Source organism: Artibeus jamaicensis, unplaced genomic scaffold, assembly GCF_021234435.1.
Source record: "Artibeus jamaicensis isolate MK-2021 breed Jamaican fruit bat unplaced genomic scaffold, CSHL_Jam_final contig_240, whole genome shotgun sequence".
Taxonomy (NCBI): domain Eukaryota; kingdom Metazoa; phylum Chordata; class Mammalia; order Chiroptera; family Phyllostomidae; genus Artibeus; species Artibeus jamaicensis.
This window is the reverse complement of record NW_026521506.1, coordinates 14,711,888-14,772,835: the sequence shown is the minus strand read 5'-3', so window position 1 is coordinate 14,772,835 and position 60,948 is coordinate 14,711,888. Positions and strand designations below refer to the sequence as shown.

At 37.2% G+C, this 60,948-nt stretch overlaps 2 protein-coding genes across 4 annotated transcripts; both read right to left on the bottom strand.

Annotated features, from left to right (window-relative positions):
- Window positions 1-476: 476 nt before the first annotated feature.
- Window positions 477-53,585, bottom strand: PHF6 (PHD finger protein 6). Of its 3 annotated transcripts, none has more exons than XM_037146362.2 (11): window positions 53,431-53,585; window positions 49,375-49,560; window positions 49,039-49,140; window positions 33,963-34,096; window positions 33,650-33,693; window positions 15,843-16,012; window positions 15,533-15,676; window positions 14,207-14,311; window positions 11,394-11,527; window positions 3,937-4,066; window positions 477-3,614 (listed from the first exon to the last, which is right to left on the bottom strand). In XM_037146362.2, exons 2-10 carry the CDS (start codon window positions 49,510-49,512, stop codon window positions 3,937-3,939), a joined length of 1,101 nt encoding a protein of 366 aa, XP_037002257.1. In that variant the 5' UTR covers window positions 49,513-49,560; window positions 53,431-53,585; the 3' UTR covers window positions 477-3,614. The 3 variants fall into 3 exon arrangements, with proteins under 3 accessions (XP_037002257.1, XP_037002258.1, XP_037002259.1); XM_037146363.2 differs by having other exon boundaries at window positions 477-2,933; XM_037146364.2 differs by having other exon boundaries at window positions 15,843-16,009.
- A 4,738-nt stretch (window positions 53,586-58,323) lies between these two features.
- LOC119050184 (high mobility group protein B3-like) lies at window positions 58,324-58,765 on the bottom strand. The gene has a single exon (XM_037146365.2). The coding sequence runs from the start codon at window positions 58,741-58,743 to the stop codon at window positions 58,339-58,341; it is 405 nt and encodes a 134-aa protein (XP_037002260.2). The 5' UTR covers window positions 58,744-58,765; the 3' UTR covers window positions 58,324-58,338.
- Between the last annotated feature and the right edge of the window lie 2,183 nt (window positions 58,766-60,948).

Here is a 60,948-nt window from a genome sequence, read left to right as displayed (position 1 = left end):
TTTCGGCCTTGGATATGAGCACCGTATAAGAAGCAAGCTGTCCATGGGAAAGGGAGTAAAATTAAATCTATAAGGTGAAATACCTTTATGACAAACATGTTAATCCTGCATCTTTATTACCAATCAGATTAACTGTACGAGGTGTTCCGGTTTATTTGAAGATCACCTTTTAACTAAATTCTAGAGGATGCAATTTAGGCCATAGGGATCTGAATCACGTAAGAGAACCAAGACGTAATGCAGTTCTATTGTACTTGAAATCTTGCTGTTTTTCTCCATGATAAAACCTTTTATGTTGTGAAAGTTTTAAGTAAACTCAAATGCACATTTTTCTCTCTCTCATACTTGTTTAACAAGTTATTAAGTAAACTAAGCATTTCACCTTGAAATAAAGCAAGACTAAAAGGAGCACAATACTACTGCTGTTACAAATCAGCTTCATCATACCCTTTCACAAAAAGACATACATACAAACATGAAAGTCATAACTCATTTATTGAATGAATAGTATATGCAATACCAATAAAAGGAAACTAATACTACAAACTACAATTTTGAAAATAAAGCCAATATAACAGGAACAAAATATACATAACATGAGAGGAATGTTTGATTTTGACCCATAATGCATTCCTTATCTTTACAATTAACCTAAATGTCTGTTAGAACAAAACTGTATACCTTGGTCTAACTTTAGCGCTTTTTAAAAAAGCAACATTCTAGAAGAACACTTTTCTTTTGTTTTGAGATATTTAAGATTCACACATTTGTTCAAGTACATAGATTCTGATTCAACAGTAGATCTACATAGCTTGTTATTCTGTTAATATCTTGAGTAGCATGTACTCCTGAGCAAGTACTTTCTGAAATTCTAAAATTGTTGATTTTTGAAATTAAATGTATTTCAGCTGTGGGTTTTCAATAAATTGAGATGAAAGTAAAATTCACCTCCCACCCCACCCCCCCCAGGAAAAAAGAGCTCTTATTAAAGTATAGAAACTCAAGTCTATCTTTCTACTCTAAAGAACATTTCTTACTAACATTTCTGGTAAGGCAATAAATGCTCCAGAATAATCTTCAATATACGCTTGCAAAGATTACACTGTTTAATATCAATAACAAAAACAAAACAAAATAGAAAAAAAGAAAAAAGGAAAAAAGAAAAGATGCTTCAAAACTTCAAGCTAAAATATGCATAAAACACAGTCATGGCAGTCTTTTTTGAAATGATGTAAATGTTATATACTTATCAAATAATGTCATGCTTATTAAAACTACAGTTAAAGACTTAAGAGATGAACAGTAAATATACTGCTGAGGTCCATTTTTCTAAATATTCATACCACAATGTAATTACTACCCAGAAGATGATGATGCTACTTGGGAACATAAGTACTGTACAATTTTTACATTGTAAGGCACTTTTACTCAGCATGTGACAAACATGGACAGAAAATCAATATTGGAGGTTTACAACCAAAGGTGATTTTTCATGTGACTTCAATTTACATTTCAATTTTTTAATGAAAGACTACGTAGCCAATCACAACACAGTGAGAAAAATAGGTAGCCAGCCACTTACCTAGTCAACCAAAAGGTAAAGTGCTATTCTGGTTGCTAGTGGCAGAGAAAGGGTTGAAGAAACCCATACAAAATCATACACTTGATTACATAACAAATCTATTGACTGAAAGCTATAGTATTTGAAGTCTATTATGTGATTATTGACTGGCCATTATTACCCCGGCACCTTCCATTTTTCCTAAAAGCATCATTACAGTAGTTGTCCAAAAATGAAGGCGCTCCACTGTTTCCCGGGTAAATTGATGGCATATAAAGTAAAAATGATCTAGACACAGTGATTCAAAGATTTAAAATAACAGGTTTCAAGCTGTTGTAAGGGAATAAAGTACAGATCCTTTGGGAAAAGTCACATAGCTTGGTAAACAAACATCTAGATCTGTCGTTGCACTTCAAGTCATGGTGAATTTTGAAAATTCATCACATACACACAAAGAAACCCAATAGCATATTTAGAGCAAGAAGAGAAGAACATATAGGGAGAGCAACCAACTACTAAAGCTAGTTTCCTTCTAAAAAAAGATGGTTAAAATAAAGCAATCATCAAGTCCCTTGATTTATATGGAAATGTATGAATACACATTGACAACTCTGTCTTTAAGGGACTAGCAGTTAAAAAAATCAGTCATTAAGCACAGTGTAATTTTCCACCTGTTACATTTTAAAAATGCTTTTCCATAAGATAAAAAATATCTTGATGTACAATCAAGTTAACATGATTACTTCTTGTTTGCTAATTTGCTTTAATGTGGTAGGTTAACTAATAATTCAGATATCAGAATCCCTACCCTTAATCATGAGGTGCTATGGTAATATTAGGCAGACCACAACAAAAGGTTTTTTTTTTTGGTTTTACTATAAAGAAATATATAAATGTGCTTCAGAAGATAAATGGAAGAAAATTTCACTAGCTAGCAATGCCAGTGAGAAAAATCCTTTCTAAAAAGCTGAATTCTTAGGCTTTGAGAAACAATTCTGATGATCAATAAAAGAACGAGCCCTACCAGAGGAAAAGTAGGGCACAAAAGCCTATGTAATAGATAAGCAAAGCACTTCATGAAAACATTAAAAAATTAAATAAAGGTTTTAAAAATAGTGGTCACAAAATTAAAAATAAATACTGTTTTATGCAAAGACCGGTTTTTACACCTAGAGCACATGAGACCTCCTTACATACTTTGGGCCAATATATGAAGTGTTCCACAAAACACGGCACTTGAGAGGAAGGGGTTTCAGACATGGTGGCTAAAGTCCTTAGTGAGTGGTAATCCTTTAAATTTTAAAAAGGTTTGATTTGCTGTTTCCAAATCTTAGTTTAAACTTGAAAGGATCCAATCATTTTGCGAGAAGCTCTTTGTATAACATGAAAAGAGAAGAGGTTTACTGTCAAGAGAATTTTGGCATAAGCACTAGAGCTCATAGCTTACAATCACCAGTTGCCTGAGTCCATGCTGGTCAGTGGGAAAAACTTTAACAGGAACTAAATGAAATGCTTTAGCACACTTCTTGCAAGAAATTTTTAGCATTTGCTGTCAAAGCCAAGAGAAAAATAAAGTTCTCTTCATTTCTAGCCTCCATTACTTGAGCATGAACAAAAAAATCACAAATTCCCATGTGTTGCAACCAGAGGCGTGTTTGCACTGTAAAGTAAAAGTTGCTTTCCCTTGAGTATGAAACCACTAAACAAACTTAGACATTCTAAACAAAACTTTGTTCAGTCCAAATGAAAAATGAAGCTTACTTCATTTCAATGTCTGCTTTAACTGTTGACACTATACACAGGGTTAATAGTGTTTCAATTGCTTCCCAGAAACTGCAAACTACGGCTATGTATTATCAACACGTGAAACTCTGCCATCTAGTGAAGAAGGCTCATAAAACAGACAAGACGTTTTTAAGCAGTTCAATGAAGGATCTAAGACTTGGGCAGTAAAAAGTTACAAACCCTTTTTGATTTTAGAAAACAGTGAAAAAAAGAATAGTAGTTATGGATGTCTTATTCATTCCCAGTTTTCTAACTCTGTCCCATGAACCTGTTTAAAAGATGATAAAAAAATGTAAAATATGATGCTTAACGGGAACACAATAAATATAATGTTATTGAGGAGTGAGAATATCTTACTGATTTGACATTACAACTACATTTATAGATAAAGTAGATAGCTTGTTTTTACTCTTACAAAATCAGCTAGTTTAAAAAACTATGCAAGCTTACACAATCCTTAGCATTCTAGTAACATGCTCAACTAAACATAATAACATTTAAAAAATCATACTGCACACCATTACTTCAACATGTTTTTATCAGTGTGTATTATATTGTGACAACAGATCCGATATAATTAACTTTCATACCTAGTTTCCATTAAGTTGCTGCTGAGTTAGTTGTTGCTGATCAATTTCTAATTTTCCCCGGCTTTTACTCTCCCGTTCCTCATCTTCTTCATCTCTCTCATCATTTCCACTATGATTTTTACAATACAGTCTACAATGATGAAAGATAAAAATCTCAAAATGTTTTGCCACTATTCATGAGAATATATTTATGTCATTGGTGGATGAGGTTGGTGCCCATTTAAAACATGGATTTCCTCATTCACACTTAAAAACACTTCATAATTAGTTACAGATGCACTTCTATCTAAAAGATAGAATAGTACTCTATTAATGAGATATTGAAAGTTCATCTGAAATTAAACCTTTGGTTCAGCATGAAAGTCACCACATATACTCACTGAAATATAAAGCAATTCCTAATTTTGCCCAATAACATTAAAAACAAAGTTTTTGATATAAAAAATACTAAGTGTTAACTGCAACTGAAAAATAAAATTTTAAAAGTGTTTTCAGCCTAAAACAATAAAAACCAAGTTTTGGCCAACTTGCAAGTGTTAATGTTAAGGTACAGAAATGAAAAATTCCAATTCTGTAAAGTTTCACATACATTATTTAAAAGTACATTTCAGGAAATTATATTATGTATGTAATCTGCTCACACTGCATACTGGAATCACATCTTTTTTCAATCATGAGTTCAAATATCAAGAATGAGACTCCTGTCCTGACTGGTGTGGCTCAGTGAATTGAGTGCCAGCTTGCAAACTGGAAAGTTGCCGGTTCAGTTCCCAGTCAGGACATGTCCCTGGGTTGTAGGCCAGGTCCTCAGTTGGGGGCACGCAACAGGCAGTCAATTCATGTTTGTCTCACACATCAATATTTCTCTCCCTCTCCCACCCTCTCTCTAAAAATAAATAAATAAAAAATTTAAAAAAGAGACTCCTGGGCCTTGGCTGGTGTAGCTCAGTGGATTGAGCACGGGCCTGCAGACTAAAAGGTTTCTGGTTCAATTCCCAGTCAGGGCACATGCCTGGCTTGCAGGCCAGGTCCCCAGCATGGGGTATGCAACAGGCAATCACACATAAGTGTTTCCCTCTCTCCTTCCCTTCCCCTCTCTCTTCTTCACTTCCCCTCTCTCTGAAAACAAATAAATATTTTTTAAAAAGACTCCTGCATAGTGCAGCTCTGAAATAGCTTCCCCAAAATATAATCTGAATATAATTAAGCTTTTGAACCAACTTATAGTTTATGGAAAATATAGAGGGATAGAGAAATGAGGTGAATGGCCTCATAAAAAATCAAATAGATAAACTGAGAATGTACGACTTTTAGGGGACAACTGACTGAGATGTTTCAACAAGTAGAGGTAAGAGATGGGATGGAGTGGAGGAGATTGCTCTATGTAGAAAGACTTAAGAGACACAGACAACAGATGCAATGTAAAGACATTGTATGTATCGAGATTTGAGCAAATTAAGTCTAGAAGGACATTTTCAAGACAGCTGGGGAAATGTGAACTGAATATGAGATGATGTGAAGTTAAAAAGTATGATAATGGCATAGTGATCAGATAAGAAACACCCATACTTTTCAGAGCTGCATACTGAAGTATGTAGGGGTAAAATGACCAAAGAATCTGGGGTTCTGTTTTAATATACCCCGGAAAAGAAGTAAAACAGACGAAACAACTATGCCAGTAACTTAGTACCCACTGACATGGGCAGTCGTTTTACTATTTTATTTGTGTATACTTTTGAAAATTTTTATAACAAGAGTTTCATCTAAAAGGATAATCCCTTTGTTATTAGAACAAATTTTAATCTTTTAAGGGATTAGTTTTCACTCAAGGACTATTTCCCATAGTCCCATTACATGTCTTTCACCAGTCTAGACATCAAGGACACAGGTGCCGACTGGTCAAACAAGAGTACTATTGTCACAGAACTTACTTTTCTACGGTGGGAGACTGACATTTTAAAAATACACATTACATAGTTTAAATATATAATAAAGATAATTAAAACAGGATAAAATGAGTCATTATATAATCTTCCCTTGCGCCCTTTTATTATGAATATATTCAGGACCCAGAAAGGCTGCCAAAAATGCTAGATAGGAGGAAGCCACTTCATTCAGAAATATTCCTCCTTGCATTTCATATTTGTCTATTCTTTCCATAAACTACTACATGCCTATCTTTAACTCAATGGTCTCCATGATAAAATAATCTGGAACCCATATTATAAGCTGATTTTCAAAAAAATTTATTTTATTATTTTTTAAAGATTTTATTTCAGTATTTATCATATTTATTTATGTTTAAGATTTTATTTCTTTTTAGAGAGAGACAGAGGGAGAGAAACATCAATGTCTGGTTGTCTTTCACATGCCCCCTACTGAGGACCTGACCTGCAACCCAGGCATGTGCCCCGAGTGGGAATTGAATCAGCAACCCTTTGGTTCACAGACCCATGCTCAATCTACTGAGCTACATCAGCCAGGGATTTATTTATTTATTTTTAGAGAGGAGGGAAAGGAAGGGGAAAGAGAAGGAGAGAAACATCAGTGTGTGATTGCCTCTCATGCGCCCCTCACTGGGGACCTGGCCTGCAACCCAACCGTGGGCCTTTGGGAATTGAACCGGTGACCTTTTGGTTCTCAGACTGGTACTCAATCCACTGAGCCACACCAGCCAGGGCCAAATATTTTTGTTTGGAGATGGCCACTGCAACATGGTTTTCTAATAGTTAAAAAGTAAAAAGAAAAAACTACCTAAATGTCTAAGAAAGGAATCAGTTAACCAATCTTGTATACTCATACAATGGAATACTATAAAACCATTAACATTGTGATGTAAAACTAATGTCATAGAAACAACGTCTTGGGGTAGTAAGTAAAAAACAGTTTATAAAACAGTGTATATAATAAAATCTAGTTTTTATAACTATACTCGTATACAAAACCACACAAATATCTGAAGAACGTATTCCAAGATTTAAAATCATTATCTCTGGTGACAGAATTAAAGTTGACATTGTATTTTGTCCTTACCTATATTTTCCATTTTCCCAAAACAAAAATGAATAACTATTATACTAAAAATACTTCAATAAAATTAAAATCTAAATATAACGATTCTCTATATATCTGATTTTAGATGTTTAAAACAGGCCTGGTATTTTCAAATATTAATGGTTACTATAAATAATGATGTTTTACTCATAAAACTATCCAAACAGCACAGTATAAAGAACATAAAACTGTCTCTTTGCCTCCATTTCTATGCAATGAATGAGAGGTAACAACTATTTACTGAATAATGTTTCTAATAAATTTATGTACACAAAAATGTACAAATATCTTATACCCATGTACACATATACAGAGGTATATGTATATGCTGATATATATGTATATACACATGTATATATGTACGTACATACATACATACATGTATATATACCTCTTCACCACTCTACACATGAATCTACTTCATTCCTTAACTGTTGCACAGTATTCCACTAAGTGCATGAACCCAAATTTATTAAGTATCCTGATGAACATTCTGGTTTATTTTTTATTTTGCTGTTGTATTTATTTTTTCTTTTGCTATTATAGATAAAAGGTTAACATAAATCTTTTCCTGTTCTTCATGACAATTTCACCTTTGGTTCACTCTGGCAACTTTGAAAAATGGGTGTGTCAACTATTTTACTAAGCTATGTTACCCTTCAATTGGTACACTCTATCTTGATTGGGACAATTATAAATAATCTCATATGAAGCCACCTTTGGTTCTCTTTGTGATATAACCTGAAAACCTATCTGTGCCTATATAACATACAAGAAATGCTGGCTCTGATGGAGCACAAAGCTTTTAAGCCAGGGTGGACGCCATGCCCACTCTATGTGGTTCCTGTCTTACTGAACCTGAACTGCACTACTATACTGACTACTGTAAGGACACCCACAGAAGACAAACATTTGATGCTGTCCTGCTGGCAAGCTGTAGTTCCTGTCTTGAGGAGAGTGATGCCATCTACGGTAATTTGGTCAGTCTTTATTACAGGTCTAAGATGCCCTTGTGGATACAGCAGCAGTCATTAATAACACAATAATACTTCTTGCGGATATATCCTTGTGCTGTTGTCTGCTTATTTCTCTGAGATAAGTCCCTACAAACAGACTTGATAAATTACTCTCCTAAAAAGTTGTAGCGATTTACATTCTGTCTGAACATCCAATGAGAATGCTTGTCTCTAGAACCTAGTGAACATTAGATAATATAAATTCTACTAATCTTTGCCCATCTGATAGGCAAAAATTGCTAAGATTTTTTTAACTTGCATTTCCTTCTTTACTAATAAGGTTGAACAGTTTTTCACATGCTTATAACCAACCCATGACTACTTGTTCTATTAATCACCTGTTCATATACTTTGCTGATTTTTAAAAAGATTTTATTTATTTATCTTTAGAGGGTAAGGGAAGGAGAGAGGGAGAGAAATATCAATGTATGGTTGCCTCTCATGCGTCCCCTATTGGGATGTGGCCTGCAACCCAGGCATGTGCCCTGACTAGGAATCGAACCACGATTCTTTGATTCGCAGGTCCTCGCTCAATCCACTGAGCTAAACCAGCCAGGGCTACTTTGCCCATTTTAAAATTGGGTTGTGTTTTTCTTAATGATTTGGACTTGTCTTTATGTAGTCTAATTTTAATGTAGTCCAATAAAATTTGAGTTTCCTATCACACTTAGAAAGGAGTTCTTTCCTTGATTATAGAAAAATTCTCCTTTATTTCCTGCTGAGATTTTTTATGATTAAGACTTTTCTAAAATGTCTTTTATAAAGCTTTTACTTATTTTTAGAGAGATGGGAAGAAAAGGAGAAAGACAGAGAGAGAAGCATTAATGTGTGGTTGCCTCTCACATGCCCCCACTGGGGACCTGGCCTGCAACCCAGGCACATGCCCTAGACTGGGAATCGAATCAGTAGCCCTTTGGTTTGCAGGCCCATGCTCAATCCACTGAGCTACACCAGCCAGGGCCATGATTAAGATTTTTAATCCACCTAATATCTGTTTTGGGGGTACAGTCTGAGATAACGATTCAAGTTACATTTTCTAAATGGGCAGCCAATTGTATAAATGTCAGGTAGTGAATAATTCATCCAGTCTTTACAGATACAAATTGCTACCATAATTATTTATAAGCTGCCAACAAAGATGTGGATCTGTTTCTTGTGATCTCTGTCACTATGGCACTGCCATACTGTTTTAATTACTGTGTGATTGGTTTTAACATCTAATAGGAGATTACATTAAAATTTTTCTTGGCTTCTTGTGATAAAGACTAGTTCATTAGTCCGAAACCATTTTCTATCCCTTCTCCTGTACTATTAAACTACATTTTATTTGGGTAGCCATGTTCCTACTAAGAGTACATGTCTCAGCCTCCCTTGGACATGTGACAAATGAGATGCTGAGCAGAAGTGTGTATGCAGAACTTCCAAATAGGCTGATTCAAGTTAGATTTAGCTAGAGGAATAGCCACTTTGTCCTTCTATTTTCCTGTGTTCCTGCTTCTTCCTACTTCCAATGGAAGGAGGCCCCAAAGATGAGAGAGGCAGAAGGATGGTAATTTGGGTCCCTGGTAACAATGAAAATCTGCCTAGCACACCTGGACAGTTTTCCTCTGAATGTGTTCTAGGAGAGAGACAAACTTCCACCTTATTCAAGCTTCTATATTTTCTTGCTATATAAGGTAACAATAATTACTAACAAAAATTAATACCACATTTACTCTTATAAACAAAGTTGTCAAAAGTCCGGGTTTCATTTAAGTTGTGTTAAATATGTAAATTAATTTGGGGACAAAAGCTATCTTTGAAAGTCGAGTCTGTCCATCAAGGGACGTAGTATATTTTGCCTGTGTAGAATGGTAATTTTTTTAAAACAAGAAAAGGTTCATCTTTAGTATGTGTGTGGGGTGGGAGGTAGACATTTTATTTTACATTTTTAACTAGTTATTACTGGAATTGTTTTTAAAAATTCATCTCATATGCATCAACCTTACTGAGCAATTATTAAGTTTTATAAATTCAGAGTTGATTCCTTTGAATTTTCTTGGTAGACAACAATATTAGTAACACTGACATTTTTTTCCTTCACAGTATTTATTATACATCTTTCTTTATCTTGTTGCACTGACTTAACCCTCCAAGAGAACATTGAGAGCAATGTTGGTAGTTGGCTCCCTTGTCTTGATCCTGATCCAAATGAAAGTATATTAGAGTGGTTTTCAATTAGAGATGAACATGAGAATCACCTGGAGTCATCAACTTACATGGTTTGGGTCTCAACCTACTGAATCTAAATCTCTGGTGAAGGGGAACAGACAAAGAACATTTCTAAAGAGGGCCCTATCCACCCCCAGGTGACTTTGAGGTTCAGCCCTGGTTAAGGACCACTGTCCCTTTAACACTAAGTAAGCTATTTGCTGTTGTTTTCTCATAAATACTTTATTAAGAATCCCAAATTATCAAAAGCACTCTTGTTAGCTTACTTTAAAAATTCATGGGTGCTGGCCCTGGCTGATGAGGCTCAGTGGATTGAGTGCTGGCCTCCAGACTGAAAGGTCGCCAGGTCGAATCCCAGTCAACACACATGCTTAGGTTGTGGGCCAGGACCCCAGTTCGGGGTATAGGAGAGACAACTGATCCCTGTATCACTCATACACTGATGTTTCCCTCCCTTCCCCTCTCTCTCTAAAAATAAATAAAATCTTTAAAAACTTCATGTAAGCCTGAATCTCCAAAGCTGACTCTTTCATCATTCTTCCGTGAGCATCTTTTGACTTCTATCTTCATCAGAAGCCTATCCTATTCTAAGGTCCCAACAATTCTCACCTGGCCCCTCAGCAGTAGCCTCCTAACTCACTCCCCATTTGTACCCTTGTTTCTGTCCCATGCTCTGCCTAGAGTGCTTTCCCAGCATCCACATTCATCTTTGCCCTTCATATCTCATCTCAAGCACTAGTTCCTTAAAGAAATCCCTAAACCCTCTCCGATTATGGACTAGGTTAGGTCTTGTTATATGGCCTTATAGCACTTGGTAATGTATCCTTTATAGCACTTATGTAGTTTGTAATTGTACACTTAGTTATGTGACCATTTCATTAATATGTCTCTCCCACTAGACTTTAAGCTTCATGTAGGCACATTATAGTATGTCTAGATACTGGTACAACGCCTGACACATAGTAAGCATAATCATTACTAGTTGAATGACTGCTTATCCATGGGTATACAGTCAGGGCAAAATGCTAATGGCAGTACTCATTCTTATATAGATCCCTCACGATTCTATACTTTGCTAAATGCCATCTAAAAATGGTGATCAAGTAAACTAATGTCATCTATATTTAGGCAGTTACTTACTGAAAATTTTAGGAAAATGGACAATTGTTCTCTTACTTGTAAATCCCTCGTGACATATTTTCAATGTATTTAGCTTTGTCTTGTACTCCACAGTGGTAATGGTAAGTCTTAACACAGGCTTTTATTTCACATCCAATAGTAGCACCAGGCTGACTGCAAAGTGTGCATTTCTGTTTAAGGGAAGAGAAAGAATAATCATAAGCAGTATTCCAAAGCTTATTTTTCTACTTTCATCATATTTCAGTCATTCTAGTTTACAAACAGCCAATTTTCTATTGAAAAAGAATGCACTGAACTTACTATATATAGCAATATATTAAATCACGCAGCAATTTAAACCATGCTGTGATAGATTTTCTAATATTAAGTCATCTTCTGGTGTTTCCATTATGTAACTGTACTAACCATTAGAAATCTGACATCTAAACATAAATAAGACACTTCTTAATACTGCCAAACACAAAAAGAATGATATTCTATATTCTCGTGGTTTCTTTTCCTCCCTGGAATCAGTTCCTTTCCTATTATGGAATGAGAAGATAGGAAAGCAATTCCCCCAACAAAGGGATTGCTACCAAATAGGCAAAAGGGCAGAGGGAGACTAAAGAGGTTGAAAACTTTTCAAGATTCCTCAATCTGGCCTAGATCAGCTTTGCCTCAAGAATATTCTCAGATGAAAAGGTGAATGCTAACAAAAGGGTCTCATGGCCAATTGAAGAAGTTTGAGAAATGCTAGTTTTATACAGACTGCTTGATGGAGGAACTTCTCCCAACCTTTTCTCTAGGAAGTCGGGCATAGTAAAGAGTCCCCAAGTTTATTGAACTCCAGATTCCATTTTATGTTTGGAGGGCTGGTGGAGCACTGTGATGAACTAATGTCCTTTGGAGAACACTGGGGGAAATGCTAGGTTAGTGCTTACCCTAACACTCAACAATGCAGCAGTGATAAATAAACTGATCAAAAGAACTGAACTGTGCCCTGGCTGGTGTGGCTCAGTGCACTGAGTGCCAAGCTGAGAACCTAAAGGCCACCTGTTCGAGTCCAGTCAGAGTGCATGCCTGGGTTGCAGGCCAGGAGCCCATCAGGGGGTACACAAGAGGCAAGCACACATTGATATTTCCCTCTCTCCCTCCCTTCCGCTCTCTAAAAATAGATGAATAAAATCTTTAAAAAAGACAAGTGAACTGTTGTCCCAGTCACCTATTTGGACTTCAGCTATAGGACACAACACTATTCTGTATGATACAATGAAGTGATTTTCCTCCCTTTTTTAGTCTATATGCTGTCTTAAGGGAGTTTCGTTTTTAAAATGCAATTGAAGTATCAATAAACTGAAATGGATTTATATGGAACGGAGAATATCAATAATCTTTATACCTTCAAAAATGCAGTTACACAAAGAATCGGTCATTTCTAATGGATTCAGACGAAGATCATCAATGCCTAAAACCACTAGGTGAAAGAATGAAGGGGGATTTCACAACACAGAGGTCAGACTCGCCACCTGAATCCAAGGGTCAGACATCATGAGTTGTCTGATGTGATAAAATTTGGATGATATAACTCCCACCTGTGAAATATTCTCACCCCTTAAAATGATGAAACTGAATCTAATCAAGATTTTACATCTAACTTCACTTTAAAAGAAAATCTGGAGAATTGAGGGAGAAAAATGGCACCATGAAAAAGCAAATAAATAAAAACATGTGGAATAGCCTATAGGACAACCAATCAATTTTTCTCCAATAGCCAATGGCATACAACAAAACCAAACCAGAAACAACAAAGACAGGGCGTGCCCTGGATCACTGAAGGTGTAACAACCACAGGTAACATATGAACCTCCCAGAGGGTCTGATTCATACAAATCAACTTTGAAAAGATGGTTTTGAAACAACTGAGGAAATGCAAATACAACCTGGGTGGTAAATGATGCTGAGGACTCATTGTTAATTTATAAAGTGTAATGACACTGTGGTTAGGTAAGAAATGTCCAACTTTTAAGAGATACATACTGAAGTGAAATGATATAAAGTCTCAGCTCTGCTTTAAAAAAACTTCAAGCAACAAGATTAAAATGCACTGATGAAACAAGTGCCGCAAAGTCTTGGTAACTGATGAGTCAAGGTGATGGACAGATGTGTGTTACTAGTCTTTCTTATTTTGATATGTTTAGAAATTTTCACAATAAAAATTTCAAAAATTAAAGTCATTTCTAGAGATAACTGCTGTCTTAAAGAAATGATTTTGCATTCCACTGACATCTTACAATACTCATAAACTGTAAAGGGGTAAGTGATCAATAAAGATGCTGATATTATTCAAAGCTATTTATTAGTAATTCAGTATGCTTAAAAACATGAGACTTAGGCACATTTTCATGAAAACTTTAAAGCTATGATAAACAGTTTAAGAAATATAACTGTGTGTGTGAACTTTAACTAAACAGAAAGCTCTGAAAAAAATCCTTTCCTATTATTAAGAGAAAGAATAACAACGCTCTGTTGGGGTCAGGGAATTTTTCTTTAGGCATGCTTAAACAATGTTACCATCTTAAACTTTGTAAGTTGCATTATACTCACATTTTCATTTTTTATTAAAAGTCTCTCATATACCCTAAAATATAAAGCTCAGTATAACTCAAGTAATGAAGTTACATAAAAAAGGAATAAGTTTCAGTCACATCAGCACCCTTTATTACATTACAAATAAGTCAAATAGATACTGTTTTAACATATGAACCATGCTATGTAAATCTTTTATGACTAGATCAATTTGAGCTGTGTTCTATATTAAAGCAGAAAGTCAGAAGAGAAACGATGCATAGCATAAATATAAAACCACAGACCATTCTTTTTCCTCGCTTAATCTCCTGAAGAACAGTTTTAATATCAAAATCTCCAAATTCTGCTCTTGATGTTGTTGTCAGCTGGACTGTGCCAGAAGAAAATAACTAGAGAAGAAAAAAATGCAAGAACATTTAATATTCGGAATCCTTTTGAGAAAATGGTTAAATATAATAACAAATGTATTATATTACTTTAATATCCTGAGAAAGAAGACTTTTCCTTAATAATCAAGTGCTGATTCAAATGTTTTTAATCTTTTCCCACATCTGATTAAAACATAACCCCAAATAAAAAGAATGAAATACAACTAATGCTGCCAGTGTGGAACTAAGATCAAATACTTTTTATTAAACAATGTAGATTTCAACAGTGTCATGCTGTCATCTCAAATGTTTTACACTTCCACAGTTTTAAAAAATAGTTTCAACTGGCAAATTTCATCCATAGATACAGATCCGTTATTACCTGGGGATTTCTTTCCCCGAAATAAGACATGTTTGGGATTTGCTCCCAGGGTATAAATTTTGGAAAAAGCTCCCCAGGTAAATCTAACACCCCTCCCTAGGTAAATATATGCTTAATCTCTGGTTAAGAATCTCTGGTATAAATAATATATATTTTTTAAGATTTTATTTATTTATCTTTAGAGGGGAAGGGAAGGACAGAAGGAGAGAAATATCAATGTATGGTTGCCTCTCATGAGTCCCCTGCTGGGAACTGGCCCGAAACCCAGGCATGTGCCCTGACTGGGAATTGAACTGCAACCCTCTGGTTCGCAGGCCCATGCTCAATCCACTGAGCTACACCAGCCAGGGCAAAATAATACATATTTTAAAACCGAATCATAAATAGGATGAGTAATTCAATACAGTCTAATTCAAAAAAGTGTATGTATACTATATGCTAAGGATGCAAAAACAAGATACAATTCTTATCCTCAAGGAATTTAAGTCTATTAAAGAAGAGATGCTCATAATTAACTGTAATACAGTGTGTGACCTACAATGAGAGACATTTACTAGGTTATAGTGGATATCGAACATGTTATATGCTCCATGACGCATTTACAAAGCGGAAATATTCACAGTTTTGAGTTAATTATGGGTTATCTAGAATATGGAGAGTATAATTAGAATTTAAACCCTACTAAATTATAAAGACTACATTTTTTAAAATCTAAAGTTTATGAAGGTTTGGCATCATACGATATACTATTCATAATTGTAAAACACTAACTCTGGGGAGGAAGGTATCAAATCTGCTCACTAACTAAATGCTTCTCAAAAAACTTGGGTTTAAAAGCACATAAAATGAACCATGCTTACCATACACTTATAATGTGCAGCTGCCTTCTTGGCATTAAATACATGCAGTTTTCCTCTTGCTTCATTTTCTTCCTCCCCTACATGACAAAATCCACATTTAGGCCTGGTGTCGCTAGGGCTGCTTCTGTGTGGAGACCTATCTCTCTGCAAATGTAAAAGAGAAAAAAACTTTTTAAAAAATCCTTTAAAACAGTCTATTAGTACCGGTCAAGATTAGTCAACATTTCAAATGATGAATTTTACCACTAAGTACAGTTTAAATGAAATATTCATAGTGCAACAAGTAAGAATACAACATTTTTCTACTTACATAGGAACTACTTTCCATTTCATCTGTTCCATGAGAGGATGTGGACCTGGTATCTTCTGACAGCCCTTTAAAATTAGTTTTTCGTGGCCTTCCTTTGCGACTTTTCTTTTTACTTTTAGGTGATGCGGGCTCCAGTTCATGCTCATTAAAGCTTTCTTCCAAATCAGCTGCTTAAAAATGAACATAAACTTGACATAGACCAATCTTAACATGAGCGTTAGTTCATAAATCTTTAGCATATAGATGAGAAACAGTTTGTGGTATGTTCAATACAGCAACCGAACATTTCTTATAAATGCAAAAAAAACAAATACAAAACTTTTATTATAATCACTGAAAAATTATTTCCATTGAATTTATAATTCTACTGAAATTAGTTCTGCGATTTTGACTGTGCACATAATTCCGGACACATTTCTAAACTCTAGTAAGTAAACTTTAGAATTAGCTCTTGTATTTTTTTCACAGATTTTACAGTTTTACCTCATACTGTTGGTGAAATCAAAAGACTTACCTAGAAAATAAACTTAGAACCCAGAAAACTAAATGAAAATAAAGTATATCTGTGCTGTCTAGTATAGTAGCCACTAGCAACATGAGGCTTTAAAAAATTTAAGTCATTTATAATTAAGTAAACTTAAACCTTCAGTTCTTCTATTACCCTGACCATATTTCAAGTGCTTATTAGTCACATGTGGCAAGATGTGTCTCTACTTATGTGGCATTCTATCACAGAAAAGCCTACTGGACAGCACTACTCTAGACAGATAGCTCTGTAAACTATCACGAAAATGAAATGATCAAATTCAACATGAAAGTCAACTTCAAGTGAACTAACTGATCAACTAATTAAATAACTACTAAGTATAAAAGGAATTTCTAACATAAGTGGTAGAAAAGCTATGTTACAGGTTTATAGTACATACTTTAATGGATTAAATAAAACATGTAGAAATTTTAGAACTGCATTTCTCAGCATTTTTACAGTAATTTCTACTAGTAATGGAAGGTGTTTCATTTAGTTGTTCACTACAAATATTTTATTTATTAAGAGCCTACTGTATATAAGACAACATATTTAGTGCTCAAAAATATATAAAAACCAAATGTTGACTAAGGTCAAACTATAGAAAGTTTTATACACATCTCTAATACCTTCTTCATTTCTTTTTGTACCAAAAGTTATTGATTATAATTCCAGGGACTAGTTTCTCAATGAGAAGGCCTATCAACTCCTATGTTGGCCTTTCCTAATAAATACTGTGAAAGATTTTTAAAAATATTTTATTTATCTTCAGAGGGGAAGGGAAGGAGAGAGGGAGAGAAACATCAATGTATGGTTGCCTTTTGTGCGTCCCGTGTTGGGAACCGGCCTGCAACCCAGGCATGTGCCCTGACTAGGAATCGAACCGCCATCCTCTGGTTCACAGGCCTGTGCTCAATCCACTGAGCTACACCAGCCAGGGCTGAAAGATTTTTTTTAGAAATAGAAGCAGATTCACTAAGATAAGAAAATAGTAATTCAATTAGTACACAAATATATAAACTTTAGGAATTCGGAACCTTAGATTGTTTGCAAAATAGTTAATACAAATTTGTGTCAATAGAACATCACATAACTATTGTAGGATTTGAGGGAGGAAATAAGGAAAAAATAAAAGTTAGACAATAGTGGACAATAGTGTTTTACAGGCAATAAGACAACTTCATGTAAATAAATCTTATGAAGACACACAAGTCAATTAAAGATATCTTCTAATATTAACCTTATAGCAAATTTCATATCAGAATACACCACCTACTTTAAACATTCAAACTGACAATTTTCAATACAGAATTTTATTAAAGCTGTTAGAACAATTACTTACACTTACCAAAAATTAAAATTTCTTAAAATGAAAAATCATAAACAGATGTTTCAATAATTAAGATAAATATTATGTCATATATATAACATTCTGTTATTTACATTGGAGATAATCAATAGCATTATAATAATACTATCATTAAACATCTATAAAGAAATTACTTAATTGATCCCATTATCAGGCCAACATGACTGGTTTTCCCCAGAGCATATCTGTCTGTCTTTTAAAGAAGAGTTTATTTATTTATTTTTAGAGAGAGGGGAAGAGAGGGAAAGAGGGAGAGAAACATCAGTATATGAGTTTGCCTCTCATGCACCCCCTAATGGGGACCTGGCCCACAACCCAGGCATGCGCCCTGACCGGGAATCAAACTGGCAACCTTTCAGTTCACAGGCCAGCATTCAATCCACTGAACCACACCAGCCAGGGCACTGTCTGTCTTAAATATGAAATCATTCAATATAAAATTTTAGAGGACTTCATAACAGCAACAGTAAAAAAAGGCACAAAAAACTGATGGATTTAACTCTATTAAACTTTCAAACTTCTGAAAGTAAAAAAGATAAAATTACAAGGCAACTGAAAAAATGCCTTTTGTACCTATTACAAAGGATTAGTATCCTTATGATATAAGCTCATAAAGATTAAGGCTCCAACAGATAAATGGATCAAACATATGATCAAATAAGTAACTCACAGAAGAGAAGTAAATATGCTTTTAGAAAGTTTGCCTTCTCTAGAATCAAAGAAGTGTAAATTAAGTGATATATCATTTCATCTATCAAAACAGCAGACTTAATATAGTTAGAGAAAACTACAATTAACTCAACAAAAAATGTGTTAAAAATAAAAATATAAAAGAAGTACCACAAAAATGTTCAGATAGACCATGCTTCTGATAAACAGGATCAACATTAGAATGATATATCAATTGTCAATAACCTAATTTAACAAAACTCCAATACAATGAAAGTTAAAAGCTGATTTCATAATTTTCTGGAAGAGTAAATTACAATACAGAATAAAAGATCTTTTCTAAAAAGATCTAAACATACTATAAAACAACAGCAGTTAAAACACTGGCACAGGAATAGATATATGATGTCTGCCCAGAAAGTATCCAGCCATACACTACGAAAAACAGAGACACTTATTGAAGATACAAGACACTTCGTACATAGGATAATGATGCTTCAAAGTAGGCACTTTGGGACCTCACACAGTTCTCCCAATTGCCATCAGCTGCTCCAACATATTTTCCAGAATCTCATCAACATTCTGAAATCTCTGCCCTTTCAAAGGTGATTTTAGTTTTGGGAAAAGCCAGAAGCCACAGGGCACCAAATCTGCACTGTAGGGGGGGCTGAGTCACCTGGGTAATTTGATGTTTTTCCAAAACACTCAGCAGGAGGCGTGATACATGAGCGGGCATGTTGTCCTGCTGAAGCTACCTGCCAATCAGCAGTTACCCAAAGCTGTGGCTTTCTGAATCATCCAAGTAGTTTCCAGGGAGGAACGTTCAAGCTTAATGCAAAATCTGATGCAGATTCACTGCTTTCCTCACTCAGTCATTTTGAATGTGACAACCACACAGTACAGATGGTCACTCAACAGCGTCTGCCATCCCCATGGACTAATACAGTGAAGCTATTGTTCGTGCATGCAAATTCCAGCCCACTCCCCTTGGCTGCTCAGTTATATGCAGGATGTTGGGCAAACCATTCTTGTTGTAGTTAACAATAGCTGGACTTTTCCCAGACAGACCTCTTATATCAGCAGAAGAGAAAATAAGACTGAAGAGAAAACAAGATTGAATAGACCCAGCCCTGGCTGGTATGGTTCAGTGGGTTGAGCGCTAGCCTGTGAACCAAAAAGATGCCAGTTTGATTCCCAGTGAACTGGGCACACGCCTGGGTTGCAGGCTAGGTCCCTGGTTGGGGATGTGTGAGAAGCAACTGACTGATGTTTCTCTCCCTCTTCTTTTGAAACTGCCTCTCCCTCTAGAGTCTCTAAACAAATGAATAAAATCTGAAAAAAAGAGGAAAATAGATCTACAGAAATCACATTTGAACTAAAATCTAAAGATAAACCTAATCTTTTCAAGCATTCTGTCCTTCCATTCTTATGGTCTTTTTAATAAACCCCAGTAAGTCTTACCATATACTGAAGTAAAAGAAATTTCATAATAAAAAAAGACACACACACACACACACACACACACACACACACACACATGAGGGGATCCAAAATATTATAATGGTGGCATTTCAAGTGAATAAGGGAAAGGCTAATGGCACAGCTGCCTACTCATTTAAAGAAAACATGAGATCCATTTCCTGAGACCATATGATAAATTAGAGATGGATAAAAATCCAATCATAAAATAAATTATAAATGTAACAAAAGAAAATGAAGGAGAATAGTCTTTATAATCTTGGGGTCAGGACACCTAAGAAGCCAAAAATAGAAAAATCAAGAGATCTGACTAAACTTTTCTGTGGCACAAGAACCATAAAACAAATGAAAAGATAAATGATAAATTAAAAATCGGTTGCATTTAGTAACAGAATTAATATCTATAATATACAGAGCATTACAAATCAACTTTAAAAAGACAAACTTTAAGAGAATAAAGCACAAAGGATTAGGAACTGGCAATCTGCAGAAGAAATACAGATGAATAAAAAAAAAAAACTAGCAGGCTCTTGCTGGTGTAGCTCAGTGGACTGAGCACGGGCCTGGGAACCAAAGGGTTATGCCTGGGTTGTGGGCTGGGTCTCCAGTCAGGGGCATGTGGGAGGAAACCACACACTGATGTTTCTCTCCATCTCTTTTTCCCTCCCTTCCCCTTTCTATAAACAAAGAAACAAATAAATCTAAAAAAAAAAAAAACTAGAGGAAGCCCAACCTTACTAGTGATAAAACAAATGGAAGTTAAATGAAATAACCAGTCAAAAATGAAAGACTGATAATATCCAGCACAGGTGTGGGGAACTGGACACTCTCATATACTGTTTGTGGAGCATAAACTGTATGTACATGACAGTGCTTGTTCCCATTGTTAAATGCACAAACCCTTTCAGCCGCCAGCCTCATTTCTAAGTCTCTAACCTAGACTATTACTTGTGTACATACTGAAGAACATATGTACAAGGAAAATCAATGCAGGTTTTTTACTTATGTGTGAAAAAATAGATATAACTGATTTTTATTAATACAGAAATACTTAAACTACAGTTATACTTATTTAGGTGATATGATTGTTAAAAAATATACCACAGAATGAAAAAAGCAAAGTTGTCTAACATTATTATATCCACTCTGAACCCACTGCATTTTTAAAAAAGTATGCATATGTATTTGTTAAAGATTTTACTTCTTTATTTTTAGAGGGGAATGGAGGAAGAGAAAGCTCGATGTGAGGTTGCCCCTCATGCACCCCCTACTGGGGACCTGGCCAGCAACGCGGGCATGTGCCCTGACTAGGAATCAAACCAATAACCCTTTGGCTCATAGGCCTGCCCTCAATCCACTGAACCACACCAGCCAGGACTGCATATGTATTTCAACATGTAAGACTGTGCATATGTAAAAAAGGCTCTATGAAAATAGACATCAAACCCTTGTTACCAGTCACTCCTAGAACAGGGGTGTCCAACCCACAGCCTACGGGCTGTATGCACACCTGGATGGCTGTGAATGCAGCCCAACACAAAATTGTAAATTTACTTAAAACATCATGACATTTTTTATTTTGTGATTATGTGTTATAATGTATTTAATGTATGGCCCAAGAAAATTCTTTCAATGTGGCACAGAGACGCCAAAAGGTTAGACACCACCCCTGTCAGAGAAGGTGATTTCAGGGTGAAGAGAGTACTTTTTAAACTACTTTAATTTTAATAGTACAGTTTTAATTTTTAAAATAGACAATGTACTACCTTTGTAATTAAAAGAATGTATCATATCCAATGTGGTGAAAGGAGGAGGTAATGTTATCCACTGGTGATGGGACTATAACCTACCACAATTTTTCTAGAAAGAAATATCGCAACCTTAAAAAGACTGAACCCTATGTATGACCCAGTGATTTTACTCTTGGGAATTTATCCTAAAAAATAATTCAAAATGGCCCTGACTGGTATGGCTCAGTGCACTGAACGCTGGCTTGCAAACCAAAAAGTCACCAGTTTGATTCCCAGTTACCACACATGCCTGGGTTATGGACCAGGTCCTCAGTAGGGGGGTGCAAGAGGCAACTACACATGGATGTTTCTGCCCCTCTTTTCCTTTCCCCCTCTCTAAAAATAAATAAAATCTTTAAAAAATAAAATAAAAAAACCAGATTTTATTCCTAGCAACAGTGCATAGTGGTTCCAATTTCTCCACATCCTCAACAGCAGGTTATGTTTGTTTAAGGTTTTACTTACTTATTGTTTTTAAAAATATTTTATTTCTTTATTTTGACAGAGAGGAAGGGAAGGAGAAAGAGAGGGAGAGAAACAGCAATGTGTGGTTGCCACTCATGCAATCCTTACTGGGGACCTGGCCCACAACCCAGGGATGTGCCCTGACTGGGTATTGAACTGGTGACCTTTCAGTCTGCAGTCCAGCACTCAATCTACTAAGCCACACTAGCCAGGGGGACAGTGTATACTCTTTACTGCTGATTGTTTTACAACATTCATATACTTAGTCAAATGAATGAATATGATAAAAAATAAAACCTTACCCTAGCATTCTCAGCTGCAAATGCCGAAAATCTAGGCTGATAAGGTAACAAAATAAGCTTGTCCTTGTGTGCCACACCAAGACTCTCAAGTTTTATGAACAGTCCCCATATGTCTGTCACTTTTAAGTACATATTATTGATTATGCTATTACAGTTGTCCCATTTTTCTTCCCTTTATTCCCCTCTCTACCCTGCATACCCCCACCAGAATCCCCGTCCTTAGTTCATTTCCATGGTTCATACATATTAACTTCTTTGGCTTCTCCATCTCCTATATTATTAGCATCCCCCTGCCTATTTTGAAGGCACCACTTAAACTTATTCCCTGTACCTTTTCCCCCATTCTGCCCCTTCCCTCTACCCACTGAAAACCCTCCATGTGATTCTGTTCCAGTTCTAGTTGTTTGCTTAGTTTGTTTTTGTTTTTCATGTTCATTTGTGGATAGTTGTAAGTTTGTTGTCATTTAAGTCCCCTTAACATTTCATATAATAAGGGCTTGGTGATGATGAACTTGAATTTGATCTTGTCTGAGAAGCACTTTATCTGTCCTTCCATTCTAAATGAAAGTTTTGCTGGATAGAGCAATCTTGGTTGTAGGTCTTTGGATTTCATGACGTGGAATACCTCTTTCCAGCCCCTTCTTGCCTGCAAGGTTTCTTTTGAGAAATCAGCTGACAGTCTGATGGGAATTCCTTTGTAGGTAACTTTCTCCTTTTCTCTTGCTGCATTGAACATTCTCTCGTTTTAAATCTTGGCTAATGTAATTATGATGTGTCTTCTTGTGTGCTTCCTTGGTTCCAACTTCTTTGGCACACTCTGAGCTTCCTGGACTTCCTGGAAGTCTATTTCCTTTGCCAGACTGGGGAACTTCTCCTTTATTATTTTTTTAAATTAGTTTTCAATTTCTTGGTCTTCCTCTTCTCCTTCTGGCACCCCTATGATTCAGATGTTTGAACGTTTAAAGTTATGCCAGAGGTTCCTAAGCCTCTCCCCATGTTTTTTGAATTCTTGTTTCTTCATTCTGTTCTGGTTCAATGTTTATTTCTTCCTTCTGCTCCAGATGATTGATTTGAGTCCCGGTTTCATTCCCTTCACTGGTGGTTCCCTGTATATTTTTCTTTATTTCACTTTGTATAGCCTTCAGTTCTTCCTTTATCTTGCAGCCGTACTCAATCATTTCTGTGAGCATCCTGATTACCACTGTTTTCAACTCTGTATCTGATAGGTTGGCTATGTCTTCACCACTTAGTTCTATTTTTGAAGCTTTGATCTGTTCTTTCATTTGGGCCATATTTCTTTGTCTCAGCACACCTGTTACACAGTAAGGGGTGGAGCCTTAGATATTTTCCATGTTGGGACAACCCACTTTGCTGAGTTGTGGTGCTGTATGCAGGGGAGAGGTCCAAGAGGGAACAACGCCACTTACTCGGCTCTTAGCTGGCTTTCAGTCACTTCCCTCAGTAGCCACAGAAAATTGGGCTCCTCTGGTACTGATTCTTGGGTGGGTGGGTTTATATAGATTTCAGGACCCTGTGGGTCACTCCAATGAGCTCTCCTGTGAGGCTGGGAGTTTACTCCACTGCTGTAACACCCACAGATTTTTACAGCCAGAGGTTTTGAGGCTTCATTCCCCTGTGCTGGAATCCTAGGTTGCACAGTCTGTCTTGTTCCTCAGTTGTCCTTTCCCATTTACCCACGCACAAATGTGGGCCCACCCAGTCCTCCTGCTGCTGTCCCACCATGTATCCTCTCCACCCTCACTGCTCATCTTGCCCCTCCTACCATTCTGGATGAATATTTCTTCATTAACTCCTTGGTTGTTGGACTTCCATACAGTTCAATTTTTTCTAGCAGATCTGGCTGTTTTTGTTTTTCTCTTTGTTTTTTAAACATCAGTGCATGGTTGCCTTTCATGCACCCCTCAATGGGGACTTGGCCCACAACCCAGGCATGTACCCTAATGGGGAATCGAACCTGCAACCCTTTGGTTCTAAGGCCTGTGCTCAATCCACTGAGCCACACCGGGCAGGGCTGGTTGTTTATGTTTTTAAATTTGTTGTCCTTCTTTTGGTTGTTCATGGAGGCAAAGTATATGTACCTACGCCTCCATCTTGGCCTAAAGTGCCCTGTCACTTTAAAATGCCCAGGTTACCCTTCTGATTGTCCTTATGAGGCACGGGAATGACCAATTTACCAGAAAACTAACTCTCCCCCTCATAGTATTGTGAAGTCCTATCTATCCGTTTACCAATTCATTCTCCTTCCTAATCAGTGTTTTCTTATCTCCTTCCTTCCTGGTTTAAGCTACATATCCTTTCCCACCCTAAATTTCCACATTAGTTAAGAGTAGAAGTAGAAAGAACCCCTGGACAGAAGGTCTGGAAACTGACATCTACTAGGTCTTAACTTGTTCCTTAACTGTTCTGAAGGCACGGCCTCTTGGTATATCAAATGGCTATAATGACTAACACCTTACTGAAAAGGCTGCTTTTAAAACAGTGCTTCTGTTGCCCTGGCTGGTATGGCTCAGTGGATAGAGTACGGGCTTATGAACAACGGGTTACAGGTTTGATTCCCAGTGAGGGCACTTATGGGCCATGTTCCCAGTAGGGGGTGTGCAAGAGTCAACTACACATTGATTTCTCTCCCCCTCTCCCTCCCTTCCCCTGTTTTCTAAAAATAAATAAATCTTTTTTTTTAAAAGACAATGCTTGTGAAAAATACTTTGTAAAATATAAAATTGTATTCCATTGTTACTTATTGCCCTTGTCAGGCTTTAAGCTCTTTGTCCACAGGGGCTACTTTATAAATTCCCCAACATGTCCACACCCGGCAGGCACTCAATGTTTGTTGAAATTTTTTAAAATAAAAAGTGGGGGGAGGCCAATCATTAAAGCTAGGGCAAGAATCACCACATCTGCTTTGGTTCTTTAGGGCCGCTACAAAAGGAAGACTGGAGATCACTTGCCCTGACTCCTCCCAGTGGAAATGTGGTGCGCAAGCTCCATGGCACTGGTAAACCCTGCATTCTGCCTTTTCAGTAAAGGTATCAGGTAAATTGTTTCTTTTATGCATATGAATATATAAATACATACTACAGATAAAATATATTATTCTTAACTAAGTATACTAATATGAAATATGATACCTGGTGTTTAATTCAAAATAATCCAGATAGAGGAAGTGGGTGAGGGGTATTGATGAAACAACTGAACTAACAAGGAAAACAGGGACAGGCTCATAGATGGAGAGCAGATGACAGCTAAGGGGGGGTGGTTAGGGGTGGAGGAATTGAGCAAAAAGGGAAAAGGACTCATGGACATGGACAACAGGGTGGTGATTGCTGGGGGTAGAGGGGACTAAAGGGTAATGAAAAAGAATACAATAAAGATTTTTTAAAAATCAAAGGTTCCACTGTTGGTGGGAGTGCAGACTGGTGTTGCCGCGGTGGAAAAAGCAGTATGGAGATACCTCAAAAAATTACAAGTGGGTCTGCCTTTTGGCCCAGCAATCCCACTGCTGGGAATATATCCAATGGAACCAAAACCACTAATTTGAAAGAACACAAGCACCCCTATGTTCATTGCAGCATTATTTAAAATCACCAAGAAATGGAAGCCATCCAAGTGTCCATCAGCAGATGAGTAGATAAACAACTATGGGACATTTACACAATGTAATCTACTCACTATAAAAAAGAACAAAATTCTATGCTTTGTGACAGCATGGATGTACCTAGAGAACATTATGTTAAGTAAAATAAGCCAGTCAGAAAAAGGCAAACACCATATGGTTTCACTCACATGTGGAATCTAATGAACAAGCTGAACTAATAAGCAAAATAGAGACAGACTCATAGATGGAAAGCAGGATGACAAGCTAACTAAAGCTGGGTGGGTGATGGGCTTTGTTTCAAACACACTCTTACATATGTTCAAAAGTTCTTATAATTAAAGTTCATGAGGTGTGCTAAATCAAAGAGGGGCATAAATAATGCCTAGCACAGTACTCTACACATAGGTAGTCAATAAATCTGGTGACTCAATGAACTAATATGGAATCAGCTCTAGTGGAGAACACAATATGAATATATTACTAAAGTTTTCCAAGTAAAATCACAAACACAATTTAAATTCTATTATCTTCCAAGGAAGAGCACATGAAAAGATGAGTAGAAATAAAGGTAAGTAGAGTTTTCAAGGAGTAATGCCAAGAACATTGCTTGCAGCTTTACACGTATTAGTTCCTTTAATCCTTATAATAATCCCATGAGGTAGGGTTTTTTTAATCCCAATTTTACTAATAAAGTATCTATGGCTCTAAGGCATACTAAATAACTTGCCCAAGATCATGTAATGAATAATTGGGAGGGTTAAGATTATCTAAATATAGATCTGATTTCAAAGCCCATATTCAACCAATGCACGAAACTACCTTTCCAGGACTTCAAAAATCCATTCAACGCTATCAAACTTAAGAGATTTTGCCCTGGCTGGTGTGGCTCAGTGGACTGAGTGCCCACCTGCAAACCAAAGGGTCACTGGTTCAATTTCCAGTCAGAGCACATGCCTGTGTTGTGGGTGAGGTCCTCAGTAGGGGGTGCATGAGAGGTAGCCACACATTGATGTTTCTCTTGCTCTCTTCCTCTTTTCCCCTCTCTAAAAATAAGTAAAATATTTTCAAAGAAGATTTTGTAAAACCTTGACACCCTATTAAACTCTCACCCATAACTTCTACTTAATGAAGACTGAACATTGTAGCATATTTTAGAGGAAATGAACAAGGGAAAGAATACTAAGGAAATTTAAAGCAGGCAAAGGCTTTGAATCTACACAAATGATAACACACTTTCAATGCACTCCTAAGATTAATGTAACTGTGGTGACCCTTTTTCCTGAAACATAAATCTAATTGCAAGCTCTAATACAAAGTTTCTGAACTGTCTGTTAGGTCATCTACCAGGTCTCTGAAAATCAAGACTACAGACTCCAAGGTTAGGCAGAAAAGATTCCCTTAAACCCAGAACACCTGGGATTTTATAGTCACTGTAACTATGGCACTTATCGCTACAAAACCTTTTAAGGTCATTTCAGACATATAAAAATTTGTCAAAAAATACTGTATGTCCTTTACCCAAATATTAATATCTTACCACATTTGATTTCATTCACTCTCTCTAAATATTCATATACTTTTTCCTGAAAGATTTCAGAGTAAGATGAAAATGTGGTGACCCTTCATCTAAGTACTTCCATGTGTCACCACTGTATTTTAATCAGTTGGTCACATATGTCACTAAATTGTGTCTTCCCACCCCCCCCCAAACTGAAACCCCATTGTTATTTTTACATCTTGCTCAACTAACACCTGATGGAAGACAAGCTACAGGACAAGGAAGTATCACCCAGAATAAATGACATATTATATACCATGCTTAGATTCAAGCCAAGAAAATGAAGAGGTTACAAACATTTCTTGAGCACTCATCCCATGCAAAACCTTCTTTTTTAGGTAATTTAAGAAAAACAATAAACCACAAGTTTGGTTCCTTACAATTTCAAGTACCTAAACTGAGCTGAGGTTAGGTTTGTGATAATGACAAATTCTACACATTATTGCTGTGAATGGCTAACACTCAGTGGCATCTACTCCTGATACCATTTATCTTGTCACAGATTACTTCACTCCATATAAATTAGTAAATACAAAGGCTTTAACTCCTTAATGAAAATTGTTTTAAAAGAACCATTGTTCATGTCATCACAGTTCCTTGCAGAAACTCAAATGCTTAGTGATAACACATTAAAGTACTGTCATCTTAAAGTAATTCTACAAAACAGGCACTACCAATGTTAGACATTTTTGCAATAATACTTTACTAATATAGGAAATGTAATTCTCTAAACATGCAGGCCAACAAAGAAAAAACACGTAAGGTGTAGGATTTAATTCTGGCTATCCCTGTACATTTTTAATGTATAAGTTTCTATTAAGAATAGGAAGGCACTACACTATTTTACTTTTAAAATATATTTTATTGATTATGCTATTACAGTTGTCCCATTTTCCCCCTTCATTCCACTCCACCCTGCACACCCTCTCCCACCCACATTCCCCACCTTTACTTCATGTCCACGTGTCATAAGTTCTTTAGATTCTATATTTCCCATACTATTCTTACCCTCCCCCTGTCTATTTTCTCCTCACCATCTATGCTACTTATTCTCTGTACCTTCTCCCCCCTTCTCCTCCTCCCACTCCCCTGTTGCTAACCCTCCATGTGATCTCCATTTCTGTGGCTCTGCTCCTGATCTAGCTGTCTGCTTAGTTTGCTTTTGTTTTAGCTGTGGTTGTTACTAACTGTGAGTTTGCTGTCCTTTCACTGTTCATCTTTTTTTATCTTCTTTTTCTTAGATAAGTAAGTCCCTTTAACATTTCATATAATAGGGGCTTGGTGATGATGAACTCCTTGAACTTGACCTTATCTGAGAAGCGCTTTAACTGCCCTTCCATTCTAAATGAAAGCTTTGCTGGGTAGATCAATCTTGGATGTAGGTCCTTGTCTTTCATGACTTGGAATACTTCTTTCCAGCCCCTTCTTGCCTGCAAGGTCTCTTTTGAGAAATCAGCTAACAGTCTGATGGGAACTCCTTTGTAGGTAACTGTCCCCTTATCTCTTGCTGCTTCTAGGACTCTCTCCTTCATTTTTATCTTGGGTAATGTAACTGCGACGTGTCTTGGTGTGTTCCTTCTTGGGTCCAACTTCTTTGGGACTCTGAGCTTGCTGGAAAACTATTTCCTTTGCCAGATTGGGGGAGTTCTCCTTTATTATTTGTTCAAATAACTTTTCCACTTGTTGCTCTTCCCCTTCCCCTTCTGGTACCCCTATTAATTCAGATGTTGGAACGTTTAAAGATGTCCTGGAGGTTCCTAAGCCTCTCCTCTTTTTTTTTTTATTCATGTTTCTTCATTCCTTTCTGTTTGGTCATTTTTTTCCTCCCTTCTGGTCCACTCCATTGATCTGAGTACCAGTTTCCATCCCATCACTATTGGTTTCCTGTGCATTTCCCTTAGCCTTGGTTTGTTCATCTAATTTGCAACCAAATTCAACCAATTCTGTGAGCATCTTGAGCCTTGATTTGTTCATCTAATTTGCGACTAAATTCAACCAATTCGGTGAGCATTCTGATAACCAGTGTTTTGAACTGTGCATCTGATAGATTGGCTATCTCTTGGTCACTTAGAAGTATTGGCTCTGGGGCTTTGAGCTGTTCTTCTTCTTGAGCCGTAATGTTTTGGTCTGCTTGCACTTATTACATACGAGGTGGGGAGCCTTAGGTGTTCACCAGGGTGGGGCAACACATGTCACTGTGTTATGGCGCTGTATGTGGGGGAGGGGTCCAAGAGGGAACAGTGCCACTTGTTCAGCTCTCCTCTGGCTCTCAGTCATTTCACCCGCTTCCCACAAGCAAATCGGGCCCTTCTGGTGCTGATTCCTGGGTGGGTGGGTTTGTGTATGTTCTTAGGACCCTGTGGGTCTCTCCAACCAACTCTCCTGTGAGGCTGGGAGTCTCTCCCTGCACTTCAACCCTCACAGGTGTTTTCAATCAGTGTTTTGAGGCTTTATTTCCCGGCGCTGGGACCCTAGGTTGCATGATCTGTCTCACTCCCCACTTATGTGCCCACAACTGTGGGACCCCTGCCCGGTCAGCCAGCCTCCTTTGGCGCAGTGCCCCACTTCAACACTCACCCCCTTGCTGGGTCTGCCTGTTGCCACCCCATGTCTGGGGTCTGCTAGCCGCCACCTGGGTACCCAGGTTCTGCCGGTGCTGTCTTGCACACCCAGGGTGCCTTGCATGCCCGGTGTCACTGCTTCCTCTGCCGAGACCCCTCTCCACTCGGCTGCGGGACTCTGCCTCGCCTACTGGTCTGGCTGAATGTGTCTATTTCAGCTCCTTGGCTGTCCGACTTCCATACAGTTCAATTTTCTGTCAGTTCTGATTGTTATTTTGTTTCTAAAATTTTGTTGTCCTTATTTTGGTTGTGTGAGGAGGCACAATGTGTCTATCTATGCCTCCATCTTGGTCGGAAGCACACTGCACTATTTTAAATGGCTCAATAACCCCACGTGGCTAGTGACTACCATATTGTAAGGTTCAGGTATAGAACATTTCCATCATCAGAGTCAGTTCTACTAGACAGCACTGTTGAGCCATTAGTTCTTTATCCCTTTGTGAAAAGCCCTGCATCGTTGAGGTCCTTGCCATTCAGTAAAATCACTGATTCCCAAACTGTAATGTGAATATCAACCACTTGGGGTCTTATTAAAAGGGCCATTCCTACTTAGTAGACCAGAGGTAGAGCTTGAGATTAGGCATTATAACAAACTCCCAAATGATGCCAATTCTGCTGGTCCACAGGCTATGCTATCTTCTTCCCCTTCTTGATGCTAAGAATTGCCAACTTCCAATCATTCTATTTCACCAATTAGACTTTCTTTATCACACAACTCGCAGTCCCTTTTACCCAGTCCATCCCTTGAGATCACCCTGGGTGATTTCTTTTGTTTTTTAAATTGTATTTCTTTATTTTCAGTGAGAGGAAAAGGGAGGGAGAAAGAAAAGGAAAGCAACATCAGTACTTAGTTGCCTCTCACACACCCCCAACTGGGGACCTAGCCCGCAACCCAGGCATGTGCCCTGACTGGGAATCGAACTGTCCTTCTTTTGGTTTGCACGCCAGCACTCAATCCACTGAGCCTCGCTAGCCAGAGCATCCTGGGTGGTTTCCACTGTCCACATGGACAACCCAAGCAACACCTAACCAGTTAGTTCATTGATCTTCAATAATGTCTATCAACTACCCAATCCCTATAATCACATTTTATAATCATCTAAAATGGTTCTACCTCTAAAATAACTATATTATGCTTTGGGACCACGAATGAGTGCTTTCCCATGTACTTTCATTTTCATTGTTCTTCAACTTTATCAGGACCTCCAGACTATAATTCTTTTCCAGTATTCTTTTCCTGCCTCCATGTCCCTATCTTAGATTTGTCTCTTGCAAATATACTAAGTTCCCTTACCCCTTTTACTTCTTTGTTGAGTCCACTTGCAAAACCCCAATTCTGAATTAACCAACTAGCCAGAATCCTGAATTGCTGGAGTAAAGTCACACAATCTGACTGAAGGTATCTCTTCATAAATACATAGTTACCAAGCTCAACTGGGCCCTCACCTGCCCAGAAACTTTACATTTCTCTAAGCAAACTTTCTATCCCAGTCTTTATAACTATTCTTTCAAACCTTCTCCTCTCCTTCAACTTCCAACCCTCACACCCCTCCCCACATTCTCATTCACAGAGAAAAAAGACTAGATAGGAACGACCTATCCTCTTCTTTATCTCCTGTTACAGTGGAAATATCCTCCTATTACAGAGCAATTGCTCTGCTTGTGCAATGAATACTCCTTCCTGTACCTTCAATATCTTCTTGCATATAGGATCTTTTCTAATAACTATTTATATATCAACTAACCACCCCCTCTCGAAAAAGATCAACTAAGGGAAATAATTCAATCTGAAAAGGCTACATACTATAGGATTCTAACTATCTGACATTCTGGAAAAGTCAAAACTATAGAGGCAGTAAAGAGATTCTCTAATTTGATATTTGAAAACTCAGTTCATAGTATGTCATACTAACCTTACATACTGAGATATATAGTATTTATCATTTTAAGTATTATCAAAGTAGGTATTGAGCCACAGGTGGCAAATAATAAAGAAAATGCCACAGGTATCAATTTCTCTTTGCTGTACAGACCACCGCAACACAATTTCCAAACAAAGATAGTCCCTGAAATGTGATCCTATAAACCCCATCATAAATTACAATAATAAAGTAGAACATATATTTCTATTAGGAAAATGAATTGGAAGTTCTGCTTCTAACAAATATCAAATAAAATAAACCCAATAATAATAAATTATAGGTAGGTGAATGTTATAAAAGTCAAAATTCAATATTAACTCTACAATAGTTTTAAATTATGAAATTATGGTTCGAGTTCTACAATGTAAGTACATTACAATATATTACCAATAATACAAGAGGCCCTAATGTGCTACAAAAGTATATGCGGAATTCAAAACTCAAATCAATTGTATCACAAATTTGAATTGTAGTAATCCTTCCAGTTACATGAAAAAAGTCATCATGGGAAGTATGAATTTAGATATTCCTCATAAATAAGTTTCTCAAAGGAAAAAGGTAGTCAAAATTCTTCTACTTTACATAGTCTGCAGTTACTTTTCTCTACCACTAGATGGTACTATCAGCTCTAGAAATCTGAAGAATAAAAGGGAAGCTAAATTAAATTAATCGTCCTTGCCAGCCTCATACACCCTGAGCCTCAGAATGCTCATATACTTGTATTCGTGAGGTTGTAAGTCTGAATCTTTGGCTTGCCATAAATACCCATTACAATCTTAAAGAGAATCAAGTAAATACAGTGTTAAAATCTGAAGCAATGTAAGGAGGGAAAGCTTATCTTAAGCTTTCACAAAAATTTCAATTCTATTATAGAATTAAGTAATCAGTTGCATTTTAGCACTTCAGCATTTCAAAAAGTCTGTTCTTATTATCTATCCAGTGTATTTATTTTAAAAATAAGTTTTTGCTCAACACCGTATTTTTAACTAGCACTTTTAAACTATGTGGATGAATCTGGAGTCCAAACTTGAAACAGTACTATTTTTTTAAAGATTTTACTTCTTTATTTTTAGATAGAGGGGAAGGGAGGGAGAAAGAAAGGGAGAGAAACATCAATGTGTGGTTGCCTCCTGTGCACCCCCAACTTGGGACCCAGCCAACAACCCAGGCATGAGCCCTGACTGGGAATTGAACAGGCAACCTTTTGGTTCACAGGCCAGCTTTCAATCTACTGAGACACACCAGCCAGGGCAAGATAAAGATATTCTGGATTAACTTTTTACAAGAAAAAAAAGAACTTAAGAGATAAAAGTATTCTTAAAAATTCAGATTTTTCATTATTGTACATTAGTTTATCCTAATGCTTTTCTTAACTCTTTAAAATGTATTTAATATTGACATGTATCTTGTGGTAAAAATTAATATAATATAATTCACTCATATTTTACTCAAATTTATTCTTGAAATTGAAAATTGACTGATTGACGTACCTTCAGAGTTATGTGCAGTTTTCTTGTGTTTCCGGCAATAAACCCTATAAAAATGAAATTAAAAATGATCAAGTAAACAAATTAACCCCATTTTTCAGATTAAGAAGATGTGCAGTACACTTCACCACCATCACAAATTGGATTCCAAAAACCTCACTATTAAACTTCTTACGCCATTTCTGTAAACATTAAATTCTTTACCAAAAATATCCTTTACAATGACAATGAACTCCTCTGAAATGGGAAAAAAATTTTACAAAAGCCTAAAGAAAGTATGACTGTTAAAAATTTTAAAGAGAAGTCAAATAATTACATGTAAATTCCTTGTGAAGGTTTCTCTCGTATTTGAGCTTTATCATGCAATGCACAGTGGTAGTGGTACGTCCTGTGACATGTTTTGACGTCACAACCAATTGTTGCTCCAGGACAATGGCACAAAGAACACATCTACAGCAAAACAATAAAATAATATTATTAGTGTGTGGTTTTGCTCAGGGAGTGTTATCAGATTAGAGACATATCAATTTCTGTCAAGGAAAACAAACTGGTTATTGAAGTTTTGTAACTAATAATGTTATTTTTCTTGTCTACTTGCCAAAAAATAATTTGAATAATGCCTCTGGGGATATTTGTTCCCATGTTAAACATTAACAAATGTAATGGAATATTTTTAATGTGGTCAAGAGAAAATTTGAAATGTTGCAAATCAGGAATGTGAAATGTATGGAACTTAGACGTTTTCACAATTCAGATCTTCCTAGAAATGTGTAACTGGGTAAAATACCTCATACCAGAAAACATTTTCCCTTCAGATTTCCACATAATCAATGTGAATCTTTGGGGGAAAACTCACATACTATTTGGAAACCTGGTAAAATTAGTTTTAAGAGAGCGAAGGAAAGATGATAAAAGAATTAGGCAGATTTCTCTTTTTTAAGATTTTATTTATTTTTCAGAGAGAGGGGGAGGGAGGAAGCAAGGGAGAGAAACATCCATGTGTGAGAGAAACCATCAATCGTCAACAGGTTGCCTCTCACATTCCCCCTCCTGGGAACCTGGTGTAACCAGGCCGGCACTGAAACCCACTGAACCACACACCAGCCAGGGCAAATTAGGTAGATTTCTAAATACCTCAAACTCTAAAAATATTTTGTGATGTCAAGTTGGCTGTGAAAACACATGCATCTGTTTTAATTTGTTACTTACCACCTGCATTATGAATTCAGGCAAATAGATAAAAGAACAGACTCTTTCAACATATTTTAATATACCTTACCTTATGACTTTATTGAGTAATTCATATTGTTTAACTAGCTTATAATCTAAATTTAGAAACATTCTTTTAAAAAAGTAACAACAATTACATAACAATGATTGTTAGTGGTTTGATAAACATATCACGGAACACTGTGCTGGGGGGACTTTTAACAAGGCTTTCTCCTAAGCCATAAATGCCATGCCAAAATAAATTGACAATAAAGTAAATCTTAAAAACTGTTCATTTGCTTTTAGATTGCTAGATACCTCATTTTAAACTGTTCTCGTTCCTCTTTGTTAATTTTAACATAAAGAACATTTACCATTCTAATTTTGGATTAGTTTGCCCCTAAGCAATTTTGTTGTACCAAGCAGCTAATATAAATTCTAATAAAATTTCTTATATTTCTCTAATTAAGTTGAACACTCAAGCTGTAATTCAAGGTATCATTAAGAAAATACTAATATACATGTCAGAAACAGAAACATTCTCTCAATATAGGTACTTCCAAGAAAACATGAGGGCCAGTCCACTATTAATAGTAGTGAAATACTCCACTTCCTTAAATAAATAGAGAAAATTCAAACTATTACTGTAAAAAGAAATGCTATGCCAAATTACCAGGCAGGAAAATATGTTAAATACCTTTAGGTGGCTTATAAATTCTTGAGAAGATGGAAGATTTGCACTGTAGCTTAATTATAACTTTAACAAATTACATTTCTAATCAAAACATACTTATTATAGAAATTTTGGAAAACACAAAAGAACAAAAAAATTTAAAAATCACTCATACTCATCAAACAGAGTCACCCTTACAGTGTTACAATGCTTATGTGAAAGTATTTTCCATGTAACTGTTATGTACCATTTTGCAAGCTGGTTTTTAACTTAATAAACTGAACATTACCCCACTTCATTAAAAGCTCTACTGCAAATAGTCCATCTTGAAATTACATCTCAAATGGGTTTGCATAAGTACACTTTGAAAAAAATGATTAAATTAAATTAGCAAGCAAAAGTGAAAGGAGAGTTACTACTAATAATACTGTACTGGGGAAAATCCTCAACACTCGAAAACATAAAGTGAGATGGACACTCAAATGCTACTAGAAATTGGTACATGGTCTCTGCACAGTAACTTGCCTTAATCATCAAAGAGCTTTTAAAAAACATTATCTTCTCTGATTAGTGATTTTAATTCTACAAATGTAGTCTAAAAAATCAGACTCAAACCATGTATATACAATAATGTTCACTGCAGAATTACTTAGAATAGACTAAAATGTAAAACCGCCTATGGAAAACAACTGAAAAAATTTAAAATAAATTATCGTTCACCCTTATGCTGAAATATTCTTTTTAAAGACATTTTAATGGAATGGGAAATGGTTTATGTGTAATGTTAAGTGAAAAATGAAGCAGGATACAAAACTATGTGAATTATGATACCAATTATAACATATATTCTTGGAAAATAGGTGGAAGTAAATGTAGCCAAATCCTCAGTGGTTTACCATGGGGTGGTTAGTTTTCTAAACCAGTTTCCTGTGTTTTCTGATTTTTCTACAATGGGCAAAAATACTCTCACATACAAAAAAAATGTTTAAGAACACTGGGGATACCCTGGCAAATGCTTTCAATACCCATCTTTCAGTTTATTGACAATGAGAAGCAAACCAAATGTCTAAAATATACCAAAATATGTTATGTCTGGTTATAAATTCTTATCTGCCCAAGAATAATGAGTTAACTGCAGCACCTTAGGACAGATACTTTTGTTTTTTGAACAGAAAAAGAGCCTCGGCTGGTGTGGCTCAGTGGATTCCCAGTCAGGCCACATGCCTGGGTTGCAGGCCAGGTCCCCAGCAGGGGGCACATGAGAGGCAACCACACATTGATGTTTCTCTCCCTCCCTTCCTCTCTGTCCAAAAATAAAGAAATAAAATCTTTAAAAAAATAAAACATAAAGATTCTCACTTTTGTCAATTTCTCTCAAGGAAAAAAAGGAGGCATACCACTAAAAATGTTTTCAGAGAATGAAAATTCTTTTCAAGGTTAGGAGCAGGAATTTTTCTCAATTAGAATTTACAAGATCTGCTTTATACAACATTCATATCCAAGCAGAAATACCTTCTGGCAAGGTACTAACAAAATAGCAAAAACTAGCCATAAAAAAACTAAATGTAAAATTTAAATCTGCTTGTGTGCCCCTGAATATAAAACCAGAACATAACTGTTATCTTTGTCTACTATGCTATATTCCAACCCCTGAAACAATTTCCCCCTAACTCCAATAGGACTTAAGATATTCATGTGGGCTCTTACTACTTTACTCCCATGTATGGCTGATTATAAATGTAGCAATTACATCCATCAATTGCTTCTAGACTGAGTTTTTTGGATGAATAGCACTATGCCTTACAAGACTTTAAGCTTACTGTTATTGGAGATTTTAATATCTTAAGGCATATTTTTTCTCATTCATGTTCCTCACACATGCAAATTTAACATAATTATCTTCAGATACTTCTAGAAATATTTAAACAATCTGATCTATGATTTGGAAAGGTGAAACAGAGAAGAAAAATCCAGTTGAAGGGGCACAAAATGAGTAGGGGCAAGAATACTGGGGGAAAAGATCAACTATTAATAAACAAGGTCAAATAATAAGGAAGAGATGAAAAGCAAAAATTAAAGAGTTTTGGAAACCAGATAGGTGGAATGTTTCAGAAAATAAAGCAAAGGAGCCCTGGCCAGGTAGCTCAGTTGGTTAGAGTGTCATCCCCATATACCAAGGTTGCAGGTTTGATCCCTGCTCAAGGCACATACAAAGAAGCAATCAATAAATGCATAAATGGGTAGAACAGCAAATCAGTGTTTCTCTGTATCTCTGACATCAGTAAATAAACTTTTTTAGTTAAAAAAGAAAATGAAACAAAGGACTTCTCTAGAAAGAAGTGAACAGGAAGACAGACCACATCAAGGCAGCAGTTGGCAGGGCCTGAGTTTACTATCCTGTGTTCATTTGCGTTCATTTGCCCTTCAATCGTCACAGTCCCTACTGGACCCTCAGCAGAATGACTGTCAGCTGCCATTTAACATCATGCTTGCACTTTACCTAAAGCTCTCTCAAATGTGGGAAAATGAAAGGTAACCTGACAAGAACATGTTTTTCAAGAACAATGGTGGACCCTTTCCCAAGGAAAGGTCTGTTCCACATATCGAATATTCTGCTGAGGACTAATATCCTGTTCCCAATGTAGGTATGTGAACTCCTAGCTTACCCTGCTTATATCCTGATTTCAAGTTCTTGACTTAAATAGAGGTAAAAATTTATCTTTTGAAAATTTTTCTTTTACTTTTACTCCTGTATTGAGTTTACTACTTAGTAGACCTAGTAAATCTAATAATCAATGACCTCTTCCAAAATGGGGAAAGTGCAATAGGCCCCATCCTATTTCAGACATTTACATGTTATCATTATTAAGTATGGCTAGAAGCTACATTATCTTTTTTTAAGATTTTTATTTATTTATCTTTAGAGGGGAAGGGAAGGAGAGTGGGAGAGAAACATCCATGTATGGTTGCCTCTAGTGCGTCCCCTGCTGGGAACTGACCGGCAGGGAACCGGCCTGCAACCCAGGCATGTGCCCTGACTGGGAATCGAACCGCGATTGTCTGGTTCGCAGGCCCGTGCTCAATCCACTGAGCTACACCAGCCAGGGCCATTATCTTTAATTTTTAATAAAATTATATATATTTAAGATATACAATGTTTTAATATACATATACATAGTAAAATGATTATTACAGCGAAGCTAATTAATACATCCATTTGTTTATGTAGTTACCACTCTTTGGCGCATGTATTGAGAGCACCCAAAATCTACTCTCAGCAAATTTCCAGTATATAATATAGTATTATTAACTATAGTCATCCTTCTCTACATCAGACCTCTAGACTTATTCTAACTGCAACTTTGTAGTCCTTGACCAACATCTCCTATGCTCCTGCCTCCCCATCCCTGGTAACCACTGCTCTGTTTTCTGTGAAGCTATTTAAGTTGTGACACATAAACAGAGTCTCAAGAAGCTGACCCATGGATGAAAGAGGAACTGAGTCACGCATGAGAGGAGACAAGAGAAACTGAAAGCACCATGACTTAGCTTAAGTCTCACAGGAGCCCAGAGGCTGGGACATACCTGCTCCTCAGTCAACTGAACCTGGGCCAGGATTGAGATTCAGTCTGCAAAAGGAACAAGTCTTAAGGAATAAAAGGAAAAAAATACTGCTTTTCCAGTAGCTATGGGGGAATCTCAAGGAAAAATGAACTAGGACAAAGAGAAGGCTCTTCGGGAAAAGCTGAAATCTGATGGCTACCTAGAGCCAAGGGAGAGAGGGCTTTCTAAGACTGAGGTTTACCCAGCTTAATTGCTGTGTATTTACCATACACATCAGTAACTGACCACAGTGTATAGATACAAATTCTTACAGCCACTCAGTTACTCCTCTCTCAAGATACCTGCTCCAAGAAAATGGCTACAAATGTTCAGAGAATGTTTTTAGTCTGGAGGCAAAGAAAAAATGCCCAAAGTACTTGCAGTTGGGAACAGAGTACCTAGGATATTTCAACAAGAGAGGGGACAAAATGTGAGAGCAGTTAACCACACACTGGTGTTTTTTGTTTTTTTTTTAATACAAGCAGTATAGCGCAGTCGGGGCAAGATTTTAAAGTTGCCTAAAAAATGCTTAACTCCAGGTTCATTATTTTATTTATATTAATAACTCACAAATCCGACATAGAAAACAGTGAGCTATGAATTATCTGGTTAACTAACAACTGTCCCATTTATTTGTTTAAAAAATTCCTAAAAGTGTACAAAAGAGTGGAACATGATTTTATAGCCATTCCTGGTTTATTATTATATACATTATATATATACATAGTCTATAAAATAATAACTAAGTCTAAGTTGAAAGCTAGAACTAAAAAATAAAATCCAAAAACTGCCAAAGCCATTGAGAAATGACAAACCTGATAGATTAGGACCTTAAATTTCAAGTGCTTCTAAAAAAGCAGGGCCACTAAAAATTACCTGTTTTTACTAGAGTAAAGGACTAACTATAAGTAGACTGAATAAATCATTTCAGAAGTCTTTTGGAAATTGGAAGGTAATGAACTAATAAGCTTATCAACTTTTTACTTAACCTAGCCTCCTGGCCTTGCTCTTAATACCACAAATTCCAACTCCGTCCAAATTTATGAATCATCATTGATGAGGACTATAAATTCTCTTATTGGAGCTTCTGAAGTTTATTTTTTTCATCTGAAATGTTCAGAGACACTTTTTCTGAGCTCAGATCATTAGATTTAGGCTCTTTTCAGGTGCAGGTCTCTCCGGCTGAGGGTACTCTAGACTGTCATGCTGCTGCTATATTTAATCTGTGAAGAACACCAAGTGCACATCCATGCTTCAGTAAGTACTGAGACACCCCTCAAAACCAGACATGGATTATGTTTTATTATTGATTTGAGTTCTCCTCCATTAGCACAAATAAATGAGAATTATATAATGCAATAAATGGACAATATTCCCAATTACAAAGAAGTATTAAATGAAGGCAAAGAAAAAGTATTTGAATGTTTTTAAACATTAACTGATTGAGTAACAAAGACCTGATTTTCTCATCATTAGAGTTGAAGTTTATTTTTTTACCTTAGTCATTCTCCTTAATCACCTCCAAAGTAAAGGCGAGTTCATTTTAATATAAATGATGTAAAATATCTGCACACATTAAGATTAACCTACATGTCATAATCAGAGCTTTTCTTTAAAAAATTCACATTTATATGAGTACATTCATGGTTCATGTACACTTAGTTATACAGATGACAATACAACCATCTTCTAGGAGAAAATTTAGTTGCCCCCCCCCAAAAATACCCTAAGGTGGAATCCTGAAAACCCAACCCAGCCTACCATCTGTTTTTGTAAATAAAGTTTATTGGACCACAGCCTCACTCTTTTTGTGTGTGTATTGTCTGCGGCTGCAAGTGAGACCACATGGCTGGCAAAACCTTACATACTCATCTGGTCCTTTACACAAAGTTTGCCAACCCCCGGCCCAAGGCAATAGTCCACGACATTAAAAATCACTTGGGCCCTGGCTGGTGTAGCTCAGTGGACTGAGCATTAGCCTGAGAACCAGAGGGTCATCAGTTTGATTCCCAGTCAGGGCACATGCCTGGGTTGCAGGCCAGGTCCCCAGTACGGGAAAGCGCAAGAGGCAACCACACATTGATGTTTCTCTCCCTCTTTCACCTTCCCTTCCCCTCTCTGTAGAAATAAAGAAATAAAATATTTTTAAAAATCACTTGGGAACCTTTTCCAAAAGATACCTGTCTGTAATCTCCTATCCCCCCTTTCTGACTTCCTAGTTGGTTAGGTACCACTGCTTGATTAGTAGCACAGTAGTCAGTCACCTGACATTTTCTGCTCCTTTGTATGCAGTTAGCAGTGCTAGCATTCTGCACACTGTGGGTGCTCCATTTTGTCCTTACTGAATGCTAAATGAGCCACACATTCTACTTTAAATAGCACTGGCATTTAATACTTAATACTTTAACCACTTCCTCCTCCTTGAAACTCTTCCCCCTTTGACTTCTACAGCATCACTTTCCCAGTGGAACACATTTCAAACGTCACTTTCTACGAAGCCTTCTGCCTTCTCCGGTAGAATTAAGTAATTATGGCCCTTTTTCCCAGCTCTCCTGTGCCATTCTTCACATACTTCTAAATCTAAACTATATTTATTCATGGTTGCACCCAAAGTATTCTCATTTGTGCTTGGTACAAAGTAGACAGTCCATTAAGAATCTGATAAATGGATAGGTAGATGAATTCCACACTCTAGATGGAGGCCTTGACAAATACACATAATGCCTATGTAAACACAAAAAATAACACCATACTGGGTTAGTGAAAGTTGAAGAAACAAAAACCTTCCTGTTTGAGGCATATACAGCTTTCCACCATTCTGAACAAATGACCCACCTGATTCCCCCCTCTAGATTTCTCTCCTTCCTTTTCAAACTGCTGGAGCTGCAAAAAACACTAAAACACTGATTAACCAAAACAGAAATTTTAGGCTATCCCACCACTTCCCTGGTCAATTTACACCTAGCTCATTAAGGCTTCCTACTATTGTCCAATTGAAGTTCTTCTCTCTTTCAAATGCAACCAACAATTAATGAGTGCCCACTTATTTATTAGAACACTACTGAACAAATTAGGCATCAAGCACTGTGCCAAGTGTTTTCCATGCATTATCCCCACTTAATCCTATGCTAAGCAAACAGAATATAGTCTCTACTCCCCTAGAGTTCACAGTAGAGTGGTGAAGAAGGGCTTGCAGATGTGTAACAAATACAATTCATAGTGTGTTAAACTCTATGACAGAGGTGAAGGTTGGGTAGGACTCAAGAACAGATAAAATTGAGAGGCAACTTGCAGATGGGTAAAATCAGTACATATGCAGCAAGAGAGACAAGTAAAGGATGTTTAGGAAACTGAGAGGGAACGAGATAAGGAACGGAAAAGGTGAATTCAGATACGACTTCTGAGCTCTGAAGTTGTATGGCTCAGCTGGTGGCACATCATCCAGCAAGAAAATAGGTCACCAGTTTAATTCCTAGTTAGCACACATGCCTGGGTTCCATATTTGGTGCCTGGTCGGAGTGCATATGAGACACAACTGATCGTTGTTTCTCTCCCTCTTCCTGTCTTCCCTCTGTCTCAAAATAAATAAAATCTTTAAAAAAAAGATACGATTTCTGAAATCAGGCTGAGGCCTCTGGATATTGTTGGATATTGTGTTGCATGCAATAAGGAATTAGTAAATTTTTAAAAAATATTTTATTTACCTTTAGAGAAGGGAAGGGAGAGAGACAGAAGAGAAACATCAATGTGTGGTTGCCTCTCACATGCCACCCCCCTGGGGACCTGGGCCACCACCCAGGCATGTGCCCTGGCTGGGAATTGAACCAGTAACCTCTTGGTTTGCAGCCCATGCTCAATCCACTGAGCTACACCAGCCAGGGCTTAGTAAATATTTTGAGTCAGAGAGTGACATTAGGTTTTAAAAGTAGAGATCAAATAATTGCCAGCAGCATTTTGGAAGGATGAGAAGAGGAAGAATGGGTATAGGATACCATTAAAAAAGAAAAGACATCCTAGAAATATAATCAAGTGATTGATGTGGAAGTAGAAAGCACTGAAGGTAAAGGATTCAAAAAGAGAATCAGGTTTCAGGATGGTAGATAATGAGTATTAGTTTAGACAGATTGAGTTTAAGATGCCTGCAGGGCAACTATGTATACCCGACAAATAATGCTGCTGTTACATTTCATCCTCCACAGTGACTACTGTGTATCACTTATCTCCTGAAAAATCATGCATTGCCCTGCCCCATCCGCTCTCCTAGTCAAGCTGAAATTCCTGTTTAATGTTTAAAGACCCTGCAATCACCCTACATTACTCAATACTAATCCACTACTGCCAATCTCTCAATGGCCCATTCTAGTAAAACTAATCTGTTTCCTGGACTCATTTTTTTTAACCTTGCCGTCTCCAGGAAGCAGTCTTAATTACCTAAATAGGCAAGACTCTTCATGCACAAAAGAATTTTAAAAGTGTATACTATAAATTGTCATATATGCAGATCCACGGCATGCCCAATATCTGTAACACCAACTCTCAAAATCAAACATCCTTTTGCTCTGCGATGCCAAGCACTCCATTGGTAGTAACAGTAAAAACTCTATCATTGGTCTTGCTATTTTCAGAGATTACAAAAAATATCTTGAGGGTAACAGAGAATCATAATATTCTTATTTAGTATGAATACAAGAATTTTACCCTAAAAACAACAAGATAATGCTAATAACAGAATATATTAATGAGTCTCATTATATCCTAAATAAGGTACTATGTCCACCTTTATTTGAAAACTACTAAAATCTAATCATGGCATTTTTAAATGTGATTTTTGGTTAGCTAGCCTAAAGGGCAGTGTAGTATAACCTAATAATTAAGAACTCTGACTTTGCTGTTAAATGGCTCCGGATTCAAATTCCAGATCTGTCACTTACTAGCTATGTAACCAGTCAGGTTAGTTAACGTCTCTGAACCTCAGTTTCCTCATCTATAAACTGAGAATGAATGCCTTCCTATCTCATGGTATGGTTATGAAATTAAATAGGATCATATATTTAAAATGCTATCCCAAGCCCTGTCTGGTGTAGCTCAGTGGATTGAGCACGGACCTGTGAACCAAAAGATCGTGGTTCCATTCCCCATCCGGGCACATGCCTGGGTTGCAGGCCAGTTCCCGGCAGGGGATGTGTGAGACGCAACCATGCATTGATGTTTCTCTCCCTGTCTCTTTCCCTTATCCTCTAGGGATGGATAAATAAAATCTTTAAAAAAAGAATTTTTCGCCCTGGCTGGCGTGGCTCAGTGGATTGAGCGCAGGCCTGCGAACCAGAGTATCGCGGTTCGATTCCCAGTCGGGGCACATGCCTGGGTTGCAGGCCGGTTCCCGGCGGGGGACGCGTGAGAGGCAACCACACATTGATGTTTCTCTCCCACTCTTTCTCCTTCCCTTCCCCTCTCTCGAAAAATAAAAGAAAGAAAAATATTTAAAAAAAAAAAAAGAATTTTTCAATAAGAAGAAACCAAACATCTCCTTGAATGGTTAAAGAGCTAGAATAAATGACTTTAAATTAAGCAAGATGTTTGAGTTATACAGAAGGATGAAGTTTTTGACTGACTTGTGTTATATAATACAGGCCTTGTTACAGATCGCTTGGGTTAGAGTCACAATTTCTTGATCTATTTAAGAACAGGACAGCCCTGGCTGGTATAGCTCAGCGGATCGAGCACGAGCCTGCAAATGAAAGGGTTGCTGGTTCGATTCCCAGTCCAGGGCACATGTCTGGGTTGCAGGCCTGGTCCCCAGTAGGGGGCATCTGAGAGGTAACCATATATTGATGTTTCTCTCCCTGTCTTTCTCCTTCCCTTCCCCTCTCTCTAAAAATAAATTAAAAAACTAAAAAAAAAGACTAGGACAGACAAAAATCTTATGTTGGATGGCTTGTATGTAGTCTTAACTAAGGGTAAGGAAAGTAAAAAATGGCCTCTTGAACTCCTTCTATTCTTGGAGTCTGTAATATGTCTGACGAAGGTACCAATTAGAATAGTTAACTATCTGCCCTGGTTGCTGTGGCTCAAGTGGATTGAGTGTCAGACTGCAAATCAAACAGTCATCAGTCCAATTCTCAGTCAGGGCACACGCCTGGGTTGCGGGCCATGTCCCAGTAGGGGATGCTCGAAAGGTAGCCACACATTGATGTTTCTCTCCCCCTCTTTCTCCCTCTCTTTCCCTGTCTAAAAATAAATACATAAAACCTTTTTTTTTTAAAAGAATAACTATTCGATGTAGATACTCTTCATGATCTAACCATGCTCTTCATCCAGAAAGAGTATGTTCTTCAAATATACTGCTTTCAAGTGCCTCCTTAAACAAAATGAAAATAGCAATAACTCATAATTTTACTTGGAAATTTGCATTTCTTGGCTAGGTGGATGGAGAATAAGAGTAGTTGGTACAGATGTGGTGTCTCCATATGGCTTCAACAGGAACTGGAAACCATTCTGGAAATATATGTCTTAACTGCAAAAACAGAATCTCAATTATAAAAACCTTAGTACTCCAGCAAATTTCTCCTGGTCCACCTTGGTGCTATGTGCCGTATTTTGCCATGTATAATGGCTGCATACCATGGGCATAAGAACTCTGTGTATATAAAGCACACAAAAACACGGGTGCACATTATACACAGGAGTGCATTATACATGGCAACAGACGGGTAAAGGTGATGTAAAAGAGATGAATATATTAATCTGAAATGGCTTTTCCTCCCCTGATCCTTATGGCAGACATGGCAGCAAGAACATAGAAACTACATACCAGTACCCATCCCGCTCCTCCCGGCTCTCCTGGAACCTTCCAACCTCTCAAGACTGACCCATCTGGCTACCTATTAGCTTTCACCTCATGCTCCAGCCTGAGGCATGGGGTGAAAAATGCGTTCACCCCATGCTCTATGCTTTTCTTTGGGGCAAATGAGAATCTCTGGAGCCAACACCAGGTACAGATTAGAACCTGTCTTGAAAGCACCCAGGGACTAGCACTTCTGTCTTTAATTCTTTTCAGTGGGTAGTCATGATCTGCTTCTCACCTAGAAATCTAGATAAACAGGAGCCAGGGCAAACAGGTCTGCAGGATAAAATGCATTAAAAACTCTATTAGGGAAACTGATTATCTAGTTTATATGTAGTTTATCTACCTACATGAAGCTCTTCACCTTTCTCTCCCTTCCTATTTGATTTATGGCCCTTTTATTACTTAGACATATCTACACAAGGAAAAGTAAAAAAGAAAACTAAAATCTGATATTTTGGTTACCTAATAGTACTTCATGTAAAAATGATTTAATAGAAGGAGCAAAACTAAAGGCTAAAAGGAGATTTCAAAATTATTTTAATGTTAAACATATAAATGCTACTCTAATCCTATCCGTTATGTAAGTTATTTAAATTCTGACATTTTGGGAGAAGAAAAAGAAGCAAAATTATATACCCAGTCTCAAAATTCTGCCACTATTCTTTAATACCAGATGCCTGCAGCCTCAACACGTCTTCAAAACACCTTTCCTAAGGTAACTTTTTGTATTTTTTACAGCACTTTTTAGTTATGCAACACCACTATTTAGTAGCAATGATACAGCATTATCTGTTTACCACTGGTGAAAAGGCAAATAAGTTAATGACTTGTCTAAAATTACATAATGGGTCAGTGGCACAGTTATTTAAAAAACAGGTTGCATGACTCCCCAGCCCAGCACACTTTTTATTAGCCTACAATAATATTAGCAGGATCTGACTATTATTTACAAATCATACCTACAATGGTGGCTACCATTTATCAAGTCCTAACTACATGCCAGGCCCTATGCTCAGTCCTGTATAGTCTTTCTTTAAATTCTCACAATATCCCTGTGAGGCAAGTACTGTTGTTATCACCTTTTGGCAGGCAATGAAAACATGGTGTAGAGAACTCTAACTTGCCCAGGGTCATCAAGCTAGTAAGTGACAAAGCTGGGATTCAAATCCAAGCCTGTCACTATAGTTTGCGGTCTTCACCTTCAATGTTGCTCCACTCCCTAGATCAAGGAACAAGTTGTTATGTATAACTCAATACACTTGAGAGGAAAAAAAATCAACTGCCTACACTAGGCCATTAAAAATTAATCCAAAAAACTTATAATAGTGAAATCTATAAAAACTTCTAATGCTTTCTTCACCTCCAGTCCAGACAGATTAAGTCTCCACTTAATTTAGCAATACTACCAGATGTATACTGCTGTTTCACACAAAATGAGGCACTGCATTTGTTAATAATATAGTAAGTACCATTAGGGGCCAAAGATGCTCCTGTTCTGACTAGAGCAGCATGTCAAGTGACAAAAATTGTACAAAGTCAGGATGTAGAAGCACTTTCTAGGCATACTCATAGCGCCAAGGGAAAAAATAATGGGGTGATAAGGCTTCCATACAACCACTTTCAAGTAAATAGCATTCTTTCTTTGTATCTGAATTTGTTTTAAAGGATGAGGAAATAAAAACATGCTGTTCTGGTTCTCAAGTCAGCAAGCCACCGTAACATGAAATCTAAAGCCACATTTAAACAAATAAAAATCACATTAGGAGCATTCTATTGCTGCCTACAGTTTTGGGGGTGGGGAAGATAAACATTTTCAGTTAAGGTTTCATTACAACAAAACAGTCCGACTTCCAAATTCCCATTTGTGCCAATACTGAGTTTAGGGTTTGTGACTATTTATCTTAAAGCAAATCTCCAATGTTATCCTTGAGTTTCTTCACACTGGTTTTTTCCCTAATACTAGAAGACTGACTACTTTTCAAAACAGATTATTTCTTGATCATCAAAATGACAGCCTCCTCTTCCCATCCGACTCTTTGTGAAAGGATACTACTCAGCGCCTAAGAACACAAGAGAAATGTTCTGTCGAACCCATCTTTAAAATAATGTAACACTTCATAGTGAAGGTACTTAAAGTACATTTACAGACGTACTTCAACAAGGAACTCAAAGGAAAAAAAATCAAATGAAAAAACTTTTAATTTAAACCATAATGTATTATGAATATCAACTGAGATGACACTACTTTTCTAATAGAGCAATAACGCAGTTTCTTGTGAACTGGTTTCTGGTAGTAAATACAGCTATAGGAACATTACTCTAACAGAGCTTCAGAAAAACTATAAAACTAACCTAAAGTTATCCAAAATCATAAATGTTGTGCTATATACCTGAACCACAGTATAATAGTTTCCTCAGCAACTGCTAACATTTTCCTGTTGAAAGGGTGCTGTCATCTTCATTTGTAATGGCAACTACTTTAATTGTGAACATATACTTAAATGAAGACTGTAACACACGCTATATTAGAATTAAGCAAACTGCTTGTTTTCTAAGTCAATGTAGCATCCAGGAAAATTTTAATTCTTTTTGGGAAGAAAAAGGTTTGAATAATAGAAATGTTGATTTATTTTTGAAATTTTTATTTATTAATTTGCGAGAGAGATCTGTTGTTCCACTTATTTATGCATTCATTGTATGTGCCCTGACTGGGGATCAAACCCACAACCTTGGCATATAGAGATGACGCTCTAACCAAGTGAGCTACCTGGCCAGGGTTGATTCACTGCTTTTTTGCATTTGTTATTTTTAGTTAAATTTATTGGAGCGACACTGGTTAACATTATATAGTTTCAAATGATTACTCTTCTTTTGTTGTTGTTGGTGTTGGTTGGTAAAGTTAAATCCAGCATTTGAATTTGCTGATTTGGGGGTGAAAAAAAAAGACTGCAATTTAAAATTATACTCAGTTAAGAAGGTTCTATATGCAGAAACAAGAAATTGCTTCCTTAATGAGCTTAAAATACATTTTATTCTCAAGAGGCAGAAATACCAACTTACCAGCTTTGTGCCTCTTTTAATTTCCTTTTGGACATCTTCAATAGAAAATCCACCAAGACTCTCATTATCAGAGTGTGATGATACCAAAGCAGATGAAAAGAGCTATAAATTACATTTAAAAAAAATTAAGGTTCATACATACATAAAGAAATTACAGTGAAACAGTGAGTAAGATGTTAATTTTAAAAGAAAATATTCTTGTAAAGATGGCATCGTATTAGTAAAAAACCATTTCTCAAAATTCAACTGATTTCTTTTCTTCATTTTTTAAGGTTCAGGACTATTCACTAAGATTCTCATGGTTTCAGGTCTCTCAGTTGCTGCGGGTGTACTTACCATGCACTTATGGTGTGCTGCCACCTTCTGGTTTTCAGATATTAGTAACTGTCCACATTCCTTGTCTCTATTTGACTTACAAAAGCCACACTTGCGCTGTCTTGTAGGACCTTTTTTCTGTTCAACTGAGCTTGACATGATTTTTAAATTACCTTTAGAATGCCACTTTATAAGCCTCAAGAAATGCTACAGAGAATAAAAAAGGCAACAAAATGGTTAATTTCACGTAAAATCAGTTTATACAGTCATATAAGTTGTTTGATATCTGAGGTTAAGTTTTAACATATGCATATTAAATGGCTTTTTAGTGTAGACAAATCAATATCAAAACTTAAGATTCCTGCATACTTAAAAATATGTATTTGTGTATAACTTAATGAAGTAATTGAGAAAAATCAACCTGCTCTCAAATTACAGAATATGTGAAATAATTAGAAATTATTCTGCATGGGTAGGTAAAAAATACACAATGTGTGATATTAAATTCATCATCTGCTAACATAATTAATGCAACATATTTTCCAAATTTAGCTAGGTCCCCTTCAAAGTAACAAAGAATTATTTTCGTAAGAGAAGAGCAAAAACTACTAAGAGAAGTACACAATACCCAGAATGAACCGAATTCTATAATTGTATGATTTCTTAAAGTTTACATTTGATAAACCCCAAAAGAAATAAATTTACTTAACTATGACTTTGAAACACTTTTAAACTTGAATTATTTTCAAGTTGAAAAAAATCACATATATGTGTTTAATACATTAATTTTTGGTACTGTATTCTTTTTTCAAATAGAGAAAAAATTAGGCTTATAATAGTCTATTACAAAACACAAACTTTAGGAACCAATTATTTATAAAAACAACTGTATTATGTGACTCAGATGTACTCCAACAATCTGCTTATTAAATTAAAGTTACAATGTAACAGTACTGCTCAAAATACAGTAGCATTCATACTTAAATTAGTAATATTGTATAAGGTAGGAAATATTTGAGTGAGTCTCAAATTCAAACTATAATTATAGGTAGGATAGTGAAAAAAGGGAAGAAAAGCTCTAACATGGAAGGTTTCAGATGTAGATTATCAAGTTCAACATGGATTCTTCAGAAGTATCTAAACAAATGTAAAATCGGTTATTTGATTTGTGTCGTTTTTCCAAATCAACAGAACTGCTTTAAGCAGTTCAGGAGCCAGGCTGCCACAAAATGAATCAACATGAATAAAATCTAAAAGTTTTGCCCTAAAATTTGCCATTTTTTTCAATTTTTGTATATATTTTAACATTCTCATAATACCATGTTGAAAAAAAATAGACTCACTAATACTACATTATAGCTTTCTGAGATGCACTTGTTCTCCAGAAACAGTAGCAACTGGATGCCGGCAAGGTGGTGCCTACAAACCATTCAGTTGTTGACAATATAACAAATGCAGATACTTAATCTGAATTTAAAGTGGAGCAACAAAGAAACAGTTCTTAGCAATTTATATCTAGATTTTTCTTTTCAACAAAACTTCAAGGGCCCCGACAGTCTCTGCACTGATGGCTTTAACAAACTTTTAATGCTATCTATAATTTTACATACCCCAGTCTTCCAAATGGCATCAGATGGTACTGTATTCATAGCACTGGCTATAAACCCTGAAACTGATTGAAAACAGGCAGCAAATACTTTTAGGATTAACGAAAAAAAGGATGTAACAGAAAAACAAAAGAAACAAAAGGGGAAGTGTGTTTGCATTTGCTCAGGCAAATGTGTTCAGTTGCTTTATCAAGAATACAGCTGCCAAAATTTTTAGAATTAACTATGCAAAACACCAAAATTCATAAACAGCACCTAAATGTGTTGTTTGTGTTCTAAATTAGCTTTCTTTATTCCTATGCAATAGCAGGCACTATGAAACAACTGTACTATATTCAGCATTTGTACCGGTCACCCTTGTCCAGTTGAAAGGATGGCACATTATGTATCACATCTGTACAGACATCTTTAATGTGTGATTTCCATACAATGCTAGTTAGCATAGGCTATAAAGTCGGCTTAAAATAAAGAAAATCCCTAAAGTAGGAAAATCTAATTAATTCTGAAAATGGTACCCCCCAAATTTTATCCATATTAAAATCTGCCTCTTTCAATTCATAAACAGGTAAATTGCTCATCCTAATTTTGAGAACCTACTTTTCTAGCTATCAAAGACCCCAAACTGTAAAAGAGAAAAAAGGTACACTTTATTTTGCACTCGAAAATATTTTAGTGTATTTTTCTGCAATCTGTTTAAATAGAATTTCTAAAGTGAACAGAAAGACACAAAAGTGCACAAAACCAATTAAAAACTTTCCCCAATGTGCAATGACTAAATGGATTTTTCCACTAAAATTCAAATAATGCATCTGTGCACATCTTGCTAATTTTTTTTACAGCCTCCTTGTAAAATATGAAGTGGAGAACATCATGGAAACAATGAGTCCTAGCAAAACTGTCTTTATCATGAAAATACAGATTTTTATCTAATGCTGTCACATTTGTGGTTTCTAGTTAAGGAGAATAAGAACATTCCAGGACCAATGTTAAGGGGTTCATAATAATCCACACAGCTATATGCCATTTTAATTTTAGTGTAAAAGGTTTTTCAGGGCATGCACAGATCAAAGTTTGATGCTTTCACCTAATAATGAAACCTTTTGCACAAAAGAAACACAACATTACAGATGTTATAAAGCAAAAATAAAGATGCATAGATAACAGCGGTGAAAAAACATCTAAATGTCTGAAAAAAAAAAAGCCCGATTAGTTAAGCTGAAACAATTCATGCGTTTCTGATTTTCCAAGATGCTGTGAGGCACCAATGTAGAAATAACCTGAAACATCAAGGAGAGCATTCAAGAGCCAAGTCGAGAGAGCTCATTCAATGTCTGGTATCTGAAAGACCATTTTCATAGAAAAACAAAACAAAAACTGCAGTTCCGGAAGATCAAACAATTCCACACGCAAGCAAGTTGAAATATACTGATCAAAATATACGTGATCCCCAAAGAAGCAGTATTTATGTCAGTAAAGTTACAGTGGAGAGAAATAAAGGAATAAGAGATGAACCGGAAGGGCACCTGAATTTGGTTGCACGATATTACAAGCTTCGCACTGCTTTTTTTGCGGTTATTCAAAAGGAAACTGAAGGAATTTTCCAGTTGTTTCAAACCCAAGGGTAGAGAAAGAATTTGATCTGTATGAGTAAGACCTAGTATTAAGCCCGTAAGCTGATGAAAAGGGTTTTTCAATTACTAAAGGATTTTTCAACTTCCACGCATAATATCGAAAGGAACAAATTTCAAAAGAATGCCGTGCTCTTCGTCCATATAATAAAGGATAGTACACATAGCGTACCGGATCCTCTCCGTTATTTATTCAATACACACTGGACTCCAAGATCTGCCTCTAATCTAGCGGTAAACTCGCAAAACTATCTTCCTCTAAAGCACTTTAGCAGGTTCCTTTCGGTCGTAAAGTCAGGGTCCCGTAATTGTCCTATTCCAGTCCTCCGGAATCCAGAAAAATATCATCCTACCACTTTTTTTTGAACCCTCCTCCCCTAGGAGTTCGCCCTCTAAGTCTTCGTTTCATATCTGTTTCACCCCTACGTCCCCCGACCCTGGAGCTTTTCCTCTTTCCATAAGGCTAACCCTCCTGCCATCCTAACAATTCTTCCTCTTACTCTTCCCAAACAGGGAGTCTCCTTCCTTCCCAAATATGTACTAAGCAATGGCAAAGACTAAAAATTCCCAGTAATTTTTCCTCCCTAAATGTTGCGCCCCCTCCCCCGAAGTCCAGGCTTAAGCCTAACGTCTTCCTTGGCTTCTCTAGAGCACTTTTCTCAGCAGCCTCTTATCTAAGCGCCTTCAACGAGCGGGGCTTCTGGGGTCCCCGACAATAAAGCGAGACCACCGAGAGTCCCCCTTAACAACGGGCAGGGGCGGCGGCCTGGCCACCGCCATCCTCCTTGTCTTCTCCCGCCAGACAGAGAATGGGGGGGGCCCAGGGTACTGTGGGGACTCACCAGTGCGGCCCGGAGGCAAACGGCAGGAGAGAAGCGCCAATGAGGCGAAAGAGAAAGAAGTCGGTCTCCGTTCTCCAGCAGCGCCTAAGAGCGAGGCTCTGTCGCCGGAGGTTGTTTCCTTTCATTCGAGGAGACGGGCTCGCAGAGCGCCCTTACGTCGCCCCCCCCTCTCACGCAACGACTCACAGGGCGTTAATACGCCCGAATGCGCCGCAGGTCCTGATTGGCTGCAAAGGAGGGACTGCTGAAGCTGGGGAGCCAGGGCGCCTGTGCAAATGCCGCCCCCAGTTTGGATCTGGGCGACGGGCCCCGCCTCCTGCTCGCGCGTGTACCTTCTATTCTCCGGTCCGTCGCTCAGCCAAGTGTTTGCAGGCAGGATCCGACGAGACGCAGAAAGATTCGAAGCTATAGCTGTGGATTGGGCTGAAAAGAATCAGGGTTGGAACTAGAAACCGTTGAATAGGGATGCTGGGTAACCAGTTTTCAACAGTGATTTATATGGGTAGGCCTTATCCCTTGCACTTGTTCACTGAGGCCTTTTCACATCCATTATTTCATTGTACTCTCGTGGCATCCCTTTGAGGTCCTCCGTTCTCTCATTTACTGCTGGGAAGTACTGAGAACCTCGTACTGGAATCAATCTGCCTGGATCTCAGTGCTTGGATGAATCATTTTAATCTCTATACCTTAATATTTTGGTATTTAAAATGGGGATAGAAATAGTGACTAACGGATTTATTGTGCAGAAGAAATGAGATGATGCGAGTGTCTATTGGGGACGGACCTGGCATATAACAAGCCCTCTATAAATGCTGACATTGTCATAATCAGAAAAGACAAGTGATTTTCTTTATACCTCACACAGGCCAACCAGGCACCTGAACGATGTATGAAGTCAGAATGCTTGGATTTGAATCCCTGCTCCCGACCTCTAGCTCTATGACCTTGAACAGAGTGCATTACCTCTTTCTGCTCAGTTTCAACACGTCCAAATCTCCTAGAGTTGTTAAGAAAAATGAGTTAATGTATGTAAATCACATAGAATACTTGGGCAGAGAGTATGCCCTATGTAAGGGTCACCTTTGATTATTTTCAACTCGATCCACAGAGTGCAAGCCATGGTTGGGGGGGGGGGAGGCCTAACAAACAAATGAAAATGAAAGATGTCCTTCAACTACTTGTTACTTTTCCTGTAAAGGGGATGGGTGGGAGGAGGAATGCATTTCCATTGTTCTGATACAATCCTGTTTCATTTCTTACATTTTCCCCTGCAATGTCAACCTTAAATTGTAATCCTCAAGAAAACAGTAACCATGTTGATGTAGACTTGTATCCCATATAAACAGAACCTAATAAAAGTGAACACATCAATCATTTACCTGCATGGGACCCTTAGCCCTTTCACTCAAGCCTTGTACCATGAAAGGGACTGGCTGGAGATTTGCTAAAACCCAGAACGTGTATTCCAAACACAGTGTATTTGAAAATAGCACAATTTCCCAACAGCTTTACATATTTACTTATTTGAAAATGAGACTGATGATTGTGTAAATAACAAAATATACTGCCTATGTACTGTCATTGTTTTAGATTCCCCCCACATGCCCACATTTTACTATTTTTTGATTCATCGCATGATCCATGCATTCATTTCTACAAAATTTGATTCAATAAACATCTGCAAAAGTACTAATTTTCAAACATGAGAGAGACATACATTGACTCAATTCCTGACCTTAAGCTCACGTTCTATAAAGGCACACAAGCAAGCAAACAAATACAGTATGGTCTTTGCTGGGTAGTTCAGTTGCTTACAGCATTGTCCTGATACACCAAAGTTATGGGTTCAATACCCAGTCAGGGCACATACAAGAATCAACCAGTGAGGGCATAAATAAGTAGAACAACAAATCTCTCAATCGCTCATCAATTTTTAAAAATTTAAAATAACTAAATTCAGTACGTAGTGATAAATGCTATACCAGAGTTGTTTGCCTGAAACAGACATTCTCTGCCTATTATGTGCAAAGCACTATGGTAAGGTACATTGCACACAGAATAAGACACAGCGTTTGCCCTCACCTCTTTAGTCTAACAAGGAAAACACAAATAGCTATCATAGGAGATGCATTGTCATAAGTGCCTTGAAAGTTTGAAAGGAAGTGCATGAAGTTCAGAAGAGGAAGAGAAGAGTGACTCTAGTTACTTTCAGTCCCCATGTCTGCTGGCCAGTTCCAATTAGCACAATTGATAAGATGCGGCCTGTTCTTTCAAGGGCTACAGAAAGGAGTCGGATTGAGATAGCAGGCTCTTATCAATGCCTGAGGAGAGATAAAAAAGATAATGCTGAGGACCTTAGCACAGGATCTCTTAATCTCTTATTGAGTCGCCAGTACACTCCCACCAGCATTCTTCCAGTCTTTTTCTTCAAGCTCTAGATCCCATTTTTTGTACCTCATTCTCAGCAAAGACCTTATCTTCCTGACTTAGAGTAGGGCCATCTGAGCTAAGCTATAAGAGGTCTGCCCAGAAAGCATCTCTGCATGTCATATGAAAAAAAGACATTTACTGAAGAAGATACAAGGTACAGGAAATACTGTACATAGGACAATGGCACCTCAATCCCCTTGAAAGCAGGCACCTTGGGACCACACAGTTCTCCCACTGCCATCAGTGGCCCCGTCGTATTTTCCTGAATCTCATCAATGGTCTGAAATCTCTTTCCTTTCAAAGGTGATTTTAGTTTTGGGAAAAGCCACAAGTCACAGGGCACCAAATCTGGGCTGTAGTGGGGCTGAGTCACCTGGGTGATTTGATGTTTTATCAAAACACTCAGCACAATGCATGATGCATGAGCAGGAGCATTGTCATGATGAAGCAGCCAATCACTCATTGCCCATAGCTTCGGCCTTCTGAATCATCTGGATAGTTTCTGAAGAGGGAATGTTCAAGCTTAATGCAAAATTTGATATAGACTTGTGAATCTATTCGCAGTCATTTTGGATGTGACAGCCACACAGTACACATGCTCACCTCACTGAAGGGTGTCCACCACCTCCATTGCCTAGTTCAGTGAAGTTGTCATTGTTCACGCATGCACATTCCAGTCCACTTTCCTTGGTTGCCAGGTTACAACAATGTCACATGAACTATTCTTATTATATTCAAAATGGTTGGTCTTTTTCCGGACAGACCTCATATATTGTACACCTATTTTCTTTTGCTTCCTTCAAGACTCAGGAAAATTATTGTCCTTCTACTCTTTAAAGCCAGAGCTGTGGTTTTAATCACATTTTTTTCTGTACTCTGGAAGAACTGATTTCCAACTTGTTCCCAGCTCCAGTAGCACAAATTGCCCAGCTCTTATTTGCCTTTAAGCACATAGGATTCCTCTACCTTCACTGCCAGATTGTATTCTTTGCTTCCAATTGCTCTCCCATCACTTATTCAGCAGACATTTGCAGATATTTTCTGTGTGCTAGGTATTATGCCAGACATTGGTGATTCGAAAAGGAATGAGACACATTTTATGTCTTCAAGAAATTCTCAGTCTGAGGTAGAAAATCAGGTATTTGTAATGGGGAAGAAAACAGAATTGCATTACAGTAGGTAAAATGGTGTAATAGAAGAAGATACTACAAAGATCGATGAACTTTGTCCAGCAGAGCAGGAAATACCTTCTTGGAAAGGAAATGTTTTGAGTTGGGTCTTGCAGGACAGGTCTAGGCTCCCCCAAAATCTGGATTCCATCTTCGGACCTTTTCTCCACCTTCATTCTTGATATGTCTGTTGTGTTGAACACTTTTTGGCTGTTTACTTGTTCTTAAACTTTCACCTTTCTCAGTTTGTAACAAGGACTCTAACTCTGGCTCTCTGTAGGTGTGATTTCAGTCTCTTTTGTAGGTTTCCCTTCTTACTTTATAATGCTGGCTTTACTGTAGACCTAGTTTTAGACCCTCTGCTGCTCTATTGTTATTTCACCCCAGGAATTCTTAAACTGTGGAAGTGAGAATTACTTGAGAAGCTTTGTTAAACATACAGACTTTGCACCCTCATTCTAAATGTTTGGGTGCAGAAATCGGCCTTCTTAAACTGGCTAGTTACTTTGATGCATATTGTTCAGGGCCACATATTAAGCAGCTGCCCTCCATTCTTTTTCGTAGAATTGATACAATCTCTTGACTACACTGAATCCTGCAGACAACTGCTTAGCAACTGCATCTGCTCTTCTTAGATCAGCCTGTCCTTGAGCTTAAATCACTAAGTTCAATACAAGCAAATTCATCCTGTCCAGCAACTAAAAGGTAATTCCTTTTTCCATCTTTGGTATTTCTGTGTAAAATGCCACTAGCATTTCTGCTCCTGCTTAGAGCAAAGGCTAAATCTACCTACAGGTCTATGACTTCCCTTCTGGCAGTAATCAACACCAATGCATCATTTATTCATTCATCAAGTATGTGTTAGATGAAAACAGGCAGGGTCCATCTTGGTGTAGTGGCAGAGACAAATCTTAATCAAGTAATCACATAAACAAGTGTAAAATTACACTGTAACTAGTTGAAAAACAAGTGCTGTAAATGGCACTTAAATGTAACTAAAGTCTATTTGCATTTTGTACATTGGATATATTTTATATTTCTTATTCTTTATTTCTAAAGTGGGGGGATTAAGCATTTAAAATTTTTTGACAGATAAACAGTTTTTTTTAATTCCTCCTCCTCCTCTTCCTCCTCTTCCTCCTCCTCTTCTTCCTCATCTTCTTCGTCTTCCTCTTCCACCTTTTTCCGAGCAACTTTAGCGGGACCCTTTGCACCATCAAATTTTCCTTTAGACTTATAGTCAGCGACATCCTTCTCATACTTCTCCTTCAGCTTTGCAGCATTATTGTTGTAAGGTTGCTTTTCACTGTCACAAGTTATTCCACATCTCTCCCAGTTTCTTTGCCACATCTCCAATAGAAATGCCAGGGTTTGTGGATTTGATCTTGGGCCAGAATTCTGAACAGAATAGGAAGAATCCAGACGGTGGCCTTTTGGGGGCATTGGGGTCCTTCTTCTTCTTGCCTCCTTTGGCTGGCCCATAGTCTTCCATTTCCCGATCATAGCGTACTTTATCTGCCTTTGCCATCTCATCAAATTTAGATTTCTCTTTCCCCGACATTGTCTTCCACCTCTCAGAGCACTTCTTGGAAAATTCTGCAAAATTGACAGGAATCTCTGGGTTTTTCTTCTCATGTTCCTCTCTGCATGTCTGCACAAAGAAGGCATAAGCAGACATCTTGCCCTTTGGCTTCTTGGGATCACCTTTAGCCATCCTGACTGTATTGTTCGCTAGTCTGGGCGCCAGCCTCGCGTTAGCTGCCTCCACGAGAGATGCCTCGCATTTTAAATGTTTTTGTGACAAAATAAATTTCTGGGTTTTTTTTGTTTTTTTTTTTGTGTGTGTGCGTGAGATGCTGCATAAGAATCAGAAGACCTGGGTTTGAGGCACTGGCCTTCCACTAACTAGCAGAATGACCTTGTGCTATTCATTTGATTTCTTTGGGCCTTAGTTTACACATCAGTCAAATGAGATTAATATTACTTGCAAATTTGTTTGGGGGCACAAGAACAGATGATAACATATGGAAATGGTTTTGCCCCAACAAATATAAGGCCAGATTTTTTTTTTGTATCCTTAACAGCCATAACACTTGATAGATCTACCTGCTGATGTTGGTTCCCAGCACTTGGCCCCTATGCTCTTCTATTTAGTTTTTGTGGTTGTCATTTATTTTAACTTCCACTTACTATATTGGTAAGGTTTCATAACATTCTTAACTCTGTCCAGCCTATAGAGCTACTCAGATACCTAACTGAGGAGCTGGGGTCTCTGGGAGACTTTGTTGTTAATGTATCTCCCTTGTTTAGCAATTTGAAACTGGGTATGGTACAAAAACTGCCCAGAAAATGTACTACTGTGGCAGGGGAAATGCTTTAGAGGCATGTGGACATCTCTAAAATGTTTGTTGAATGTTGAATAAACCCAGAAACTGAACTCCATATTGATGGCAATACCGGAGAAGTAATTAAACTTTATAGTGCCGGTACTTGCAAAATAATAAGAGCTAACTGTCTTTGGGAAATGAGCTAAGCACCGGGCTAAGCACCATGCTAAGTACCTTATGCACATTATCTTATTCAACCCTTACAACAGCCCCTTGAGGCAGGGAATATTATTAGTCAGATTTTTGCAGAGGAAGAGAGACTGTTGAGCAATTAAGTAACTTGCCCAAGGTCACACCGCTAGGAAGAGGAAGAACCTTGTATCAGTGTATATTTGTTTTGACCCCATTAGTCAAGCTCTTTATCACTGCTAACTGACTCTTACTCTTATGTTTATGTGTTTTTATCTGTCTCCATCTGCATAAGAGCTTTGTTTTGTCCTGTTCACTGCTCTGTTCCCAGCCCATAGAATTCTGTGCCTGGACTAGAGTAGGTATTCAATAAATATTTTTAAAGATCGTGGACAATGGATGAGAGAATGTAATGAAGAATGGGAGAAGTGGAATTGGAATGGAATTAAATCATCTCAGGAATTTGTTAAGAACACAGCAGCTGATCTCTGCTACAATGATTCTGGCATAGAGTGAAATGAGGCCCAGAAACTATATTTTAAGCTTCCCAGGTAAGACTGTGATATACAAAAAAAAAAAAGTTTGAAAACCATTAACCTGCAGCCATCAAGTTGAAAACAAGGGGAAAAAAGCATATCACTTGGGCATTTCATCAATCCCATCTGAGTACTTGAGAGATTTCATTCTGATCAATATTATTCTTAGACATATGTTTTAGGAGGACACTTACTTTAATAACTGGCTTTGCCATTGGGCCCTGGATGATCTTGAGCATATTTGCTTCTCTTGGCTGTTGGTTAAAAAACATGAGCAGACAGATCTAATAGCAAATGTTATTATAATAAATCTAAAAATTAGAGGGATTATACATAGATAAATTTTGTAGAGCACTAATATTCACAATGAGATAGAATCCATACTGGAAGGCAAAAACCAGATGGCCTAGACACAACTAGTTTCAGGTTAACCTCTCTGTGCCTTAATTTCCTCATTTGTAAACTAAGGATAATGGAAGTAACTTTTTCAGGGGTTTGTTGTTGTTACTATTTGTTTTTTTCTTCTTCCTCCAGATTCTAAGTTCCTCAAAGACGAAAATTGTCTTTTTCTTCTTTTTATTATTTATTATAGTGTAGTTAACACACAATATAGCATAGCACTAGTTTGGGGTGTAAAACCCGTGATTTGACATTTATTCCATTTAAGAGTAGCTATTCAATATTTCCAGTTTTTCTGATATGTGAGATAAAGACAAAAGGCCTTTGTTTCTTTAGTCAGGTTGTTCTTCCTTCCTAAAACCCTTTTACAACTCTTTTGGACTAACTAGGACCTGGCAGCCTTCAAGATTCAGTTCAGGTGTCAGCCTGGAAATTCTCAGAAGCTTTACCTTACTTACCCTTTGATTC

Coding starts and splice junctions, on each gene's coding strand:
- PHF6 (XM_037146362.2), bottom strand. CDS start 49,512: ATGTCAAGCTCAGTTGAACAGAAAAAAGGTCCTACAAGACAGCGCAAG. Junction 34,097..49,038: donor TTAAAAGAGGCACAAAGCTG/GTAAGTTGGTAT, acceptor GTTTTGCTGTAG/ATGTGTTCTTTGTGCCATTG. Junction 14,312..15,532: donor CTGCACATTATAAGTGTATG/GTAAGCATGGTT, acceptor TTTCTTCTCTAG/TTATTTTCTTCTGGCACAGT.
- LOC119050184 (XM_037146365.2), bottom strand. CDS start 58,743: ATGGCTAAAGGTGATCCCAAGAAGCCAAAGGGCAAGATGTCTGCTTAT.